This window comes from Dermacentor albipictus, chromosome 10 (genome assembly GCF_038994185.2).
Source record: "Dermacentor albipictus isolate Rhodes 1998 colony chromosome 10, USDA_Dalb.pri_finalv2, whole genome shotgun sequence".
NCBI lineage: Eukaryota > Metazoa > Arthropoda > Arachnida > Ixodida > Ixodidae > Dermacentor > Dermacentor albipictus.
In genome coordinates, this window is record NC_091830.1 from 55,545,053 (window position 1) to 55,617,141 (window position 72,089).

General features: G+C 44.9%; 1 long non-coding RNA gene across 1 annotated transcript; it reads left to right on the plus strand.

Moving 5' to 3' along the window:
- The first annotated feature begins 23,413 nt into the window (after positions 1 to 23,413).
- LOC139050870 (uncharacterized) lies at positions 23,414 to 56,151 on the plus strand. Its single transcript, XR_011509106.1, has 3 exons — positions 23,414 to 23,501; positions 35,359 to 35,439; positions 56,051 to 56,151. It is a non-coding gene; the product is annotated as an uncharacterized lncRNA (long non-coding RNA).
- The last annotated feature ends 15,938 nt before the right edge of the window (positions 56,152 to 72,089 follow it).

A 72,089-nucleotide genomic window follows, 5' to 3' on the forward strand; every position in this document is an offset into this window, starting at 1 on the left:
GAAAGCGAAGCACACCTATGTGCATGGAGTGTGGGATAGCTGCGAAGGCCGTAGAAAGACATGCAATAGCCAAATGAACTCGCTTTCTAATAAATTGCAATAAAATTACATTGCATGATCTATTTTGGAAACAAAAACAATAGCGACCATGAAGGACTGAGGCTTACTAGGATCAGTCAGATATTCGACAAAAATGCTCCGGCGAAGAACGTCTTGTCATGAAGAAGAATATAACGTGAATAGCTTTCTGAGGCCAGAAACTATCGAAAAAAAATCTTGAAATATATGCTTGCAAATTGGTAAGCTGCATGACATGTTCAACATGAAAAATTTTCATGATGCAACAGTGTGCAGGGTTTTATAGACAAAGTCAGATACATTTAGTGCATGTACAACATTACGATAGTCCGATATAAAGTGATCTCTCACAATATAAAAGGCATTGCCTTAATGTTGCAACAAAAGTTAACATCATTCTAACAGAGCCCTTTAAATTTTAGCATGCAGGGGCATCACTTGGTTAAACAATAGCGATGAAATGTGTATGTGTAGAAGAATACCCATGCATTTCTACCATTGTTCAAAAGAAATGAATCTCGCACCTACGTTCGCTTCATACAAGAGTAGAACTAAAGCACACATTTTAGACACTCACCCTAACAGAAATACCTCATTTGAACTTCAAAGCAAATGGACCTCTCTTTATGCGAACCTTCTACATTGCTGAACCTAATTGCATGCTTTACAGAGAAATATAGTGGTAACACTTAACTCTGAAGCTCATCGGGACTGGCGGATTGTAGAACACATCTACAAATGTTCAATTTCATGTGTAACAGCCTAATTGATTTGCTTGCCCAACTTAACAAGAAGAAATTAAGTTTGGTTTTCCTTGTTTATCATTTTTGCCTGCTAGACAACAATCGAATGACATCAATATATTAACATATTAACTCAGAGAACCTAATTTGGCTTACATATATAAACCTTGTCATACTGCCACAGCTGCACTCTGTCAGATGTGTGGCAATAATTAGGGCGTGCTTGTCCACCAGCACTCCAATGTCACTAACAGTCATCACCTACACAGCTAAGTAGATGGTCATGATTCAGATAGCAAAATGCTGCGAGAAAAATACACACTCAATTTAAATAGCAACAATAGTGCGATAACTTGAGAGAGATTGACCCATTGCAGGCAGCAGATTTCTTCTCAGCCCCAGCAGGACAACAGCAACTAGACTTTCACTAAAGCAAAATGATTCCTTAGTAATGATACCTTACCTTGCCCTGCTGAGTATGAATACAATCTGCTTTCCGTGCATATCTACTCTCCGATTTAGTAATACAACTGAAATATTCGTAAGACACAGTCAATAATGATTGCATCTGCTTTTCTTGTATGTCCAAATTTTTTTGCAACTGATACACAATTTACAGCTTGCTTACTGACACGAATGCCTTGAGTGGCCAGACGTCATTCGAAGCAGAAGGTCTTGCTGCAACGCAAGCAGTTGCACCAAGGAAACAAACAGCAGAGCAGCCAAAGCAGAAAACGTTTTTTTGGTCACTACAATAAAAACCTGTACGCAAGCAAGAAAGTAACAATCACACGAGGTGAGCCACTGCTATAATCTCTAACGTTTACTTGCTTATTCTTACAGAAGTTCTAGCCGCATCGGATACAGTGTCCTCTCCAACCAGCAAAAGCATCAATACAAGTGCGAAACTGAATGCAGTTTTATTGTGCGCTTATAACGCATGTGAGCAACAGTTTAGAAGTGTCGCACGGAAAATTGAGATCACGATCCAGCCATTCGCACTACCATTGACATTGATCTGAAAAGATAGCTGATCCTTTTCCCCATTCATGCGTCATTCTTGCCCTAATACGCTGCTTAGTGGCCTTTTGAAGCAATATTTCTGTTCGCGACACCAGCTTACCAATCATAATTTAAAACCTACGTTATGAAAAGTGAATAAGCTTAAAATGGGCTTATCTCACGTAGAAGTTACGAGCGTGCGTAGACTGTTGAACATCAGTTCAGAGCAGGCTATCCCGTGTCCAATCGCATACCTGGTACCCGAATGCAGGACAACTTCTTCGATGCCGCAACGTGCAGAGTTTTGTACACGAAGAGAAACACATACAGCACAAATATGGTAGCGCTATGACGGCAAATGATGGGGGTAGCGTGCACCACACGCCGACAAATCCGGAACCTTGGCAATTCGAACATGCCGAGACTCAAGCAGTGTCACCATCCATCCCTTATGTTCTTCGCTCCCGATGCACCAATCTTTCTTCCTTGGGGCCTTGCTCCACTCTTGAGTACAAATAAAGACATATTAACCTAAACTAACAATTCTTACAAGATGAAACGATAAAAGCCCGCTGACTACCCATGTACCAGCTTTGTCTACCGCTCCTGAGATCGGATGGATGGATGTTATGAGCGTCCCCTTTGGAACGGGACGGTGATTGCGCCACCAAGCTCTTGCTATCATACTGCCTAATGTCCTACCTAGGTAGTGACAAACAAACTACCAAGGTAGTACCTAGGTAGTTTGTTTACATAAGCACGCATGCCGACGGCTCTTAGTTCACCTAAACATATGCTGTATTATTAACTACAAAGCGCTAGTTTGAGACCATTGCTACTCCTGCGTACATTTGCCCATATTGTCACGTGGTGGTGACGTTAAGAACACAGTAGCAATACTGTGATAGACAAAACTAACTTTTATTGGGCGAACCTGTGCCCACAAAACAGGCTACACTTATAGCACAACGATAGCGGCGAACACGGTCGGCGATCGTCGAAAATCTGATCAGCGGTTCAAGCGCGTCGGCTTTTATACACAATCGTCGAATGTTCCAGACTAATCGTTGGCACCCGCGTGCCTTCCATAAAGTTCTACATCATTCGCGTCAGGCGAATAAATCAGATAACACAAGGTTCGGCAACAACAGACTGCGGATAGAAGCATCGATAACTTTCCAGAAACTTCGGATACATTCAAGCGCGTCCCGCGCTGTGCGATACGATTTCTTAGGCGGCGAAACCTGGTCGCCCGATAAATATAAATACACGTGTCAATACCCCCCTCTTAAAAAGCATCGTCCCGATGCTACAAAGAGAGCGAAACACAAAGGGACACTTATTAAACATAGGTAACAAAACAACGAAAAGAAATAAAGTCCAAAGGTCAGTTACGCGAAGTGCCAAAGTTCGTCAACGCTGGTAGTACGGCTTGAGCCGCACAACGTGGACAATTTCAGGTCGTGAGCGGCGCCGCTGTGACAGCGAAATGCCGTCTGGCACGACCTCGTAGTCCAGTACACCAATACGTCGGATGATCTTGTACGGTCCAAAATAGCGACGCAAAAGCTTCTCGCTCAGTCCTCGTCGGCGTATAGGGGTCCAAACCCAAACACGGTCACCGGGCTGGTACTCAACAAAGCGTCGTCGGAGGTTGTAGTGTCGGCTGTCGGTCCTCTGCTGGTTCTTTATCCGCAGGCGGGCGAGCTGTCGGGCTTCTTCGGCGCGCTGGAGATAGCTAGCGACGTCGAGATTTTCCTCGTCGGTGACGTGGGGCAGCATGGCGTCGAGCGTCGTCGTCGGATTCCTGCCGTAAACCAGCTTAAACGGCGTGATCTGTGTTGTTTCTTGCACCGCCGTGTTGTAAGCGAATGTTACGTACGGCAGGACCGCATCCCACGTCTTGTGTTCGACGTCCACGTACATCGCTAGCATGTCGGCGAGGGTCTTATTCAGCCGCTCCGTAAGACCATTCGTCTGCGGGTGGTAGGCCGTTGTCCTCCTGTGCCTTGTCTGACTGTAGTTCAGAATGGCTTGGGTGAGCTCCGCTGTAAAGGCCGTTCCTCTGTCGGTGATGAGGACTTCTGGGGCACCATGTCGCAGCAGGATGTTTTCGACAAAGAATTTCGCCACTTCGGCTGCGCTACCTTTCGGCAGTGCTTTAGTTTCAGCGAAGCGGGTGAGGTAGTCCGTCGCCACGACGATCCATTTATTTCCGGTTGTTGACGTCGGAAAGGGTCCCAACAAGTCCATCCCGATCTGCTGGAATGGTCGGCAAGGAGGCTCGATCGGCTGTAGTAATCCGGCTGGCCTTGTCGGCGGTGTCTTGCGTCGCTGACAGTCTCGGCATGTTCTGACATAACGGGCGACGTCGGCGGTCAGGTGCGGCCAATAATACTTTTCTTGTATCCTTGATAGTGTCCGGGAAAATCCTAGGTGTCCAGCGGTCGGATCGTCATGTAGGGCGTGCAATACTTCTGGACGAAGTCCTGACGGGACAACAAGAAGGTAGTTGGCGCGGACTGGGGAGAAGTTCTTCTTCACGAGTAGATTGTTTTGAAGCGTGAAGGAAGATAATCCGCGCTTAAATGCCCTGGGGACAACGTCGGTGTGCCCTTCCAAATATTCGACGAGGCCTTTTAGCTCCGCGTCTGCCCGTTGATGTGCAGCGAAGTCTTCCGCGCTTATCATTCCGAGGAAGGCGTCGTCATTCTCGTCGTCTTGCGGCGGCGGGTCAATGGGGGCGCGTGATAGGCAATCGGCATCGGAGTGTTTTCGTCCGGACTTGTAGGTGACAGTGATGTCGTATTCTTGTAGTCTGAGGCTCCACCGCGCGAGTCGTCCTGAAGGATCCTTTATATTCGCTAGCCAACACAACGCGTGATGGTCACTGACGACTTTGAATGGCCTGCCATAAAGATAAGGGCGAAATTTAGCTGTAGCCCAAACGATGGCGAGGCATTCCTTTTCGGTCGTAGAATAGTTGCCTTCCGCTTTTGACAGCGACCGGCTAGCGTAAGCTATCACCTGTTCGACTCCGTTTCTCCTCTGGACTAGAACGGCACCGAGGCCTAGGCTACTGGCGTCAGTATGGATTTCTGTATCGGCGTACTCGTCGAAGTGCGCAAGTACCGGCGGCGACTGCATGCGTCGTTTGAGTTCTTCAAATGCGTCGGCCTGCGGTGTTTCCCACTTGAACTCGACATCACATTTCGTTAGATGTGTTAGCGGCTCCGCGATGCGTGAAAAGTCCTTGACAAAGCGCCTATAGTAGGCACACATGCCAAGGAACCTACGCACTGCCTTCTTGTTGATGGGTTGCGGGAACTGTGCGATTGCAGCTGTCTTTTGCGGGTCTGGACGGACACCAGATTTGCTGATTACGTGGCCTAGGACAATGTTGGATCACGGCTTGTCGGGGGCGTCCGGTACATGGACCAAAAGCACCTCCACCAGATGTCACGTGGTGGTGACGTTAAGAACACAGTAGCAATACTGTGATAGACAAAACTAACTTTTATTGGGCGAACCTGTGCCCACAAAACAGGCTACACTTATAGCACAACGATAGCGGCGAACACGGTCGGCGATCGTCGAAAATCTGATCAGCGGTTCAAGCGCGTCGGCTTTTATACACAATCGTCGAATGTTCCAGACTAATCGTTGGCACCCGCGTGCCTTCCATAAAGTTCTACATCATTCGCGTCAGGCGAATAAATCAGATAACACAAGGTTCGGCAACAACAGACTGCGGATAGAAGCATCGATAACTTTCCAGAAACTTCGGATACATTCAAGCGCGTCCCGCGCTGTGCGATACGATTTCTTAGGCGGCGAAACCTGGTCGCCCGATAAATATAAATACACGTGTCAATATGATCAGAGTTACAAGGTCCGTATGCGCGGCAAACTGCGACTGCTATATGGACGGCGTTTATATATTTGCACGATCTGTTATTGCAGCTTTCGGGGAAACGCTAGCTCTTACATTTTGTACGTATCTACGTAATGCGTCAGTCTGCATGTTCAATAAAATATTGTTAGCTGAATTTTGTGAGTACAAGCGCTCATTTCAGACAGTGTGCGTAGTTTTTCTCGCTAAAGTACGGCTGTTGGCATAACGAAAACACGAAATTCTATCTCTTTCGTGGAAAACAATGTAGCAACTCTATTATTACATTGAAATATCCCTAAAATTATTAAGGGGAACCTTTCCATATAATAACGGCAGCTTTTGCCGCATTTATGAAATACAACCTACTTTCGGTATTCTTCTGTGTAATGAGGGAAATGCTCCGTATAGTGACGAAATTTTTTAAAGTTTATCGCTGCACGGGGGAAGGGGATGCAAAGCAGCAGATTTGAAAGATCTTTTCAATGAAGTGCACTTGAAGAAGTGAACATGTGCCCAAGGTCGCGGACGCAAGAATGGCGGCTGAGTAGCACCTTCGCACATGCAAGAATGTTCAGAATGGACTTGTGCGTATAGCCCTTGGCCACATGCCAAATGCTGGAATGCTATCTGAACGCGCATTATCGAGAGTCTTTTGCTTGGTGGTGACTGAAGGCTCTCTAGGCCCTCTAACAGCTGCAGCGAATCTTCTATCAAATGTCAAGTGTCTAACGAGGAGACTGCAATGTGCTAGGAAAGGGCGAATAAACGCTGTAATAATATTTCAAAGTTTTATCGAACGCTATAGGAACTCTTGTTGTGATCACGACCTCTGTAGAATTCACGATGAGTAATATCTCAATGTGAACTTTAATGCGCTGTCATTCTTTTCTTCCCTAGCAACAACTCCCTTCCTTATAGGTTTAAACACCGTCTAGAATCAAACCCCTGCTGTAGTAAGGCTTCTGTGGACGTCTCTACAGCCCTTCAAGATATCGTATTTACTGAGGTAATATATTCAGCACTCCTTTATTGCTGGTGGCCATTAGGCAATCTTTCACTCGCATATTTTGCGCTTAATCGCAGCTCTGTGCAAATCCACCCGAGTAGGGCAGAAGTCAAGATTGTCATGTTTAGAGGCGTGGTGCCAAGTGAGCTGACAAAACACTGTTCGGTTACACTTGTGACTCTGCCATTAGAACGTCGTAACAATTGCCCTTTCCTTAGTGTCTACTTTAGATTTTCTACTTATTATGCATATGTTGTCGATGCAGGGTAGCAGCCGAGAATGTATTAGAAAGCTAGTCCGCGTAATGTGCGAACGGGAGTAAAAGGGTTGCCCAGTGAGGCAAATATATGCAGTTGTTCGCCGTTCTTGAACTTCAAAACAGTAGCATATTCTCATAGCTTAACTGTACTACAAGTCATACCCTTACTTCCTCTTGCAATATGATAGCCTCTAAATTTGATTGCAGCAACTCTACAAAAGCTAAAGTGTATTCGCTGTACTTTTACACTACCCCGGTATATATAGAGGCATTATTCACCGAGTTTTTGTATAAGTATCATTCCCTAATGAAGAATGAACTGAGTGCCGTCAATATCATGTATTTCTTTGCGCGGGCTTCACATTATTGTGGTGAAAAAAAATTTTGGTAAACTTTTTTTTTCCAACATTTCTTATGTACAGTTAATTTTTTCGCAAGAGGAGGTGCCTTTTTCCAGACTCAAGGTTATCTGCTCGTGAACTTGGAGAATATGACAACCGTACTCAGATAACTGTTCGAGTATCTCTGGGTTGTGAAATGTCCAAATCTACTGTTATGTAATAAGGTCATGGTTGTGAATAAAATTTGCCACGGCATTGAAGAAACGAGAGCCTGTAGCCGATTATGTTTTTCGCGTACCACCTTAAGTTGAAGAACTATGAACTGTAGAAAGAGTTGAAATACGTAATGCTGTAAATTTGCTAAATGTAAATCCACGACATTCCATTTAAAAGCATCTTGCAAGAGTCACACCAAAACATATTCGAACGGTTCTTCTGTTTGTTTTATTTTACCCATATTTTGTTTGCATGTTCCTAATGAAAGGAGACCACTGAAAATAACACACATGCGTCTGAAGTGAAAGCCGACATATTGACACTCATATTTCGTTTTCACTGCTGGACCAATTGTTTTATTGAACAGGCTAGTCAAGTTTTTGACGTATTGCCTAGCCTACGGCGTTACCCTGCCAGTGATTACCAATGCCTATATTCATATTAACTGGTAAATATTATTTTCGGAAGCACGAGCCATAGAGCAAAGGCTCAAGTTTTTGCCATCTTGCCTTATCATGCCAGCTAATTTGCCAAGTCTCCCAGAATTGACTTCAAGCCACGTTACTGTGCCTCCTTTATTATAAATTGCACGTTACATCTAAACTGTTACTTACTCTAAATTTTGCGTTTTTTCTAGCGTGGTCATATTTATGGGCCTCGGAATATATAAGTAAGCAATTCACTTAGCGTGCAATAATATTCAGCTCTGTAGTTTTAGAGTTTATAACTAGCGCAATCTGCAAGTGCGCGATGATTGACTATAGGTAAATATGCTACCAATAATTTTGGTATCCCACCAATACATTCCAAGAAATATGTTTGAGAAACCAGATTAGTAAAGAAATCTTAAGAAAAGACTCAATGTGGGTGGAAGCTGCCTGGCGCGGCTTAGCACGCCCTGACATGACACTGCGAATAGTGATTAAATGAGACCAAATGGGTTGTTTTAATTTATTTAAGGACTTTTTGTCTCACTACAAATATATATTTTGGCTGCTACCGCAGGTTTAGGACAAACGTATGCGCCTCTATTTAACTAGATTCTACAATGATGCGTCTTAGTATACAAGGCGGTCACAAAAATCACCGCTTTAGACGGACAGCTGTGTGTACGCAACTGTGAAACTGTCTATTAGGTTGCGAGTACTTCAGCTCCTCTGTGAGGAGCGTAATTATAGGAAATTTATTCTGGTGATATTACTATAAATATGCGCAAGCGCCGACAGTCCTGACACCTCCAGCTCCAGCAATAACTTCAGAATCTCATCCGTGATAACATCTGTGCGGCTTGACTACGCCTCGCCTTCACCGCCGGCGGCCTCTCCCTACACCCCATATCTTTAGAAGAATGCAGAGTTTACGACCCCCGCCGCAAATGGATGATCGCTGCTGACATCAGTAATCGCTCCTGCCGAAGAAGGAGATCCGCACCCCCCCCCCCGCTTCCATGACAACCAACTGAGTTCCACTACTCCAAAGTCGGACACAGGAGAAATCACCGCGCATGCGCCGAGTAACTCGCCCTCTCCACGATCGACAGCAACTGCCAATGACGCACCAGCCCGTCTACCAGATGTCAAGAGAGAGAGAGAGAGAATACCATTTATTATTGCAAACAGTGTCCCGATCAAGGCCAGGTATCACCCTGAGGTGGGAAGGCTCCTTGTTCCAGGGACGCTCTTGCTTCGACTACCCTCTGCGCCCCGGCAACAAGTTGCCGTTGGTCTTCCTGGTGCCCGAGGGCCAGTTTTGCCTTACACGTTTCGAACAGGTGATCTTCGTTCGCTTTTTGTGCTCGTTTCGCATCTATTTCTGGTTGCATTTAGCTACCTTGTTGTCCCGGGCATTCCACGTGTAAGTGCGCCATGGTGTCAGGTACGTTGCAGAGTGGGCATTGGAAGCCGTGGAGTGTCATGTAGAGGTGGTGCTTTGTTGTTCCGTCAGAGTACGTGTTACTTTGTAGGCGTCCAAGGCTCATGGACTGGCACTTATAGACAGTGTTGTCTTTGTGTGTCTGCTTATTTCTACATCCTTGTTCAGTCGTCCGTACCCATTCTATCATGGATTCGAACCAACTAGACCACCAACGTGCTTTACCTTAATTAACCAGCACGGTATCACGCGCGCAAAAGTAAATTTGAACATATTTCTTTAAGAACACAGCCTAAGAATAGGCTGGAAAAACAGACGGCTCATCGAAACAGCCAACCAAGGAATGTACCGATGACTGCTGTGCGCAACTAGTCGACCTATGCACCTGACCAAACAAAACTTCCTGCATTAGGCGTCAGCTTGAACTTCAGTAGCGCTGTGGCGGATGACGCCAAGTAGGTAAGGTGCGCGGCAGAAATTGCGTCAGTCTGGTTGACAGCTCCTATCCTGACGCATTTTTTGCTGATTTAACGTGCCCTTTAGAAGCTTGGAGTGGGCGCCACCACCTCACGCATACATATGTCAGTGAGCACAAGGCCGTAAAGAAACTGCGGACTAACCGGTACATTGTGATACTGCCGGAAAACAAAGGCAACACCAAAGCTATCAAGTGCAAGTGCGAAAAACAGGAAGAAATGTTGCCCAGTAAGAAGGACGCTGACACGTATGACACTGTCATTATTTACAGCGCAATCTGAGAGCGAAGGTAGTACATAGTTATGAGCCTACTTGCTGGAAATTTCCGCTTATTGCCTCCTCAGCATAAGTAACTGTATTTTGAACTTATGTGTCATAATTCCCTAACCCTTTCTTTGCACGGCCTTCGTAAAGTTTGCAAAATGGAGGCCTCATTATGACTCGTCATGAATTTTAACCGCTTGCTTCTGCAAAACCTACGGAATTTCCTGCATTGCTTTATGTCTTAGCTCATCTGTTGAAGTAGCGTCCAAATTAGCTTCCCTTACGAATTCATCCCGAAGGCTCAGGACGCGCAAATTCAGTTCGTTAAGACAATGGTCACCTCTGACGCTAGGTCACTTTTTGCAAGCGTTCCTATTCATGGTAAAAACGACGTACAGTGCGAAAGACAAGGACTGCGAGAGCCGACATACACTGCGCTGACTTTCAACAATATTTTACTGCGTTCTAACATCATGTTTATGTATTCAAGAGGGGGCATACACAGAAAATGAAAGTTAGTCACAATGGGTGGTCTAGCAGATATTCATTGTACTAAGAACATGGTTACTTGAAAAAAAAACGAACATTACAATTTCCGTTTGCAGCGATGCATGACTTCACAAGGGGTCAGAGCGTTGGAAGGGGCAGTAACGCAGACAATACCCAGTTTTCTGATGAAATCAGCTTCTATAATTTCCCACGTGAGCTGTGAACTGTGTTTCGCTAAAACCTCCGTATCTTGAAAGAAGGGCACACAGCCTGAGTCCCCACAATGGGGTGCCAAAGTGGCCTTCAACAGTATTATGGACGTTGATATTGTGCTCTCTTAAACGATCGTTTAAGTACCTGCCTGTCCGTCCAACATATTTATTGCCGCGAAACAGGGGAATCTGGTAAACCACATCCGTTTGGCATCATTTCCACAGAGACGGCACCCACAGACTGACCGGGGGAAATCGATAGTCGCCTTTTCCTGTGTGGCTCTGCACTCTTCTTCCTCCCCCATTTTTCTCTCTGGTCTTTTACTCAATGCTGGATATGATACTGCCATTTTGATGGTCGGCTAGCTAACCCTAATACGGCTGAAACCATCTAGATCAGTACTCCTGTGTTCGCTATCTCAAAAGACTAATGCAACATAAGAACACATAATTTAAAAGTTCAGTTTGGCCATTCTTTTCGTATATCCTTGGAGAGAAAAGATAGCTAGTCTGCGTCTCGGTTAGATGTACTTTTAGTTTATTGCCACGAGGAATTGTCACCATAAGACACGCTTATCGGACATCTCGCCGCTGCCTTCAGAACGCCGTAAACGATGAACGAGCCAGTACAAAGACATTCCAGAATTTTCCTGCCCCTTATACCGGAATACACTCGAATGCCTTTCTCATCTAGGTAACTGTGGTAATAGGTGATATGCAATTCAAAGCAACCATGTAAGTCGTCATCTAATAAAGGAATTCGAGAACAACAGTATTCGCAACTCACTCGCTCTCTACAGCGTGTTTCTACGAAAAATTTGAATCTCTTTAAACCGTGCCATCATGAAATAAGGGGGAACGTTCCTACGCAATTAGTGGCAACCGCCACGGGGTGGCGGGTGACACTTGGCAATTAGTCGCTAATTAAAAATGATTCATTATTAATGTTTAAAGGTGAATTTCAAAAGGCTCACTTTTATTGCGAGTTATAAACAAGCTCTCCGTAAACGCCACACCAAATTTGGGACATTGAAAAATGCAGCTACCCGCTGAACTGTGGCCCGACACTTTACGACAATCAGATCGCGCGAAACTGACTACGGAGGACTGCAGCGAGCGCAAAGCCGCACCCTTGCAAGTAACCTAGCAACAGGCAGCCAGCACTCTGGGGCAGCTATAAGTACAGGACCGCGGCGCGTTAGTTGGTGGCTGCTGGTTGGCGCGACTAGAGCGAAGCTTTCGAGGAGCTGCTCTTGAGCTTGCTGCATCCTTGAGGAGCTGCTGTTGAGCTTGCTGCATCCTCTTAGATTGTGTTCGGCGCCCTCTAACAGCAAAAACTCGTCATGCCACAAGTAAGCGGGGAAGTGCATTATCCGTATCCAAAGGTTTGCAAGGTTTCTACGGAGAGTTTGCTTGAATTTATCAATTGACATGTTTTCAGTTGAAAAAGGGGTTTCTGTTTTCTGCATTCCTAATTCCGGCAAGAAGTATTATTCTGCAAAGAAAAGCTTTTTCCTCAAGCCTACCCGAGTGACGCGTGTGTTAGGATAAGGCATCTGTTTGTCTAGAAAGAAGATAAAACACAGTATTGCTAAATACATGGTGTAGCTTCTTGTGTCAGACATTTTTTATCTTGGCTAACGAATGTGCCCCGCGACAACTCGAAACTGTTATTCTTACATTTATTACAGCTGCTGCAGTTGGCCAGCTGCTCGCACTATTTTCTGGATTGGTGCGTCAGAACACCTTCGTTGTTGTCATCAACGTGGAGCCTACCTATATCTCTAAAAGAAAAGTCGTGTTTACCAATCAGTTCGGTATGGCGTATTTCTGTATTGGAGCATTCTTTTACGTCGCCGAACTTGTGGCTTTCTGCATTTCTGGTGGCTCGGATACACCCACTCCAAAACCAGCAATCAAGGAGAAGTGGAATGACCTTGCCGAAGCACTACAGCTGGTATGTATATGTCATCTATAGCTATATTGTTCCTTTTCATCAAGATTCTTACGATTCTAACCGCTACCTTTACACTCCGTATGCTGCAATAAAATATAGTCACATTACTCTATATATATGACAAAGACTATTAGGTTAATTGAATAAAAGCAGACAGGTCTGGTCTTGCATCTCGACTGAGAGTGCATTTTCGTCGTCGTCAGCCTCAGCTTCCGCAGAAATGGCAAACCCACTACGCAGGCAACTGTTATGCTCGTAGCATTACCCCCTTCCGGAAAGCATCGCCTCCATGCTTCAATTGCGAAACAATGGAAGAAATACCAAAGTGTCTACACGGCAACACTGCTAAAATTTGTGAAGAGGAAAGTGTCACAAAATAGGGATGAAAGAGAGCGTAAGTGAGAACGGCCTCGCCAAGGTGAGTGGTGCAGTTTCATCCTGGAAACATGGACAATATTCGTAGGCTACACGCGACGGGATCGCCGACTCGTGGCTTCAGAGAGCACTTCGTAGTTTACCTCGCTGAGGCAACGGAGGACACTGTAGGGGCCGATGTAGTGGCGCAGTAACTTTTACGACCAGCCACGTTGGCGAATCAAGTTCCATACCCGAACTTGAACACCAGGTTGGTAGAAAACCTCGCGATGGCGAGCCTTATACCTCTGGGAGTCGATGGATTGCGTATTCTGGATTTTCTCGCATGCAAGCGTGCGAGCTGCGTCTGCGAGTAGGGCTAATTGCTCCGCGTCAATGGAAATGTCGTATATTTCGGGTAGGAGCATGGCGTTTAGCACGGTAGTTGCCTCACGGCCATGGAGCAAACGGAAAGGCATTAACCCAGTAGTTTCTTCAACAAAAGTGTTGTATGCGTATGTAATTTAAGGCAAAACATCGTCCCAGTTGTGTTCGCTGTCAGCAAACATGGAAAGCATGTCAGTGATTGTCTTATTTCACCATCATCGTCAGCCTCGTTAGGTCCGCTGCAGGGCAAAGGCCTCTCCCATATTTCTCGAACTACACCGGTCATGTACTAATTGTGGCCATGTTGTCCCTGCAAACTTCTTAATCTCATCCGCCCACCTAACTTTCTGCCACCCCCTGCTACGCTTCCCTTCTCTTGGAATCAAGTCCGTAGCCCTTAATGACCATCGGTTATCGTCCCTCCTCATTACATGTCCTGCCCATGCCCATTTTTTTCTTGATTTCAACTAAGATGTCATTAACTCACGTTTGTTGCCTCACCCAATCTGCTCTTTTCTTATCCCTTAACGTTACACCCATCATTATTCTTTCCATAGCTCGTTGCGTCGTCCTCAATTTAAGCAGAAGCCTTTTCGTAAGCCTCCAGGCTTCTGCTCCATAAGTGAGTACCGGTAAGACACAGCTGGTATATACTTTTCTCTTGAAGGATAGTGACAACCTGCTGTTGCTGATTTGAGACGGGCTGCCAAACGCATCCCAGCCCATTCTTATTCTTCTGATTATTTTCAGTCTCATGATACGGATCCGCGGTCACCACCTGCCCTAAGTATATGTATTCCCTTACTACTTCTAGTGCCTCGCTCCCTATAGTAATCTGCGGTTCTGTTCCGAGAGCGTTAAACATTACTTTAGTTTACTGCAGAATAATTTTTAGACCCACCCTTCTGCTTTGCCTCTCCAAGTCAGTGAGCATGCATTGGAATTGGTGCCCTGAATTACTAAGCAAGGCAATATCATAACCGACTCGCAAGTTACTAAGTTATTCTTCATTAACTCTTATGCCCAATTCTTCCTACTCTCGGTCTCTGAATACCTCCTGTACACACGCCGTGAATAGCATCTCCCTGCCTGATGCCTTTCTTTATTGGAACTTGTTGCTTTCTTTAGGAAGGACTAAAGTGGCTGAGGAACCACTATAGATATCTTTCAGCATTTTTAAATATGGCTCCTCTACAGCCTTATTCCGTAATGCATCTATGACTGCTGAGGTTTCGACTGAATCAAACGCTTTTTCGTACTCAATGAAAGCTATATATAAGGGTTGGTTACCTTCCGCACATTTCTCTATCACCTCTTTGATAGTGTGAATATGGTCTATTGTTGAGTAGCGTTTATGGAATCCTGCCTGGTCGTTTTGCTGACAGAAGCCTGAGGTGTTCCTTATCCTATTTGCGACTACTTTAGTAAATAATTTGTTGGCAACGGACAGTAAGCTGATCGGTCTATAATTTTTCAAGTCTTTGGGGTCCCCATTGTTAAGGAATAGGAGTATGTTAGCGTACTTCCAAGATTCGAGTACGCTCGAAGTCATGAGGCAATGCATAGAGGCATTGTGTATACAATACTGTCTCATTGTTTTCTTTGACCAAGAAAAGGCATATAACACACCATGTAGTATTTGTATTCTAAGGGCCTTAGTGGATTTAGAGATTCGAATAGATTTAGAATGTCTAGCTAATTTTATCTCCTACCGAATATTTCAAGTTCGTTTAGGAACGACGCTGTCACGCTTATTCATCCAGGAAAACGGTTTGCCGCAGGGTTGTATAATAAGAACAACATTCTTTGTGGTGAAAATGAACTCAGTTGGTCAGGTAATTCAATCCTCTGTAATATGTTGATGATCTACAAATTGCGTGTCGTGCATGGAACTTGGCAACTTGCGAACGCCAATTTCAAAGAACGTTAAACAAACTCACGCAGTGGGCATCTGAAAACCGTTTTGCTTCCCAACTCAAAAACATTATTATTGTTGTCTATTCACAAAAAAGGCCTGAAACCAGATCTCATCGTTAATCTACAGGAAGCCACCCTGCAGGTAAAAGAAGAACACAAGTTTCTGGGTGTTCAGTTTGATAAAAAGTTGAATTTCCCGCACACATAAATAACCCTAATACTAAACCGAACAATGCGCTTGACATCCTCAAATTCCTGTCCCGGAAGCACTGGGGCTTGGGCGCGAAATGCTTTCGACGCATCTGCCACACTTTCGTAGCATATTAGACTATGGTAGCATCATGTATGGTGCAGCCAGACAGTCTTACGTCCGGCGAATTGATCCAGTTCATTACCTAGGACTACGGCTGGCAAGTGGTGCTTATAGAACATCACCTGTTATGAGCTCACAGGATGAATCTAATGCGCCTTCTTTACAGCATTGCCAGGGCGCTAATAACTGTTTCCTACATACTCACAATTCAGTCCTCACCACAACACATCTGCTACAAGATTGTTATAGAACGTAACTCGCAATTACACTATACAAATAAAGCGAAAATGATTAGACATCTCTTTGTACGCTATGAGGAATACTGTGCTGATTGCTAAATTCCTTGCGGTTGCTAAACGGCCACAACGACTACCCCTGTGGGGCTAATTTATGCAGTTATGCGATTGGGCATTCGTACCTCCAAAGTAAAATCACATCCCACATGAACACATCCACCAGAATTCCGTGCTCTTCAAGACAAATAGCAGATTACATGAACTATTACATTGATGGCTCTAAAACGAAAGAATACGTGGGCGTGGCGGCCTTGACAAAGACAAAACTGGGAAAGAAATATTCGATTGCCCCAACATGCCTCTGTTCCCACAACTGAAGTCTACGTAATATGGGCTGTGGTTAAAAAGACCATCGATGAAAAACGCGGAAACATAATCATATACACTGATTCATTAAGCACGCTGTATGCACTCCACATAAAATCCGAATGTGAGCCCCTGATAGGCGATAATTTAAACATGGTAACATCAAACCAATACGATGTCATGTTGGTATACCAAGTAACAAAACAGCAGATAGCTGTGCATCAATGGCAGCCCACCAATACATAACACAACACTTCCAAGTAAGGATAGTATCACTGCGATTAGGGAGGCCTTGTTGTCAAAATGGCAACGAGAACGGGATATTGTACACGCTACAAGCTACATCTTACTAAACGCGTAATTGGCGAGTGGTAGTCATGCACCCACAAGCAACGGTTCTATTAGGTGATGCTGTGTAGACTTCGGATTGGACAGACACATCTGACCCAAAATTTTCTCCTCCAAAAAGAAACGCCGCTGACTTGTGAAAAATGCAATGAACGTGTTACAGTAATATATATCCTTATAGTATTCCCAGACTTTGTAACACAGTCTCAAGGTTTTACACAACCTATATAATTCACATATACCTTCACACCCTGTCCTAATCTTGGCAGATGACGCGCTAGTGACATTTACTAACATGTTTGACTTTTTAGACTAGTGGTTATTTACATCCACTATGTTGCAAGGCAGTTGAATGTTTATTTTTTTATTTTGACAGAAAAAGAAATACAGAGAATCTCTGTCAAAGAGGCTGACAAAAAGGCACGAATCCTTGACTAAGTGTCACTCCCCTTCCTCGACCCGTTGCCAGTGCACAAATTACTCAAATATACAGGGCAATCATGGTACACAAAGTGGATACATACACAAAACAATGAAAGTACATGATATAAGTAACATAAATACTGAATGCGATTAGTGTGCAAAAGAATGAACAGACCTGAAGCGACAGCAAATAGCTAGTCACTCTTTTTTGAAAGTGCTTAGGGACTGTGATTCATTTATTATAGTGAGTAAGCCAGGGTGATAATTAAGAAAATCTGCAACTATGAATGTCTACTTTTGCATGCCGTAATTGGTACGGATCTTCCCTTTGTTGTAAGTTAATTGCCTTGTGTTGTATTTATATACATTCGAGAGATATGCTTTAAAAAAGGCGCTTTCATTGAGTCTTACCTCTTTAAATATTGGAACGGCTGTTCTTTCGTTAATAAGGTTTTCTAATGTTAAAATAGAATTCTTCTTGAAAAGCGGAGTGCTGTGGCTTCTATACGGCGCATTCTCAATTACCTGAAACATGCGTTTCTGCAAGGTTAGTAAACTATGGATGTTGGTTTTCGTCGTGGTACACCAGACAGACAAACAATATTGGAGGCGCGAATGCACTAGGCTATAGTATAATTGTTTTTTATACTAAAATGTAGTAGCCCCTTTCATTTAATATTAACACCGATGGATCTCGACATGCTGGTTTTAATGTTGCCGACATGCCTGGACCAGTTTAAGTTTTCTTCAAACGTAACACCAAGGAACCTCTGGGACGTACAACGTATAATGACTTCATCACATAATTGTGATACTAAGCTATTATCAATACCCTTGTTACGAGGTCGAAAAATAATGCAATTTGTTTTTAAGTGTTCAATTCCTATTTATTTGCTCTAAGCCAGTCTGAAAGATTACTGAGCCAAATATTTGCTTCTTGCTGGAGAGTAAGCAAGTTTCCATCAGAAAAGAGGATATTAGTGTCATGAGCATACATGATTATGTCAGATGTTAGTGGCACGTTTGTGATATCATTAATGTATAATAAAAACAGAAGTGGCCCTAGGATGGACCCCTGCGGAACACCGTATTTGATTTCACCCATTGCTGACATTGAATGACAAATGTGCGTGCATTGCAATCGGTTAAGTGCAGTTCCCCTAATGCCGTACTCATTTAACTTTTGTGACAAGATATCGTGTTTAATGGAATCAAATGCCTTTTTAAAGTCAAGAAATATTCCTATTGTGTACAGTTTGTCATCAAAGTTATTTTTTCTTTGATCTTGAGCAACTCTATTTCAGTACATTGGTGTTTTCGGAAACCATATTAGTTTTCTCTTATAATATCATTTTCAGTACAGAAATTTAAAATTATTTAGCTAATGACCTGCTCTACTATTTTGGAAAAGATTGGGAGAACTGCAATCGGTCTATAGTTTTTCACGTCATTCTTGTCTCCCACTTTAAGAACTACCGATACCCGTGGAATCTTTAATTCATCGGGGAATGCGCCAGTGCACAAAATTAAATTGCATATGTGTGACATTACTTTACGAATATGCAGCGCGCCACATGTTTTATTGCTTCTACCTTTATGCCATCCACACCACATGCTGTGGAATTCTTTTACTTCACAAATGAGCTACTCATTTCCGCCTCAACTGTTGGTGGAAGAAATAGGAATCTGCTCATACTACATGGAATATAAGACCTGCAAGTTGGGCTATCAGCATCAAACGTATCAGACACGCCACATTGGAAGAAATGCTGATTAATCTTATCGGCCAGTGCAGTCCCTGTGAAAGGTACGCCTTTATCCATAACTTCAAAAACAGGATTACGGTCACTGTTCGGAAGCAGATCAATCAATGTTTTCCAAACTTTTTTTGGATCATTAAGAATATGAGTGAACTTAATCTCACAATACCTCTCCCTTGCCAGCTTTATATTACGGCCCAATTTATTACTGACCGTTTTGTATTTCAATAAGTATGCTGGTTACCTTGTCTTTATAAAAGTAGCGAATAGTCTATAGCGTTCCTTTATGGGTGTCAACTTACGGTTTCCTGCATTTCTTGCTACTTCTAGCTTCTCTTAGAGGGAAAGCTTTGTGATAAAGGTCTTTGATTATTCTGAGAAAACGAGTCAATGCCTTGACAAGATCCGTCAATGCGTATATTTCGGACTATTCCGCTTTGCTGACTGACGCTTCAAGATCTACAATCGTGTTCCTGGTTATCTATCTGTACTGTGAGCGCATGTCACTTTTGCGCTGTCGGCAAACTTTCGTCTCACGTGTAAAAAACAGGAAAGTTGGCATGTGATCACTTACATCAGAGATGAGGAGACCCGACAGTAATCAAATTAATCGCGTTGTTAAACACAAGTTAAGTAGGCTTTCAGAACTGTTCGTCACCCTGGTTGGAACATTAATAACATTTTCGTAGCCAAACGAAAAGAAAACATCCAGAAACGCTTGTTTTGATCGGTCTATTGAAAGCAGGTTAATAGTAAAATCGCCCATTACAATGAGGGGGGGTGCCAAGCTGTGTACAAAAATCCAACATACATTCAATGAAATCTAATAGCGTGGATACAACACCGGATGGAGGCCTCTAAATAACCACAATTATAGTATTCGCACACTTAATCTTGAGGGATTCATAGTGCTTGTGAATTACAGAAAACTCAGAAATTACATCAAAGCATAGATCGTGTTTCACGTAAATAGCTACACCACCCTTTCTTATGTTTTCTGGACAGTGAAGAACATTTATAGCCTGATAAGTGTACAGCATCGTACTCGTCGCGGGACCAAGTCTTTGAGAACGCTAAAATATCAAATTCATGCTGTAATTCACGTAGAAGCATGCAGACAGATTCGTGTTTGCTTTTTAAAATTTGTGCATTCAAATGAAACAAAGACATCTGATTTCTATCACGCATCTCTCTGCTCTGTCTCAAGGAAAGCTTGTCGTAATACTTGCTTTCCTGAGAAGGGATCGCCATATTGAAGAACGCGCATACAAAACTACACTTCCTGATTATCTTATTCTGTCAAGTTCATCCATTGTGATAATCCTGATGACCCGATCATGAGGACCATGACGCACGAAGAATTCTCCATTCTTGTGCCAGGCGAACTTGCACTCCCTCTCAGCCGTCCGCGTCTTCATCTGCCAGAAAAGCTTTTTGTTCTGTGCTGTGAAATTTTCATTCAGGTAAATTTTTGATTTTGATTTTCTCAGTTGCGTTTTTTTTCCGAGCCAAGCATCTCTGGTCGCGCGAGAAGTGAAGTGAACGAAGATAGGTGGGACTTTTTCTGATTTTCCTTTACCGATTGTTTCATTTTCAACGTCAACCTAGTCAGCCCTGACTTTCCACGGAATGTGGCGGACGGCTTCAATGTCCTGTTTCGAAAGTTGTGGAAGCTCGAGATCATCCGCTAAACAGTTAAACTTTTTTTGCAAGTTTTCATCGACATGATGCGGCAGACCATGCGCTTCCAAATGCAGGCGTCTGCCGTACTGATCAATGTCATTCAAGTCTTTCCTGAGTTTGTTGATTTCTGGCTCTTTTACCTTGATCTTAAGTTTTTCCACACGCTTTCCAAGGCCTGCAATGTCTGTATTTTGCTCCTTCATCTCAAGGATGACCTCATCATATTTTGTAGCCATTTCCTGCATAGCCTGTTTAACGCTTGTCACCGTTTCCTTTATTTCTTCCAGAGCATCTATCTTGACTTCCAATTTAAGCAGCACAGCAACTTTGCGGTTTATTTCTGAAATCTTGATTTTTCGGTTCAATTCTGGTCCTTCGTCGTCATTTGCTGTGCTCGGACCGCTTCTGGTCTTGCCTGTTTTGCATGTGGCGCACTTCCAGGATTTCAAGGCGGTTTCGGATCGTTTTTGGTGCGTACTTAATGTTACTCCCGAGCAAGTGCCCGCATGATTACTAAAATCACATTCACAGCTTGATAGGTATGGCTCATCGTCATGAAGCAGTTTTTGGCAAACAAGACAGTCCGACATGATTTAGTTGTCACGTCGAAAAACATGACCACTCGGCAGCAGTGGTAGCACTAGACCATACGAGTACAGGTTGAAAAACAACCAACTTGTGAAGAAAGATGATGCTTGCTCAGGATGAGAGCAGCAAGACCGAGTGAAGCTTCTGCTGCCGAGTGTGTGCGCGTGCTTGCAGGATGTCAGCGTCCTTTTGTAGAAGCTTGCGCTGACGTAAGAAGCTGGTTCTTTCTTGGAGCCAATGGCACTCTTCTAGGTCACGGGATGCGCCGGGCTCTTGCCTGGTATGTGACGCATCTGTTCCTGTGAAGAAAGATGATGCTTGCTCAGAATCAGAGTAGCAAGACCGAGTGAAGTCACTGCTTTGATGTTGCGCTGCGTTGCGGACTTGTGACTTGCGCAGCATGGCCTGAGTAGCCTTTGCGCTATTAAACCCCCACTAACAAACCAACAAACTGATAATAAAAATATTTTTTCCTAATACATGGTTAGTCTTTTGGGGGCACTAGGAAATGCGAATAGAGGTCATTGCATTCGAGCGCGGCAGTATAGTGGCAATGCTGCCTGAAACAAAGAAGGGATGCTCGAATTGTGCTTAATGACATTGGTATACCGTGCGCATCGAAATTAGCTAATGAATATGAGGGGCCACCGTATTTCCCTGGTTAATACGCAGGGCAGATGCGTCAGAGAACTCCCAATTTAGGCGCGGGCTCTACCGATGTCTCTGACACATAAAATAAGTCAAACCACGGCTTAAGGAGCACATCTGCCTGGTTTGCTTCAGTTTTAGGGTGTGCTTTTGTATTGTATAACCTCACATCTTCTCCGCCGGAGCTACAAATCGCTACAACTACTGCAATACAGCACATATGGCATAACCTCGCCGACGCAATATTTCGTAAAATTTTTTCAGGAAGATTTATAATTCTCATATTTTCTCTGTACAGATAGTAAATCGTCACGCATTAAATCAAAAATCAGATTTTTGAAGACCGTCATGATCAAACAGTTACACTTTGCGTTTCTTCATGTTGTTAGCATCGGGTCTTTTGCTTTAAAACTCTACAATATCCCAAAATATTTAAAAATGAGCTGTTTCTTTTAGGCAGCTAAACTCACCACATCAATTAGTCTCGATAAGCCCATCACTCATCTAAAATTTCCTAAATAAATGTTTTTTCATGGCACTGTGCTAAATGGGGGATCTGCTACTTACAGCAAGCTTTCTCTAAAATATTCTTCTCCTTCACTATTTTCCAATAATCGCGTAATATCACTTCGTTTCATCATTTATCAGCATCTCAGTTACATTGGGAGGCTGAAGAATGCGAGTTTGGATGCGTTCCTGATACCGCACGAGACAGAAATTGTGATTTGACAGTTCATATTATATGTACACGGGATATGTCACCTTTTGGTGACATACCAATTTGTTACGCAAGCATCTTTTATGCCAGTACGAAAAAAACTATAGGGGCCGTTTTTGAATCGTAGTAGGTGTAATACCGCTAATTTCAAGAGCCACCCAAGATAGAAGTTGCCATGTTGCCGCACATAGTGCAATTTTCTTTGGAACTGTGAGAAACTGCAAACAGTTGCATTGAGGATGCACTAAAGTACATTAGCATGTTTACGTTGCTTCGCGTCTGCAGTATCTGCACAGAGGGTCATGACGGATACAGAACTTAAATTTCTAAATGTATATTTTAAAGAGTTTTGGACACTTGAGTTAATGGGTCTGGTACACGTTAGTGAATAACGCTATCAAGTTGCTGCACTTCTAACGTCTGCACGCATATTAAAATTAAATAGCGTGATAATAATCATGAGAGCAGCAATCTAGAAATAAAGTGTTACATAGACACTGTTTCGATGCCAGCAGGCATAGTGGCAAGTATTTATTTTTCTTTGCTCACTCATATGGTTAACCACCCAAATTTTCAATGCTCTCTCCGTCGCTTTCATATTCGCACAGTTTATCGAGAGATCTTGCTCCCACGTTTCAAACAATTTAGAAATGCTTACTCTAATGTCAACACCTCCGGATTCAACCTATCCATGCAAATCTGATATCATCAAAAACAAGTATCGCATGGGTGACACAAAAGTATATCTTAATAGGTCTTACATGGATAACCACCAGAGGTATGCGGTCTGTGTTTCGCTATTATAAGTCTTGTCGCAGTTTTGTACGCATCTTTCTTCATGTCTTTCTCACACAGGTTGACAAGCACTGGGATAATGCCACATTGAAGTTGAATGCTACAAGAAGTATTAGCCAGATATGGATTGAAAGTGGCAGTGACGCATATTCAGGTAATTATGTGACCCGTTCGAGAATCGTTCTACCTAATGAATATAGCGAACAGTTTGCGTCCGTGCTATGGCGGCGGCTACATATCAAAGCAATTTTCACGAGAAAAGAGATTACGCTTCTAGGCATCTTCGACCGGTGCTCCTTTTCACTAGGAAATCTCTAGAGCACTCAAGTCAGGAACTACAAGAAGACCAGCGAATGACACCAACCTCCAAGGAACAAAAATAAATTCTCGCTTGACCACACCAGCACAAGTATATCTTGCCCTTTATGTCACTACCTTAGGGCTATACATTAAAATATCTCCGTACCTGTCGGGCTATTCTGTCATCCACCTGCGGTGTGTCCTGGCAAGATTCGAAAAACGATGTGGAGAGGGAACCTCGTTCATTATTTAGATGTTACAAGTGTGCTGACTTACTGGGACATTTGTGAAGTATGTGAGCAACGTCCAGATCGTCTTGACCAGATTGAGAAATGGGAGAAAATACAACTTTCAAGATCCAGTGTCAGTGATTTGTATAAGCTGTTTTCCTGCATATTTAATGCACAGTAGTGTTTGAGTCTTTTTAGCGATGTCCAAACGTAAATCCACATACCACCATATTAAGTATAAGATGAATCTTGTGCTTTGCGTGTCTATAATTTATGCGCGTAAAATACCCCTAATACGACCTGCACGTCATCAAGGAGTCTGCAGTTAAAAACACCAACCACATGTAATACCGATGTGAGGGCTGGCAGGACGCCTCACCGGCCGTTGCTCTACAAAACCCCTGGCCATGGGCTTCCAGCCTATGCGGCCGTATTTTAATGAGGGTTAAATGCAAAAACGTTTGCGAAAGGTGCCTTGGGCTCCCGATAAAGAACTACGGATGGTCATAATTATTCAGGAGTCCAAAACTGCGGCGTGCATTACGACAAAAACGCGGTTCTGGCGCACAAAACCTCTGAATTTATTCTTACGGACGCCTAGAGTTACAAATTCAAATCAGGTAACTGTCGGTGCTGCTGTAAAAAAGGACACATAAAGATGGCATAGCTCACAAAGAACACGAAGGTCCCGGCATCGTGTTCGAATATTCAGCGCCGAACGGACAATGTCACCACATCTTCGGTAGCCGAAGACGTTTTTGATGGTTGACAGTGCTGCGGGCGCTTTGCGTCGACCGGTGAAGGTCCATACCACAAACTTATGGTGACATTTAAACATAAACTGTAAACCGACGCAATGCTAAATATGCTATTCGGCAACACGCTCCCTGGTCAGTGAGACCACTTAAGTACAAAACTTCTGGAGTGGTTTAAGGACTCTCTGCATTCGCTTCATTGGCTCAGCAAATATTCTAGGTCCGATTGAAGTTTCACGACTACATCTTGATCATGTTAACGTTTATTGGCGTGAACTTTTCATATTTAACAGTTAAAGGAATGACACGTTTTAATGTTATACATTATACCATCACTTTACCTTTACGTTGCAAACTGGAAACAGCCGTGTAAATTATAGGCTTCAAATAAACTTGAGGCATCATCGAGGTGCAAGATGGGATCGCTTGCAGAACGCAGTCGGAGTGAGTGAGGCGGCACAATTGTGTGGTGTTTACGCCTTATGCCATATATTTTCTCACGTTTTATGCACTTTATTTTGGGCGCAAGTGCGCAAACAACAAATAGATTTGAGGTGGTATTTGCGGTTAGGAAAGGAAGGCATGTTTCCATGGCGGCAATTGTACAGAAGCCTCCCAGTGATGAATTGTGGCCAAAAAGAGCCGCAGAACAATAGTGAATGCTTAATCCATCGCCCATGTGTTCAAGGCTGACCATCTGATACCGGTATGTTACTCTCAAATACGAAACATTGCCATTATTAGCGCTGTGCGATCTCTTAAACTTTTACTTTCTCGAGGAACTGCTGACAAAGCATTCCAGCTTTGGTTTCAGGTAGTTCATTTCGGAAAGGACTGAAATGCTCAACATGAGTAAGTAGTGCCTTTAGTGACGCCTCATCTAACCGGATTCATACATCGCCCATTCACTCCGTCTCACACCAGGATCGTCATGGCGCTGGCGTCCGTATAGTGAAAGTATTTCCTCGCAGTTTTTCCTCATAAAACAGGACGAAGCTGCTAACGTAAAATTTGTTGGCAGGGCTGCTTCCCGTATGGTGTTGCATATGATTCTCAATTATTTATCGCATACAGCAGCCAAACGTTTATTTGATAATTATTGCACAGGATCGGTGTATTTTATTATGTGTAATCTGTAGGCTTCTATTGTGTTCTTTTTTTCACTTTTCTTCTTCTATGAACTAAACTACGCCAAAAAGTACACACACAAAAATCAACAAGTACGTATTACCGCCGTGCATCTGTAAGCGTGTGTTATGGTGCCAAGAATATTGACAAGAACCTTCTTAAGGTTGTGCATAGCAGCTTTTAAAGATTTTGTCTTCGCCGTTTAGGATGCTGTAGTGATTCTCAAATAAGGTGGTGTGATATTGGCTTGTATGCATTTCTACCAGCTTCTCAATGGTAACGGCCTCGGTTGATAATTATGTTATGGTATAGGGCGGGCATCGAATAATTTACTGCACAGGTGTATTGTTCACACCCCGCAACAAGAAGCAAACTGTCTTCTCTTGAAACAAGTCTGATTCGCTGTGTCGAAAGAGGCCATACATTCCTGCTCTGAAAGTTGAGTTCTCTTTGGGAGCGGAATGCGGGGTCACAGCAGAGCTTCGGCCCTTTCTCTGGGGGCCACGCTTGTGAAGATGCGTCTGCTGGGGAAAAAGTATCTTGTCACTGCGCACTCACTGTCCTTTACATATGCCTAGCTGGCGACGTATTCAAAGGCGAAATAAAAATTGCGAAGTTTGCCATCACAGTTCCAGTTGTTGAATGTAGCGACCTATTCATATTTTTCCCGCCACCGTTCTGGGTCTTGAAGCGATTATCCGCAGGAGCTTGATGGGCCCCTGGGCTGCCGCAGCACGATCGTTGTAGACAACACAATCTCTGTGGTGTTCATCATCTTCTTGGTCGCCTGCACACACACAGGCAGGCGAATTAATCTTCTGGTCGCCTGCACACTGCACACAGGCAGCATTCCTTGCAGCTAGCGCCTAAAGCACTGGGCAGTAGTAAAGTTGGCCCTGCCTTCATGGTAGCATCTCACTGTGCAAAGCGAAGAAGCACCTGAACTAAACTTCACGTTGTAGTGATGGTGAAGAAGCACACATTAGTGAAAGTGTTGGTAACAAATTCGACGCTTTATTGGGCTATCTTGGGCCCAGAAAGAGAGGTGACAATAAAACTACAATACAATCGGCGAGCACAATTTTCAACTTTTCGACAACACAAATCGTTTCTGTGCGTATCACGCGTCGGCTAATAGTACATCACTCGTTGTACATTCAAGTGTAATAGCTGGTACTCGCATGACGTCTATCATGTACAACACCACTGACGGTATCCGTGTACTCTGATTACAGAAAGGTCGGTCGCAAAATACACATAGGGTAGTGTTGGCGATAACAATTGAAACAGCTGCGATACAGAAAGGCGGGTCTTGCGCTCTTCGATAACGTTTGTGGCTTGGTGCTTGGCTTGGAGCAAAAAACTCTCTCTCTCTCTCTCTCTCTATATATATATATATATATATATATATATATATATATATATATATATATATATAGATATATATATATATATATATATACAGTGTCCTGCATATTTATCCGCGTGTGTTCAAAAAAGATTTGGCATTCACCGTTGCATATTCTTGCTCACATTTTGTTTTCTGTTTTGTTTAGTATAGCACTTGGCACGATTAGTGGTCTATGTTTTTTTCAGACAAAAATTAGAAACTGTTTTCGCTTATGGGAGAAATGGCGTCTGAAAAGTCGGCCCTGGCACAGCCTTGTGTCGCCGCATGCCGGTTGCAGCAGGAAGGAGCTGCTTCGCAGATGAAACGGCGTCTTGAACATGGGCGTTTACGTGGCAGCAGCTCTTTCCTGCTGCTGACGGCAGGTGGCGACAGAAGTCTGCACCAGGGCCGGCTTTTCAGACGTCATTTTATCCATAGACGAAAAGAGTTTCTCATATTTATTTTAAAACACGGGCAACCAATCGAGCCAAATGTTATACTAAACGAAGCAGGCAACAAAATGCGATCGTGCGGCAAAATGTGAGCAGGAACACTGCAGCGATGAGTGCAATATTTGTTTTTGAACACACGCGGCCAAATAGTCAGCACACTGTATATATATATATATATATATATATATATATATATATATATATATATAAATATACCGATGCAAATAATAATAAGAGATCCATGTCACAAGGGCATGACTTGTTTGCTGAAGGACGTTATATGATTAGAAGGTATGAAATCGTGTTGAGCCGAGTTAAGTTGCTTTCGCTGCATGTAACCCAGGCTGCGTCACACGCAACATGTGCGACGACATTCCCCGCGTGGCACGATGTATTGTATAACGCCGCTCAGCAGAGCTTGCTTATATTTAGTTACCTATTTATTTAACTGTGTCTTTATTTGTTTAACCCTAGGGCATAAATTATAAACACAAAAACATACAATCGACAATGCAGGTTCTAGCAGCACTTCTAGAAAATAATGTACGAACAAACATGTGAAAGGATATTGGATGGCCCATAAGATGTCCCATAATCTTTGCAATAAATTAAAGCCGATGTATTGGCGTGCCATCCCACGCACACTTACCTAGCTTGTATTCAACATAGCTTCATAAAGGCTTTAGGGTCGGCGGTGCGTTTTTTACTGCTCTTTGATGCGCAGCGAGGCCAGTAGACGGCCTTTCTTGGCACAGTGGATGCTGGTGGTGGCATCAAGATCATATTCGTTGCTTACGTCCAGCAGCACGAGGATAAATGTCACCGCCTTACTTCGCTAAAGCAGTTTGAACACTAATTTGTGTCGTTTCTTGCACGGCCTTGTCGTAGGCACAGGTTTATTATGAAAGGGCTGGATCACACGCCTTGTGTTCGACGTCAAGCTACATTGCTAACGGGTTTCCTTGTTTGTTTTCTTCAGCTGCTCTTCCGCCCGTTTCTTTTTCTTGATTTCAAGTAGGATGTCCTGAACTCGCGTTTGTTCTCTCACCCAATCTGCTCTTTTCTTAACCCTTAACGTTACACATATCATTCTTCTTTCCTTAGCTCGTTGTGTCGTCCTCAATTTCAGTATAATCCTTTTCGTAAGCCTACAGGTTTCTGCGCCGTACGTGAGTACTCGTAAGACACAGCTGTTATACACTTTTCCCTTGAGGCTAATGGCTACCTGCTGTTCACGATCTGAGAATGCCTGCAAAACGCACCCCAGCCCATTGTTATTCTTCTGATTATTTCAGTCTCATGATCGAGATCCCCACTCACTACCTGTTCTAAGTAGATGTATTCCCTTACCACTTCCAGTGCCTCTCTACCTATCGTACACTCCTGTTCTCTTCCGAGTGTGTTAAACATTACTTTAGTATTCTGTAGAATAATTTTGAGACCCACGTTTCTGATTCTCCTCTCCAGGTCAGTGAGCATGCATTGCTGTGGGTCCCCTGAGTTACTAAGCAAAGCAATATCATCAGGGAATCGCAAGTTACGAAGGTGTTGTCCATAAAATCTTGTCCCCAATTCTTCCCAGTTAGGTCTCTGAATACCCCCTGTAAGGACGCTGGGAATAGCATTAGAGAGATCGTATCTACCTGCCTGACGCCTTTCTTTATTGGAATTTTGTTGCTTTCTTTATGGAGGATTACAGTGGCTGTGGAGCCGCTGTAGATATATTTCAGTATTTTTACATATGGCTCGTCTACACCCTGATTCCGTAATGCTTCTATGACTGCTGAGGTTTCGACTGAATCAAACGCTTTCTCCTAACCAATGAAAGCTATATATAAGGGCTGGTTATATTCTGCACATTTCTCTACCACCTGATTGATAGTGTCAATACGGTCTATTCTTGATTATCCTTTACGGAATCCTGCCTGGTCCGTTGGTTGACAGAAATCTAAGGTGTTCCTGATTCTGTTTACTATTGCCGTAGTAAATACATTGTAGGCAACAAACTATTATCTGATCGGTCTATACGTTTTCAAGTCTTTGGCGTCTCCTTACTTATGGATTAGGATAATGTTAGTGGTCTTTCAATATTCCGGTACGCTCGAAGGCAATAGGTATTCGGTATACAGGTTGGCGAGTTTTTCTAGAACAATCTGCCCACCATCCTTCAACAAAGCTGCTCATACCTGATCCTTCCCAGCTACCTTCCCCGTTTGCCTAGCTCCCAAGGCTTTCCTTACATCTGCCGGGGTTACTTGTGGAATTTCAAATTACTCCACACTATTTTGCCTTCCATTATCGTCGTGGATACCATTGGTACTGTATAAATCTCTATAGAACTCCTCAGCCACTTGAACGATCTTATCCATGTTAGTAATGATATTGCCGGCTTTGTCTCTTAACGCGTACATCTGATTCTTGCCTATTCCTAGTTTCTGCTTCACTGCTTTTAGGCTTCCTCCGTTCCTGAGAGTATGCTCAATTCTATCCATATTATACCTCCTAATGTCAGCTATCTTACGCTTGTTGATTACCTTGGAAAGTTCTGCCAGTTCTATTCTAGCTGTAGGTTAAAGGCTTTCATACATTGGCGTTTCTTGATCAGATCTTTCGTTCCCAACGATATCTTACTGGTATCCTGTCTAAAGGAGTTACCACCGACTTCTATTGCAGAAAACTTAATGCTGCCCATAAGATTGTATTCATTGCTTCAGCATTAAGGCGTTCTTCCTGACTTAAAGCCGAATACCTGTTCTGTAGCTTGATCCGGAATTCCTCTTTTTTCCCTCTTACCGCTAACTCATTGATCGGCTTCTTATGCACCGGTTTCTTTCGTTCCCATCTGAAGTCTAGGCTAATTCGAGTTCTTACCATCATATGGTCACTGCACCGCACCTTGCCGAGCACGTCCACATCTTGTATGATGCCAGGGTTAGCACAGATTATAAAGTGTATTTCATTTCTAGTCTCGCCATTCGGGCTCCTCCACGTCCACTTACGGCTATCCCGCTTGCGGAAGAAGGTATCCATTATCCGCATATTATTTTGTTCTGCAAACTCTACTAATAACTCTTCCCTGCTATTCCTAGAGCCTATGCCATATTCCCCCACTGACGTGTATCCAGCCTGCTTCTTGCCTAACCTGGCATTGAACTCACCCATCAGTATAGTGTAGTTTGTTTTTACTTTTCCCATCGCCGATTCCAGGTCTTCATAGGAGCTTTCGACTTCCTGGTCATCATGACTGGATGTAGGGGCGTAGACCTGTATGGTCTTCAATTTGTACCTCTTATTAAATTTCACAAGACTTGCCACCCTCTCGTTAAAGCTATAGAATAACTGTATGTTACCAGCTATATCCTTATTAATCAGGAATCCGACTCCTAGTTCTCGTCTCTCCACTAATCCCCGTACCACCGGACGTGCCCGCTTTTCGGCACTGTATATGCATCTTTCGTCCTCCTAACTTCACTGAGCCCTAGTATATCCCATTTACTGCCCTCTAATTCCTCCAATAACACTTCTAGACTCGCCTCACTAGATAATGTTCTAGCGTTAAACGTTGCCAGGTTCAGACTCCAATGACGGGCTGTCCGGATAGCCTTGTATAGTTGTCGTTAGAGTTACATGCTTCCACGTGTTCAGTGGTTTTTGGGAGGCTTAGTGGCCATACATACGTCTGTTCATGGATAAATCTAAAACTTATTTACCTAAGCAGAAATTACCGGCCCAAAATAGGACCAGACCAAGCAATGAATGTCTTTGAGTGCCAGGGAGAGAATAATTTTACGATGGTTTCTTTTTGCTATAGCAATTAATGACAAATATAACATAGGGATCACGTGCGACGTGCTGATTGAGGCATTTCCTAGACAAGAAAGTGGCAATGTATTTCTAGCTTCCGTAAAGCTTTTTTTAGTAAATATATCGTACAATTACCAATTCCGGTACCGAGTCAAGTTCAATCATTTGCTTTATTGCTTTTTTTTACTGATGCTATAAACGTCCTTCTCAACCAGACTGCTAAAGATTTAATGCTTCCGCCCTGTTTGAATGACCGCGCCTATAAAAAGTGTGAGTTTTGAAGTATTCAAGCTTCCCGTGAGGAAATTATTCTATGCAATATCGCTACAGGATTGAATTCGCTGCCCATCATTATTCACATGAGTGAAATTTCGAGCATCAATATGATATGGCACTACAGCTCTTCAATTAGCGTCGACATCATTGTGAGATCATTTCTGTCCTATTTTTTTCCACAGGCAGACAGCTATTACCTGCATTCGCAGTTCACTGGATTTTGTCGTCTTGTATATATTTTGTTTCCCTATTTTTTCTTCCCCTACTTGTACATCTTCATGGCGTAGCATCAGCAGCATTAGTGTACTTTGCCGCGCGCTGAGCGCCCTCCCCCATACTATCCACGATGCGCGGTTCTTTTACAGCTCAAGGCGCCTTCCTCTTTAGCTTGGGTCTCGGCCTCACAATTTTTCCGCCGATTTCAAGAGCTGGATAGGCGCTTGCGGGTAAAAGTCGCCGTTGCAACCGAAAAGCGAAGCGTCGATTACAATAGCAACTTAGTGGACAGCTATGCGAAGTAAGAATAGTAATCTTATTAAACATGTGCTCTTCTAAACATAGGCAGACTAACTGAATTAACAAGCACTGTCACGCAAAAAAAAGTAAACATGAACACATCTCATTCGATGACCGCGGGAAGTCGCTGTGAAAACGCTGGCATGAGGAAAGCCGGCAGCAATAGCGAGCGAAGTAACATTTGTGTGTATAGCTTCAACGAAAAGTGAGCGCCGCGAACACACAGATACACAAAGGTACAAGCCGTGGATGCACATCGATTCTGTCCGCCAACGCAGATCGCTCTCATGATATGGCCGGGCGACCGTGCACAGCCGCCACAGGCGCAGTTGCAGGCGGACTAGGACGTCCACTCTGCAACGACGGTCGATTACACCATGACGACAATTGGTTGGTAATAATGATAGGACGGCGATTGCGCGATGGCAGTGGCATTAGGACAATGCGGTTACGTAGCAGGGATAACAGTAATGTAGCATTACGAAAACATGGTGATGGCATAACCTCAAATGCATGACAGCAAATGAATAGCGACGATAGAGTGATGACCATGGCCCGACGACTACAGCCTGATGGCGATGGAATGGCCGTAATATGAATACGGCAGCGTAGTGAAAATTATATGTTGGCTATGAAAAGACAGCAACGGAATTATGGCGGTGGCGTAACGACGGTGGAGTGACGACTACAATGTGACTATGCAGTGGCGGAAAAAGAATTAAGGTGGTTGTGCAATGGCGGCGGCATGAAAGCAAGTAAATTATCATGAGAAAATAGGTTGAAGAAACCACGATATGACGATATGACATGGCGATCGAAGAACATTTGCGTTAGGGCTTGAACGGCGCTTACGTACATCACTTGCCACACGTGGCCACGTGGTTTTATCTACATCGGTTGCCAGTTGCAGTAGACCTTGTTCCGGCCAGTAGTGCAAGTGAGCAGCTTCATATATATATCCACAACGATATCCACATAAATCACTGCAGCGTGCCATTTCTGCTAGTGTGACAAGAGATCACTTCCTGCGCCAATGCTCATCTTTTGACGCTGAACGATGAGCTGTGCAAGCTCGAGTCTGCAGCGATGACACAATCTGCTAAGAAAACGTCAAGGGACCTACGCGTCGCAAGCATTTTTGCACGCATATGGCAACAAACGCCTTATTCCATATATTCAAGGCGACTGAACTATATATGAACGCTAAAGTCTGTTATCCAATAATTCTGTGCGATTGCATTTGCACTACATGAGTTCTCATTATTTTTGCAGTTTTTTGTCGTTGGTATCTCTTCTTACACATTTAACCATGCCCACATATAAAGGAGCCCCCCCCCCAACTGGGTATCTATTGTTATAATCTATATACCATTTCCCCTTCGCGTCTCTTTCTCGCAACGCATATGCTGACTCAGGAACGTTGCCAAATAAATGTTCTATGTTAAATGAACAAAAGAGTATAACGCAACAAATTGCCTTTACTTTAGGTAATACCTGGTAATCGGTGACGCCAGCGAAATTCGTCGGCTATATGTGACATAGACTGTCCATGGGATTAGCCCACTTTGCTGTGATCATAGGAAGCTTGCTCGTTAAGATTGACCATGAACATGATGGAATGATTACGACTACATTGACGACGTCTTGACGTCGATATAATTATCAAGAAAACTACTAGTCATTTGCACAACGAAGACAGTATGACGGTTACGGCATAAGAATGTCAAAATTCTAAAGGACTGACATTGGTATAACTACGACAGCGCGCTGACAGTGGCGTGAAGGCATAGCGCCTACTGTGTAACGACGGCTCTATCACTAAGGTTCGTCACGAGCAGCGTGCCAAAGAGCTAGAATGAGGACTGTAAAACAACCGAGGGGGCGTCCCGACGAATGCCTACAATTGCGTGACAGTGACTGCAGGTAAAGATGCAATAACTACTATGGCATGAAAACGGTGATATAGCCCCGACTACATAACAACGTCGCAGTGATGATGATCGAATAAAAAAGATGCATCGTGGAGTGGAATTTCCAAGGCGTTATGACTACGACATCAAAACAGTGGATGCTGGCTGTGAAATTATGACCATTGTATATGGCCCATAGCCCCTGAACAATGACGTGAGGACATTGGCATGACGGTGATGGTGTGATGAGAGGACGACAGAGATATTATGTGAATCTGAAATGGCGATGATAGAATTACCACTATTGCTGGACGACGATGGCATGAAACAAAAGTATGCCGATGACAGAATGACGATGACGCAATAACGAAGGTGCCTTAATGACAACTGACGGATGATTCCATGATCAATATAGAAGGGAGAAGAAATGGCGATATGGTATTGAGTAGGTGGCATGATTACGGTGTCATAAGCCTATTCACTAACGTTTCAGAAATGATGTCAGTGGTATGACGACAGCGTGACGACGACCGCATCAGATGATTTGACGAAGTTCGAATGACCTCAATGAGACGACCAGGACGGCATGGCGATTAGGAGCACATACCTAGGAGCCTAAGCTAGTAGACAGCATCGGATAGATAGATAGATAGATAGATAGATAGATAGATAGATAGATAGATAGATAGATAGATAGATAGATAGATAGATAGATAGAAAGATAAAGAAATAGATAGATAGATAGATAGATAGATAGATAGATAGATAGATAGATAGATAGATAGATAGATAGATAGATAGATAGATAGATAGATAGATAGATCGATAGATAGATAGATAGATAGATAGATAGATAGATAGATAGATAGATAGATAGATAGATAGATAGATAGATAGATAGATAGATAGATAGATAGATAGATAGATAGATAGATAGATAGATAGATAGATAGATAGATAGATAGATTTTCGCACACCTTCAACTTTACCTTGAGAATACGTGAAAATGTAAGAGCCGGAAACGCAGCAACTTGCGGTTACAAGATGGTTAAAATGCTAGAAACGGAAGGCAATGCTATTGAAAAATTTACAATAGAACCCAGCCGAGTACTCCTAATTTCATGCCATCACAGCCATATAGGCATAGGAGCTTACTTGCTTTATTTTGCCTAAGTGATTTTGTTGAAAGACAAGTCGCATTCATATCAAGGTAAACAAAATTACCGTGGTCCACTTTCTCTTTCAAACAGCAAAGCGTGTGGAAAACCTAACCTTCATGGACAACTCTACACAATGTGGTATATTCAAAATACAACCGTCCATCACGTCAGGTAAGCACTCAATCAAACTGTTACTGATGCAAGATGTATTGTTCAAGGGGAAAAATTACAGTCTATGTCAAAGAAGAAAATTTATCCACCATGAGAAGAAAATTATCGAAAATTCTCGCGGCTTGTACCAGCTACAAAATGATATACCTAAAAAGGCTACCACCACCACTTGACAATTTTGACGTGGTTAGTTCTCTATGGTCGCGTCATCATCAACGACAATGTGTTCTTGTACCGCTATAACGTATAGCTCTTCTGAATTATTTCTACTCTATTTCCTCCGATTCCACGATTGGTTAAATATGTTTTATGCCAGGTCCACTTCACCTACTTGTCACACGACAGCATAAAACCACGGAATCTCACCACGCCAAATTTACATGTGCAAACTAAAATGCATTATTTTGCCGCAAACGAAAGCACCCGCCGTGGTTGCCCAGTGGTTATGGTGTTGGGCTGCTGAGCACGAGGCCGTTGGATTGAATCCCGGCTACGGTGGCCACTTTTCTATGGGAGCGAAATGCGAAAACACCTGTGTACATAGATTTAGGTACACGTTAGAGTACGCCAGGTGGTCTAAATTTCCAAAATTTTCTACTATGGCGTGCCTCATAATCAGCAAGCAGTTTCGGCACTTCAACCCCATAATTATTATTTTAATGTCGAAAAAAAAAAACTCAACCGTTTTTTTTTAAGTTGGAGACTGGCTCTGTTTTGAAAGGAACGGATTGTCACAAATTATTGTCATAGTATGCCAACTTTGGTACAGGCCAAAGTGTAGAAGGCTGTTTCATGACCTACATGACATGCATATCATGACATGGGTTGCATATCATGACAATAATGTCACGACCTATCGTTTATGTGCGTCATACACTCTTGTCATACTGTGGCTATTGTGGTGCATACCAAATTAACAAAACGAATATGAGAGCATCAAGACTGTCGTAGTAGCAGATGTTCAAGAAATGCTTCGTGTTTAGATCAATTCTAGGCAGATAATGTGACATTGTGCATAGAGGCAGTCATGTATCTACTACGCTGTAGTCTAAGAACCGGTTTAAGCATGTCTACGCCAAATGATGAGAGTCCAACAATAAATGAATGCCTGGATAGCGATCATAAGGGCATAAGCTTAACCTGTAGAAGAGACGCCGACGCAAGACAGGAAGAAACAGCAGAAAAGCACCAAAAACAATATGAACAGCAAATAGCAGATACGACCAAATGCGTGAACGAGAACCTGAATGTTATTCCGACTGCAGTTGGGGGTTGCAACGATTCATAGACGTAGTGCAGCAAAGGTAACCCAAACATGGATAAAATATTGTTGCAGGCAAAAGTGGGAAACCACGCATGTACAGGAACTAGAAAATAAAGCATGCTATTAAAGAGCGACAGCATGCGCATAGAGATGATCCAGAAGAAAAATACTTCGGATTGGTCTAGGAAAGGTATTGCTTCAATAGAACAAGTACTGCGAAGACGAAAGAGTGGCGAGCGAAGTAGTGTAAAAATAAAATTATTGACCACAAAAACTTGGGTGCTTAATTTAAAAAAAAATGAAGGCGCATGATGCAGTTCACATAGTCATGAGGAACTCTGGCAGTAGCAAATAAAAATTTGCATATGTTCATACAAGATGAAAATGGTAACATCTCCAAAGCAGACAACGAACTGCAGTACATGATAGCCGTTAAGACTGATAAGTACGCAAGAAAAAATTCGCTACTCTTCTGACGCTTTCATCATGCCCTCCTCGCCTGCTTTCCGCCTCATTGTCCCATTGCACCCTCCTCCTCCGCATTTGTTGCAAGCTGTCTCCGCCATTTTTTTGCAGAGATTAATTTATTTTTGCCTACCTAAAAATTCTTTGCCGACTCATTCAAATAAAGCCAAATCATCGCTATAATATGCAGGCCGTGTATTGGTCGCCTATTCGATCCGTATGTGTTTCATTGGCAAGCGCACCTGGCAACAGGTATGCCAACCTGCGTCATAAGCCTTGCAATAAAAATACTCCTTTGCTTCCTTGCTTGCCGGCAACCATACTTTGAACTGCATGCATTCTCAAGCGCGAAAAAGAAAAGCTCGATTTTGCGTGCTCCGCTCAGCAGCTTCGCCTTCATTCGTGAAGAGGAGCAAGCAAGGCTATTCAAAGCAAAGCATAGACCTAGTCGCTGAACATAGCCCTGAATGAACGCTCTTTTTGTTCAAAAAAATATTCACCGGCAATTGCGATGTTCCCTAATGTGAGATTTGAGCGCAGTTCCTCTGATGTTTTGAATTCCACTCATTGCGTCGCTCGCTGTTGGGAAAGAAAGCGGGAACACGGGAAAATGTGCCCAGGGCAGAGCGCATTCTCAAGCTCGTTTCCTAGCGGCGGAGGCGTGGACGAAGTAGCGCGTGTCATGCGGGCCCAAAGCAGACGCCAGCGCTTTGCTTTTATATATGGAATCTGTGGACGCGCTCGCCCACCGTTCGCCCCATGATTTAGCAATGACGTCATCGGCGCACTACGGAACTTCAGTGTCCCCCTATGTGCTTCTGCGGAGAGCAGAGTTGCGTATAGGCACAACATTATGTTCCAGCTTTGCAGTGCAGCCACTAGTTGCGCACGCAGGAGGCAAATGCACAGTAATGCTCGGCAAATGCTCGGTAAATTTTCCAAGCACTCAGGAAGGCGACACTCTTAATGCAGACTATGATCGAAGCACTGGCGTAGCCGTAGGGAGATAGGCTTCCAAGTCCTCAAAGTTTTTCGTTTGTATGTACATATACACAGGCGCGTATACAATTACCTGCGCGAACGTACATACATGGGGTAAGACCCTTCCCCTTAAATAAAGAGTTTACTACGCCCATGGCTCAAACAGCTCAAATGTTGGCGTGCAAATTCGGAACAAGAAGCGACGCGGTGTTTTTCAACATGCATATGAAGTTTCCTCGCAGAGGCCGGAAGGCAAGAAATGTTTTAAAGGTGTTTAAAGGAAACTTCACACACGTAAGGTGGGCAATTATTTGGGCCATTTTTGCTTCCCAAACCAGGCGATTACTAATCATTGCCAAGAGAACTATCGTTCCTGCAGTTATTTCAGTGACCATTAACAGAACGTCATTTATCACTAACTGTCGATCACAGTGGCTGCAGATTTTCTTTATATGCAATGCAGACACGTGAATTTAGAGGCATTTCAAATGTTCACATGCACATATTTTATGCAAAGCTCATTTTTACGATTATTCATACCGCAGATTTAGCAGCTGCTTCATAGCAGCAAATCTGCAAGCAGAAAAAGGTTCGAGATGAAGGAGCTTCTAGACCAAACTTATTCGGTACAAGAACATGGAAGACTAATGGCCGCTGGCACCATGACAAGTACGCTGGTTCTTGGAACCTTGGAGGGACATCACTCAAAGCAACTGGAAAGGGAATATGCTATTAAGAGTAGTAACATGGTATTTTATTGCACTAATCACATTATTATGACACGCCTGCAAAGTAATTATTCACGCACAAAAGTCGCAGATAAAAGCAGTTTCAGTGATAAGTAATCACAACCGCAGAAACGTGCGCAATATTCAACAACTTTGCTTTGTCGGATACTTAGCAGAAGCCCGCGAGGGTTGTACATATAAAACGAATGATGTAGTGCAGATGACAACCATCTGCATGTCTATATATGACCCTCCATCCCAACATGATACTGCATGACATTAAGGTCAATTTACTATGACACAGCGAGTATTCAATATACACGCAAGTTTATACGTTTCTCATTTCGCCTATTGCCGACCGAGCAAGCAAAATATTGTAGGCGGTGAAAGCTGAAGCTGTCAGAGCTGTTTCACAAGCGGGAGCACGTGAATATTTTCCTTACTACAAGACGATTTACACTTGCACATCAATCAACGTTACATGAAAGATCAAAACGCCGACGAATAATAATATAAAATATAGGGGAGAGAAAAAAATAGCACGCAACGAGCGAATTTTATGTGCGAGTATTTACTCTGGTTAGAACACATTGTTCTAAACCTGCATGTTCAGAACAATCGTACAAGCAACAAAGCGAATTGGGCCGCTTGGAGGGTTAACATCCCGGGCATACATGTGCTGCGCGAGGTTCGCACTGCATACATCGAATATTTCGAAGCAGCGGTTCGTCACGTTTCTGACTCAGTAAAGTTCCTGACTGCAGTCGCTATCTCTTTATCTTCTGCCATCGCTCCTGAGCGTGCTCAGTTTCAATAGATTTATTCTTACTGCGCAAAAGGATTGAAACGTAGATGTTATATGCATTGTATACCTTGTAGCAAAACTGTATTATCGATAGTAACTCGCTTATTCTTGTGAACTGTCAGGAAACGTTCAGCCACGGCCATTCGTGTGCTGTGGGTGTAGTCCGTTATATATGGTGCCTATAAAGTGCACACAAAGTCAAGTGTGCGAGCACTCACTTATTCCTGATACTTTGGTGACAGAGTGCGCTTAAGTTTGCGTTCCATTTGGGTTACATGTGCGTAGATAACATGCCAGAAACTTACGGTGACCGGTAGCGGCGCTAGTCTTTTTGTCATTGTTTAACGAGTGGTACTAAATCTTGCCGACGTTCCGGAGTTGAAGTCCTTTTTTTGAAGGTTGCTGATACAACGATGGCTAACGACCAAATTCTTTTATTCCCTGGGAAAGTCGTGCATGGTGACGGGCCGCTATCACACGCTGTCCTCACGTAGCAGCGGCCCGAGAGGTAGGTCACACAGAATAATTTCATCCCTCAATATGCCAGTCACTATTTTTGCAGCCAAGTACTGTATACGTCTTCAATCCACCTCTTCACAATTTGCAGCACGATTGGAACATAGTACGAAGCGAAAACACTTGCATTCCCGACAGCTGATCACACAGAAGTAATGTGGAAGCGCTAATCGCTTCGTATTTGCGTGCTCTTGCTGAGGCTACGCCAGGCGCGCCGACGAAAGTGCCATATCGTTTCTCTTGAACAAACTGTTCCCCGAAAAGTTTTAATACAGGAATACGACGGCACCCGCAACTACGGCACCATTTTGTAGTCTCGTGCGGCTTTCTGCTATTCTTCTCACCCTTTTCCCATACTCTGCTTCTCTGCATTCGGCCTCGTGTTTTCATCCGCTTTTTGGCGGCTGTCTCTTCGATATCGCCTTCTTTCATGCCCTCGCAATTCCCTTCATTCGATCTTTCATCCTTCGCTGCGCTCGTCCGCTCCGTAATGCCCATGCTCAGCGCAGGAATGGGCGCTCAAGAGCTGCACTGTAACATGAACATAATGTTACTAGAGGCGCCTCAATTACACGGCTCCATCGGCGGACGTCCCACACAGCCCTAAATACAACGGGAACACCCGCTCCACATTTTTCTTTACCTGCCGAAATTTGTGAAAATCCGCGACTGAATACGGCACCTCTACCTTTCGCACTTACTATTCTGGGCGCAGAGCTCCGCCTCTACTGGTAGTGCTAGAGCCTTAATAGGCAGCTGGTTCTAGTAACATTGCCTAAGTCCGCCTGGCTACATGTGCATACATATGGCAGCGAAAATTGTGAGATAACTGCATATTCAAAAATCCCTAAATAATTCCAGATAAGACTCAATAGACCTAATACTCCTAGATTTAGGGGGTTTGAATAACTGCTGCACAGGAGGTCACCCCAGCGCACCTCCGCCTACACGGAGTAGGTGGAAGTGCTGCTTCGCTTCCTCCACGAAGCTTCGCCTCCTTCCTCCTTTCCCACTTGGCTCAACACTAGCTAAACTTTCCTCTAGGTGGCGTTGCTTTGCCCCTACGCCGAGTGCACTCCTCCGTACTTTCCCCGGTGCACAATTCTCTACTCCACCTCCAGTCATCTTCCTCCTCAGGCGCTGGCTTCCCTCGCGGCTTCAAACACAGCTTCGCTGTCTTCACATGCGGGGTATGTACGCTTGCGCGTAAAACATTGTAATTCAGGCTGAAGCAGATCCAGCCACAGAGAAGCGTTAAACCTCAGAATCTCAGTTAGAAACTTTTTACTCAAAAATACCGCAAAAAATGTCCGTAACACCATGGCGCCAATAGGAGCAGATGGAAGTTCAGTGCAGGTAATGAAACAGCTGCACCCTATAAACAGGGGGTAGTTAGCTAGTCCCATAAAGCAATGTGAAGAAACAAATAAATTTGCGTTATCTATCAGGGGATAGGTGGTAAGATTAGGATGAACTGCTGCAGTCGAGTTACAGTAACGTCGATGGTATATAAAATGGCCATACAAGGCCGAAAACTAGAGCTGTCGAAGTGGTTACAGAAAAATGATATACTAGGGGAAACTACAAAATAGATAGCGACCACCCAAAAGCTTAGAGAATAATGTCTTGTACTAATTACGTGCAAGATTCCAGCAGCTTCCTAGCAGAGTTAATGAAGCAGAAGGACTTCACAACCGGTGTCGTGGCTGCCACTCTTTACTGGCCACTGAAGGGTGGAAATGACGGCAGGGCGCTTGAATCAGCAGTGAGTGCTGCCGTCGAAGATGGTACCGGCATTCCAAGTGGTGAAACGGCAGCTTCGAAACAGTTGCGGATGGAGCAGGAGGCTCAACAGCGCGAACGGAGATAAAGTAGATCGTTGACGTAGTTCCGTACGCTGGCGCTGTAGAAACAGTGCATGACTACGCGCATAAGAGCACCGAAATCTGCACAATGAAGCAGAAATATTGTCACGTGGTGCAGAAATATTGTCACGTGACTTCGTCGAACTGACGAAGATCCTCCGCCGCCAACGAAGACGACGACGAAACGATCTCGACGACATAACAACGACACGCCGCCGTCCCGACGAAGTCAGGAAGGCAAGACTACACCGACGAACGACGACTTCACGACGCGACGTTCCAGCTTCAGTTCAACACGACGCAGCCGTGATCCGACGCCACGACCTAACTACAACGCCAGACAAAGAACCACCGACCTCGACGTGCTTCTCGACGGACACGCAGTCACTGCCTTAGTCGACACAGGGGCTGATTACTCCGTCATGAGTGGACACATCGCCGCCCAGTTGAAGAAAGTTAAGACTACGTGGGAAGGCCCTCAAATTCGAACCGCTGGAGGACACCTCATCACGCCGTCTGGAGTCTGCAGGGCAAGAATTACCGTTCATGACCGGACTTACCCTGCCACCTTCGTTATCCTCCAACAGTGTTCACGAGACGTCATTCCTGAACCAACACGGCGCAATCATCGACCTGAAGTCGAAGTCAATAACGCTGTCGGAAGATCAAGCGATACCGCCGGAGAGCCCTCGTAGTCACCACGCCTTGAGGGTTCTCGAAGATCAAGTGAGCATCCCACCTCGCTCCAGCATTGTCATTTCGGTCGGCCCCGAAACACCCGTTGATGTTGAAGGCGTCATCGAAGGCGACCAACGTCTACTGCTCGACCGTGAAATTTGCGTCGCAAGAGGGATCGCTCGACTGCACGGAGGAAACACGAAAGTGTTGCTGACAAACTTCAGCCAGGAGTTCAAGCACATCAACAAGGGCACGGCGATCGCATACATCGAGGAATTTCAGGAAACCAGCGATGCGTTTGTCCTCTCGGATTCTGTTGCATCTACCCCGACGACCGTAGTTCCCGAGCCAGACTGCGACATAAATCCAAGTCTCCCCGTGATTAAGAAGCAACAGCTCAGAAGTCTGCTTCGACGATACAAAGACTGCTTTTCAACGTCATCGAGGATTCGACAAACCCCAGTCGCAAAGAATCGCATAATAACCGAAGAATGCGCTCGACCACTCCGCCAGAGCCCTTACCGAGTTTCGACGCGAGAACGCGAAGCTATATAACACACCAAGTCAACGAAATGCTGCGCGACGACATCATCCAGCCGTCGAAAAGCCCGTGGGCGTCTCCAGTTGTTTTAGTGAAGAAAAAGGACGGAACCCTACGTTTCTGCGTCGATAATCGTCGATTGAACAAAATCACGAAGAAAGACGTATACCCCCTCCCACGGATAGACGACGCATTGGATCGGCTCTGCAATGCTTAATACTTCTCATCGATGGACCTCAAGTCTGGCTACTGGCAAATAGAGGTCGACGAAAGGGATCGCGAAAAGACCGCCTTCATCACGCCAGACGGCCTCTACGAGTTCAAGGTTACGCCATTCGGACTGTGTTCGGCACCTGCAACGTTCCAGCGCGTCATGGACACAGTATTAGCAGGACTGAAGTGGCAGACCTGTCTCGTTTACTTGGATGACGTCGTCGTCTTTGCCGGGAATTTCGACGATCACCTCAAGCGGCTTGCAACAGTACTAGAAGCCATCAAGTCGTCAGGGCTTACTCTGAAGCCGGAAAAATGCCGCTTCGCTTACGATGAGCTTCTGTTCCTAGGCCACGTAATCAGCGAATCTGGTGTCCGTCCAGACCCGCAAAAGACAGCTGCCATCGCACAGTTCCCGCAACCCATCAACAAGAAGGCAGTGCGTAGGTTCCTTGGCATGTGTGCCTACTATAGGCGCTTTGTCAAGGACTTTTCCCGCATCGCAGAGCCGCTAACACATCTAACGAAATGTGATGTCGAGTTCAAGTGGGAAACACCGCAGGCCGACGCATTTGAAGAACTCAAACGACGCATGCAGTCGCCGCCGGTACTTGCGCACTTCGACGAGTACGCAGATACAGAAATCTATACTGACGCCAGTAGCCTAGGCCTCGGTGCCGTTCTAGTCCAGAGGAGAAACGGAGTCGAACAGGTGATAGCTTACGCTAGCCGGTCGCTGTCAAAAGCGGAAGGCAACTATTCTACGACCGAAAAGGAATGCCTCGCCATCGTTTGGGCTACAGCTAAATTTCGCCCTTATCTTTACGGCAGGCCATTCAAAGTCGTCAGTGACCATCACGCGTTGTGTTGGCTAGCGAATATAAAGGATCCTTCAGGACGACTCGCGCGGTGGAGCCTCAGACTACAAGAATACGACATCACTGTCACCTACAAGTCCGGACGAAAACACTCGATGCCGATTGCCTATCACGCGCCCCCATTGACCTGCCCCCGCAAGACGACGAGAATGACGACGCCTTCCTCGGAATGATAAGCGCGGAAGACTTCGCTGCACAGCAACGGGCAGACGCGGAGCTAAAAGGCCTCGTCGAATATTTGGAAGGGCACACCCACGTTGTCCCCAGGGCATTTAAGCGCGGATTATCTTCCTTCACGCTTCAAAGCAATCTACTCGTGAAGAAGAGCTTCTCCCCAGTCCGCGCCAACTACCTTCTTGTTGTCCCGTCAGGACTTCGTCCAGAAGTATTGCACGCCCTACATGACGATCCGACCGCTGGACACCTAGGATTTTCCCGGACACTGTCAAGGATACAAGAAAAGTATTATTGGCCGCACCTGACCGCCGACGTCGCCCGTTATGTCAGAACATGCCGAGACTGTCAGCGACGCAAGACACCGCCGACAAGGCCAGCCGGATTACTACAGCCAATCGAGCCTCCTTGCCGACCATTCCAGCAGATCGGGATGGACTTGTTGGGACCCTTTCCGACGTCAACAACCGGAAATAAGTGGATCGTCGTGGCGACGGACTACCTCACCCGCTTCGCTGAAACTAAAGCACTGCCGAAAGGTAGCGCAGCCGAAGTGGCGAAATTCTTTGTCGAAAACATCCTGCTGCGACATGGTGCCCCAGAAGTCCTCATCACCGACAGAGGAACGGCCTTTACAGCGGAGCTCACCCAAGCCATTCTGAACTACAGTCAGACAAGGCACAGGAGGACAACGGCCTACCACCCGCAGACGAATGGTCTTACGGAGCGGCTGAATAAGACCCTCGCCGACATGCTAGCGATGTACGTGGACGTCGAACACAAGACGTGGGATGCGGTCCTGCCGTACGTAACATTCGCTTACAACACGGCGGTGCAAGAAACAACACAGATCACGCTTTTAAGCTGGTTTACGGCAGGAATCCGACGACGACGCTCGACGCCATGCTGCCCCACGTCACTGACGAGGAAAATATCGACGTCGCTAGCTATCTCCAGCGCGCCGAAGAAGCCCGACAGCTCGCCCGCCTGCGGATAAAGAACCAGCAGAGGACCGACAGCCGACACTACAACCTCCGACGACGCTTTGTTGAGTACCAGCCCGGTGACCGTGTTTGGGTTTGGACCCCTATACGCCGACGAGGACTGAGCGAGAAGCTTTTGCGTCGCTATTTTGGACCGTACAAGATCATCCGACGTATTGGTGCACTGGACTACGAGGTCGTGCCAGACGGCATTTCGCTGTCACAGCGGCGCCGCTCACGACCTGAAATTGTCCACGTTGTGCGGCTCAAGCCGTACCACCAGCGTTGACGAACTTTGGCACTTCGCGTAACTGACCTTTGGACTTCATTTCTTTTCGTTGTTTTGTTACTTATGTTTAATAAGTGTCCCTTTGTGTTTCGCTCTCTTTGTAGCATCGGGACGATGCTTTTTAAGAGGGGGGTATTGACACGTGTATTTATATTTATCGGGCGACCAGGTTTCACCGCCTAAGAAATCTTATCGCACAGCGCGGGACGCGCCTGTATGTATCCGAAGTTTCTGGAACGTTATCGATGCTTCTATCCGCTGTCTGTTGTCGCCGAACGTTATGTTATCTGATTTCATCATCTGACGCGAATGGTGTAGAACTTTGTGGAAGGCACGCGGGTCCGAACGATTAGTCTGGAACATTCGAAGACTGCTCTATAAAAGCCGACGCGCTTGACCCGCTGATCAGATTTTCGACGATCGCCGACCATGTTCGCCGCTATCGTTGTGCTATAAGTGTAACCTGTTTTGTGGGCACAGGTTCGCCCAATAAAAGTTAGTTTTGTCTATCACAGTATTGCTACTGTGTTCTTAACGTCACCACCACGTGACAATATTCACAACCGGTCCTATGGCTGCCGCTCTTTCCTGGCCACTCAAGGGGAGAGACGATGGCCGGCCGTTTAAATGAGCAGGGAGCGCTGCCGGTGATGATGGTACCGGCATTCCAAGTGGTGAAGCGGCAACTTCCAAATAGTTGCGGCTGGACCAGGGGATACAAGAGCGGGAACGGAGAAAAAGTAGATCGTTGACGTAGTTCCATGCGCCACTTGTGGAGAAGCAGCGCATGACAACGTGCAGAAGAGCGAAAAAGTCTGCAAAACGAAGCAGAAAAAATTCACAACCGGGCACATGGCTACCGCTGTTTGCTTGCCGCTAAAGGGTAGAGACGACGGCCGGGCGTTTCAAGTAGCAGCGATTGCGGCCGTCGACGACGGTACCGGCTTTCCAAGTGGTGCAACGCCAACTTCCAAACAGTTGCGGCTGGAGCAGGAACTGAACGGTGGGAACGGAGGTAAAGTGGATCGTTGACATAGTCCCGTTCGCTGGCATCTTAGATGCAGCGCATGATTAGGCGCAGAAGAGAGGCAAAATCTGCACACAGAAGCAGAAAAAATCCACAACCGGTCCCATGGCTGCCGCTCTTTCCTGGCCACTGAAGGGGTGGCCAGGAAAGAGCCGACGGCAGCGCGTTTCAATCAGCAGCTAGTGCTGATGTCGAGGATGGTACCGGCATTGCAAGTGGTGAAACGGCAGCTTCCAACCAGTTCCTGCTGGAGCAGGGATTGCAATGTTGGCTTGTTGGTAATGCATCTTCAGCGTTGTTGGCAATGCATAGCGCTGTGTCTGTCCCTATGTGTCTTCTTTTCTCCAGTCTTTTAATCGCGCTACCGTACTCCCCTTGATGGGCCAGGGCGTTTAACAGCGGGAACGGAGATAAAGTAGATCGCTGACGTAGTTCCATACGCTGGCGCTGTAGAAACAGCGCATGACGTCGCGCATAATAGGGCCGAAATGTGTACAATGAAGTAGAAAAAATTCACAACCGGTCCCATGTTTTCCGGTCTTTCCTGGCCACTGAAGGGGAGAAATGACGGCCGGGTGTTTGAATCTGCAGCGAGTGCTGCCGTCAACGATGGTACCGGCATTCCAAGTGTTCAAACGGGAGCTGCAAACAGTTGGCGCTCGAGCAGGGGGCTCAACCACGGGAACCGAGATAAAGTAGATCATTGACGTAGTTTCATACACTGGCACTGTAGAAACAGCGCCTGACTACGCGCATAAGAGCGCAGAAATCTGCACAATGAAGCAGCGAAAATTCACAACCGGTCCCATGGCTGGCACTCTTTCCTGGCCACTGAGGGGGAGAGACGACGGCCGGGTGTTTGAATCAGTAGCGAGTGCTGCCATGGACGATGGTACCGGCATTCCAAGTGGAGAAACAGCAGCTTCCAAACAGTTGCGTCTGGGGCAGGGGGCTCAACAGTGGGAGTGTAGATAAAGTAGGTCGTTGACGTAGTTCTTTGCGCCGGCGGTGTAGAAGCAGAGCATGACTACGCACAGAAGAACGGCGAAAGCTGCACAATGAAGGAGAAAAAATTCACAACCGGTACCATGGGTGCCGCCATTTCCTGACCACTGAAGGTGACAGACGACGGACGGGTGTTTGAATCTGCTGCGAGTGCTGCCGTCGACGATGGTACCGGCATTCCAAGTGGTGAAATGCCAACTTCCAAATAGTTGTGGCTGGAGCAGGGGGCTCAACAGAGGGAACGGAGATAAAGTAGAACGTTGACGTAGTTCCATGCGCCGGCTCTGTAGAAGCACCGCATAACTACGCGCAGAAGAGCGGCGTAATCTGCACAATGAAGCAGGAAAAATTCACAACGGGTATCATGGCTGCGGCTCTTTTCCCGCCACTGAAGTCGAGAGACAACTACCGGGTGTTTGAATCAAAAGTTAGAGCTGCCGTGGACGATGGTACCGGCCATTCCAAGTGGTGAAACCGTAGCTTCCAAACAGCTGCGACTTCAGCCGATGGCTCAACAGCGGGAATGGACATAATGTTGCTGATGTAGTCCCATTCGTTGGGACCGTAGAAGCAGTGCATGTCTAGGAGCAAACAGAGGCGAAATCTGCTGTACAATGAAGCAGAAAAAGTTCTCAATTGGTCCCATGGCTGCATCTGCTTCCTGTCTACTTTATTCGAACCTTAAACGCCACGCTTACCATGTAGGTTCTTGGTGACCATATAAATTGGGACGAAATGCTAGCCATTTTTTCCTACACTTACAACAACGCCGCTCAATCTTCCGCATGATCCTCCCAGTGCTTCCTTGTTTATGGCCTGTACTCGTCCTCCTTCATGGACACTGTCCTCCCATATCGTCATGATGCCTGGGAATCCACGACCCTGTCTGAAGTCACCATCTATTCTAAGGAATGCCGCCACCTGGAGCGCTCAGTTACCTAGCAAGGCCAGGCCCACGAGAATAACTGTCATGACCGCAGCTGCTCCTCTCTCTGATAGATACTTGGCACATAGGTGTGCCTCTAAGCTCCTTTTCCGCTCCTTCTATTTCCACAATGTTGCTGCCTAAGTATAATTGTCCTTATCAAGTTATGTGGCAGACGTTCTCTGTCAACGACGTCATTGAGCCAGACCCTCCCACACTTAGCCATGTACGATATAACGGCGCCGCTACCTCCAAGCACTTCACGTCACATGGATGAACCCGCACTATTCTTAAGTCGTCGGCTCGTCTCCTTTTAAGTTAATGTGTAAGCCTCTATGGGTGGGCGGCACTTCTCATGGCATCACCCACAGGCAAAATTGTGGCCTAATCCCGCAGGCAGTGCAATGCAGTGCATGCCCGCACTCAGGTGAAGCAAGTTTCAGCCCTCACCAAAGTGAAGCGAAAAGCGCACTTACACCATACATGCATACATACATACATACATACATACATACATACATACATACATACATACATACATACATACATACATACATACATACATACATACATACATGCATGCATACATACATACATACATACATACATACATACATACATACATACATACATACATACATACATACATACATACATACATACATACATACATACATACATACATACACACCATACCGATTAGCATTCGTTTCAATAAAGAACAAGCGCAAAACAGGGATCTCAACCACATAATTGATAAGGATCTCCTGGTAACAAGGCGAAGCACGTAGCGTTCCCCGCACACAATTGCTGTTGCGTGAGCGGCCGTGGTTACAGCAGCATATCCTTTCCTATACAAGAGAACCAGAGTAGCATCTGAGTTCATTCTTGTTGCAGCACTGTTGTGGGTTGACAATGCTTATTACTTAGGATTCCCAAGGAGCAGAGTCAATAGGAGGAGCAGCAAAGGGAATAGAAAACAGTAATAAAATCATCGGTGGCATGCTGTCAAAACTAGCTTCACTTCTGTTACTGCCATTACTCTAAAGCAATAGAGCATTGCATAACACCCTCAAGAGTTGTACTGGTGGGTTTCATCACCACCACTGGACATCCACTTTTGCTGCGCCGTGGTGGTGATTGAATTTGTTTAACTGGAAATTAACACGGACACGTGCAAAAGATGTGGAAGAAGGCTCTTGTCGGTGCACGCGCTCTGCGTGGCAGAGCGCGTGCACCGACAAGAGCCTTCTTTCGTGTCGCTTGAACGTTGTGATAACTCACGCCTTCATCCCGACGTGTGCTTGCAATATATATATATATATATTGTTACAAGCACGGGGAAAAGGGGTTTATTTAGGCGTGCGAGAGCAGGAACGGCAGGCTACGAACAACAGGAATGGCCGCTGCACAGTCTTCGTTCTCTTCTTCCCCCCTCTTCTTGATCCCCGCGTCCCTTTGACGCGCTTGGACGTAACATACCTCCCCTCGCAGACAAAGCCCCCCTGGGCGAGTCAACTAGCTTGTCGTGGCGTGCATGATTTCAACCGTGCGACATGCGCGACTTGTGTCCTAGCAGAACGTCTACCAGTGTTCGTGAGGCGCGCGAGAGTATAGTCCACTTCGCTGACTTTGTCGATGACGACATATGGTCCATCGTAGTTTGCCAGCAGCTTTTGACACAAACCGCGCTTCCTTGCGGGAGTCCAAAGCCAAACGAGATCACCAGGGTTATATGTAACTGGCCGATATCGTGCGTCGTAGCGGGCTTTGGAGTTTTCTTGTGATGCCAAAGTCCGAAGACGCGCAAGTCTCCGAGCCTCTTCAGCGAGGCACAGCGTATCGGCGACCGTAGGATTGTCGTGGTGGTAAAAAGGGAGGACAGTGTCGAGCGTATACCGGGGCGGCCGAGCATATAGAAGGAAGAAGGGGCTGTAGCCGGTTCTCTCGTGCTTGGCGGTGTTGTATGCGTAAGTAATAAACGGTAGAACTTCATCCCAATTCTTGTGATCGGACGCAACATACATAGAAAGCATATTTGTGATCGTGCGATTAGTGCGCTCAGTGAGGCCGTTCGTTTGCGGATGATATGGCGTCGAATGCCTGAGGTGCGAGTTACACAATCGCACAAGCTCTTCCACTATATCCGCCGTGAATTGACGTCCTCGGTCGCTTATGATAACACCAGGTGGTCCATGTCGTAGAACTTTAGCGTGAAGTAAGAAAAGCGACACTTCGGTGGCAGTTGCTGATGGTATAGCCGCCGTCTCGCAATAGCGTGTGAAATAGTCGGCGCAGACAATTATCCAGCGGTTCCCCTTAGATGACTTTGGAAAAGGGCCTAACAGATCAATTCCAACTTGCCGAAAGGGTGAGCTGGAAGGCGGCACAGGTTGAAGGAGACCAGATGGGGCAGTGGTTGGGCGTTTCCGACGTTGGCACTGTATGCAGCTGGCGACATAAAACTCAACCGAATGTCGCATCCGGGGCCAGTAAAAGCGTTCTTGATTGCGATAAAGTGTGCGCACTGTGCCTAAGTGCCCGGAGGTAGGGTCATCGTGCATAGCCTGAAGGATTGCTGGCCGGAGACGCTCCGGCACCACTAGAAGGAAGCGTGCACCCGTGCTTGAGTAGTTCCTTTTGTACAGGAGCCCGTCGCGTACACAGTAGCTGCTTGTTGCACTTGAGTGGGCAGAAGTAAAGAGTGGCTCCAATTTAGTGTCTGTCCGTTGTTCTGTTTTGAACGCATCGATATCTGGAAAAGCGGGTGTCACAGAAGCGACGAGATGATCAAAATCGTCTGCGTCGCAGTCCGTCGTGGCAAGCGGCATACGGGAAAGGCAGTCTGCGTCAGCGTGTTTTCGGCCACTCTTGTAGGAAACAGTGAAGTTATATTCCTGCAACCTCAAAGCCCAGCGCGCAAGGCGACCACAAGGGTCGCGAAGGTTCACGAGCCAGCACAGGGAATGGTGGTCTGTGACGACTTGGAATGGGCGTCCGTACAAGTACGAGCGAAATCGCTGAACCGCAAAGATTACAGCGAGGCATTCTTGCTCTGTCACCGTGTAATTCCGTTCAGGTTTGCTTAATGATCGGCTTGCATAAGCAATCACGTGCTGACGGTCATCATAGCGTTGGACCAATACGGCACCTAGACCAACGCCACTAGCATCTGTGTGGATTTCTGTCGGCGCAGTAGGATTGAAGTGGCGAAGGATAGGTCGAGAGGTTAACAGAAACTTCAGCTGACGAAATGCAGAATCGCACTCGGGTGTCCACTCAAACCGTGCGTCTTTATGTAGCAGATTTGTCAGAGGATAAGCGACGTCAGCAAAACCAGGAATAAATCGGCGAAAGTAAGAGCAAAGACCCAGAAAACTACGAAGTTGCTTCACTGACTGCGGTGCACTGAATGCTTCGACAGCTGCCGTCTTGAGAGGATCAGGCCGGATACCGTCTTTGTCAACAAGATGACCCAGCACAAGGGTTTGACGGTCACCAAATTTACATTTCTTGGAGTTCAGAACCAGGCCGGCGTTTTTGATGCAGTCGAGGACAATATCCAGGCGCGTATTGTGCTCATTGAATGTGCGCCCGAATATAACAACGTCGTCAAGATAGCACATACAGATGTTCCATTTTAACCCACGCAGAATGGTGTCCATGAACCTTTCAAAGGTTGCTGGAGCGTTGCACAACCCAAATGGCATCACGTTGAATTCGAATAATCCATCCGGGGTTATGAAGGCTGTTTTCTCTCTGTCTGTCGGGTGTATCGGGATTTGCCAATATCCTGAGCGCAGGTCCACTGAAGAAAAATAAGAGGCCGAATGAAGGCAATCAATTGCATCATCAATCCGGGGCAGCGGGTAGACATCCTTCTTAGTCACGGCGTTTAATCTTCGATAATCGACGCAAAATCTCCAGTTGCCGTCTTTCTTTCTGACGAGTATGACCGGAGCTGCCCAAGGACTCGAGGACTCTTGTATTATCCCATTTTTCATCATGTCACTCACTTGTTCCCCGATTATCTTGCGCTCGTTAGGCGACACGCGATAAGGCTTTTGCCTGATCGGGCGCGCAGATCCCGTATCGATAGTATGGCGCGTTCGTGACTCGGGAATCGAGAACGCTTTGTCCGGCTGCGCAAAGTCAAACACTGAGAGATGCTTAGAAAGCGTATCCACCAAGGTATGGCGCTCCCTTGTGCTGAGCGACTTGTTTATCATAGACAGAAGCTTTTTGTCCGAGACTTGGCGAAGGTCAGCAGGTTCACACGGCGAGTCTGTTAGTACGGCTACGGACGAAGACGTGTATTCTGTAAAGTAGGCGAGTTTCAAGCCGTCTGGAAGCAGGACGGGTTCGGCCGAGCAGTTGGCCGTCCACAAGCCAGCACGCCCGTTGCCGATGGATACCACACAATGAGGGACAAAAACGTTCTTCTTCACAAGATTTAGATGCATTTGCTCTTCGGAGGCATCGAAACTGTCTGGAACTTCACCGCGACATACAACCGGCACGCACACCGAGGTGGACGCAGGCACAACAGTATCTACAGATACACAAAGTTCACCTTGACTACAAGTCTCCTCTAAGAGCCCGGACGAAACATGGCCATCGACGCAAACTTCCCCCGTGCGACAATCAACGGTCGCACCACACTGCCGCAAAAAGTCGATGCCCAAAATCACTTCGTGCGTCGATCGGGGAATAACTACAAACTCCGTCGCGAAAACTCCACCAGCCAGGGACACTTCAGCAGTGCACACACAAACAGGGCGCAACGACTCGCCGCTCACTCCACAAAACGTTGCAGCCTGGTCCCACGGAAATACAACTTTGCGCCCCAACCGACCTTTAAAACTGAGACTCATTACGGATACAGTTGCCCCGGTATCCACTAAAGCCATTGTAGGAACACCATCAACAAGTACATGCACTTTGTTCTTAATCATAGCAACTGCAGGGGGCATTTCTGTCGATAGCACGTGTCGAGCGACCTCACCCCCATCGGCCGCGCTAGCTAGTTTTCCGGTGGTGAAGGCGAGGATGAGCGGCGCACTGGTGATGGAGATTGACGTAAACGCGGTGCACGAGAAGCTGGCGGTGGCGTCAAACTCCTGTCAGATGCCGTCGAGCGGCTCCGGAAGCTTCTCTGCCAGTAATCGTTGCCAGGAGGGACGCCAGCTGACCAAGAGGTGGTGCATGGCTGTTGAGTTGTCCTTGTAGGAGGTGTGGTCCTTGTTGAAGGCCCCGATCGACGATTCCACGTTGTTGGGCGACGATTGCAAAATCTCGCTATGTGGCCCGTGACACCGCATTGGAAACACACCGGCAGATGCCGCAAATTTCGATGTTCTTGCACGTAGTCACGCATGTTGCTGTCGACTGCATAGCCAGCAGGTGGGTCCCATTCATCATGGCTAGGCATCGGCCGCCAGGAGGCGTGCGTGCGGCGAGGGCGTTGGTCGTAGTCATGATCTTGATAGCTCAGGGTCCCTCTCGTTTGTGGAGTAGACCTATACTCGACGGTCGCTGAGTGAACCGTGGGTTGCCATGCGGTCGAAACGGCCGTGTTTCGCATCTCGTGTGGTAAGTACGCACCAGTGATGCCGGGTGTGCAACGGTACATCTCTTCCCGATGGAGCAACTCTTCGCGAACAATCTGCCGTATTGTTGATGGAAGGTCAACGCACGAACTCGGGTCTACACTTGCCACCGTTGTGACATTCGCCAGGCGACCAAACTTCGGTATTATCCGTCGCATCTTCAGCGTCTCAAAGGTCCTGCAATGGCGAATGACGTCAGACACGGAATCCAAGCTTTCTTTGCCGATCAAAAAATTGTAGACGTCTTCGGCTATCCCTTTCAGCAAATGTCCAACTTTGTCCTCTTCAGACATTTGAGAGTTCACTATTTTGCACAGTTTCAGCACTTCTTCGATATAAGTCGTACAGGTCTCGCCGGGAATCTGAGCTCTTTGCGAAAGCGTCTGTTCGGCGCGTTTCTTTTTTGCGCTAGAGTCGCCAAAACACGCTCTGAGCTCCTCTACGAAAAGCTCCCATGAAGTGAGCGTGTCTTCGTGATTCTCATACCAGACGAGTGCTGTGTCGGTAAGGGAAAACACAACATTGGACAACTGCGCGGTCGAGTTCCAACCATTAGATCGGCTCACCCTTCGGTAGTTTGTGAGCCACTCGTCGACATCTTCTCCGGCTTTTCCTCCGAAAGTGAGTGGCACCCGGTAGCATTGCCACGGAACGCCAGGTGCTGGCCTTGAAGCCGCGTCAGAACCTTCGGGAATCTGGCAGGCGTATTCAGTCATGTCAGGTGATGGTGGCGGAAGTCCGGCAAGTCGACGGCTTCGGCGAAGTTGTAGCAGCGTAGGCTCCGTGGTTACGAGGTGTACCCCGCACCGTCCACCAATTTGTTACAAGCACGGGGAAAAGGGGTTTATTTAGGCGTGCGAGAGCAGGAACGGCAGGCTACGAACAACAGGAATGGCCGCTGCACAGTCTTCGTTCTCTTCTTCCCCCCTCTTCTTGATCCCCGCGTCCCTTTGACGCGCTTGGACGTAACAATATATATATATATATATATATATATATATATATATATATATATATATATATGTATGTATATTTTTTTCTTTTTTTCGGGGGACATGCTTTCACATGCCGGGGCTTTTTCTGAGCAGTGTAGCATTGTCAGTCGAGCAGCCGCACTATGCTAAACTTGATAGAATAAAGGAAGACCTTCGAGCCAGAATATTGTGCATTGCGCCAGATTAAGGTCACACATTGAGTTTATCACTAAAGAGGCACATGTCGTGCGCTGGAAAAGCGAATGAGTCGTTCTGTAGAAGATCAGTTGCGCTACACACCACCTTTGCGATGTTCCGTGCATCCGCTTGGTTTTCGCTTCTTCCTGTACGTAGCACCCTGCTGAGCGTGAGCCCTGCCCTAGAGTATTCTCAAAGCGGACTGACCTGGGGTTACGAGTTCAGATACACACCGCGAAGTTAAATCATTTGTTTGAAGATGAGGCTCTCTTCCCTAGCATAAGTCTGTACACGAGTGGCTGGCATTATTCCGCATGGGTGGCATTCGAACACGGGGACACATGAAATCTAGAACCGTCATCTGATCACGAAATGAAACGCTCTCATGAAACTCATGCTAAAGACTCCCTTGAAATCAGAGTTTGTAGTACGATTAGCCGAAGATCCCTTATTCTAGCACTACCAACATATAACTTCTGCCGTTTTTTTTCAGGAAACCATATTTCTTGCGAATTGAGGTTATTGCGAACAAGGGCCGACCTTATAGTGGTGCCACAAGAGTGCTTACAAAAATTTGCAGAATTGTGTAACAACAACAACACCCTCAATGTGCATCCACAAGGCAGTTCTTGCATCACAATACTGGAATGCGACTTGAAAAAAGATCTGGGAAACCCACAACTCGGCAAACATTTGACTCAAATTTGCAATACCACTTTACCAGGACCAGTCATCGTCGTTGGATAGTGAGTGCCTCTGCTGATATAGATAAAGATTACAAGTTTTGTTATCGCCTCTCCATATTGACAAAAATATATGTTGTACTTTATAAGAGTTATTAAAAAGGTATACTCGCAATAGAAGAAGTACGCTTCGATTGCTGATGCTCAGATATCGGTGAGCTCCCATTGTCAGGAAATGACAAGTTTACTTGCTGCTGCTCGCTGACGTGCACACAAACTTTCGCCTTTTCCCACTGCAGCCAGAGAAGCCATGAATTGTATCCAGGATGTTGTTCTTACAGAGTAGCAGCAACACATACGCACAAATCGGTATATTGATATTTAAAAAATACCATTGTGTACGTAAATGTTTCAGCTGCTGAAAGCAGCGTTTCAGGAAGGGAATGCGCCTGTTCCAGGAGCACGCGAAAAGCGGCAGCCCTTTCTGAATCACTGCTTTCTGCAGGTGTCGGCAGGTGGCGACACAAGTTTATTATTGCACCGTCCTGGCAGCAGCTCGCTTCCCTATGAGTGCCGGCAAATTCGCACTTTCTTAAGAACCAAGCAGCTATCTCAGCCAAGGATATACTAAACGAAATCGACGCCAAAAAGCAATCGCTCTGCAACGTTTTAGCAAGAACAGTGTGGCGGTGAGCGCAAAATCTTTTTTTCAACACCCCCAGAGAAATATTCCGGACTCTTTGGGATTTCTCTGTATGATTGAAGGAAAAAAGTAAGCGAAAAATTCACGTAGAAACTCATCTGACAGTTACCTACGTATATGCAAGCGTTGAGCCACTTGCGCATCTCCACACAGACCGGTTTAATTATCAATCTTATCAAAGGATCCGACTAGTAGACACAAGAGCGCAATTGCGACACGAACTGCTGTGGGCCGCGGCGCAAGGTGAATTCTTGACGCAAACGACCTACTGCAGGTGGGTGCACCAGGTGCGCTCATGAAGTTAGGACCATTATATCTCTTTAACGCTTGTTGGTGCCTTATTCATCCGGGCTGAACCCTTATGCAACGTGATCAACCATGCCCCGGCGGCGGCTGCATATGGCGTGGCCGAGCGGTCAGTGTCTTGAAAACTATCTGCGATGCGGACAGAGAGTGCCGATTGCTAATGGCTTCATGTGCTCTGGCTTCTTGTCCGTTAGTTCGCGATGAGGAGAGGCGTGTGGGCCCCTAACTTAAAAGCTATCTGCGATAGAGGGATATTGTGGCGAGTGCTGATAGCTCGTGAGCGCTGTGTTGTCGAAGCGTAGTTGACGTTGAAGCGCGAAGTGGCAGGAAGGAGAATTCGCTCGACGCTGCAGGTTCTATCCCGAAAGCAGTCGTCTTACGGGACGCATGGACGGACCGTTTGCGTCGTTGGGTAAGCTTTGAAATGTTTACGCATTTAAAAGCGTAGGTAGCTCATGACTACATGCACGCGTACATTCTGTGGCCTCATGAATACCAACACGGACACATTTTATCAAGTAGGAAATCGGCGCTTCCCACGCACTGTATTAATCTATGTAACCAAAACTATACATGCCCTTCGCGTTGATTGCGGATAAATAGCGGTGATGTTGGCGGTGAATGTGTAATTTCTTCAGTGTTTATTTCAGTACGAGAGTGGTGAGTTGATGTTACATGTTACCTTGCTTGTACGTTGCATTGCGTAGTCCAGAGAACACACATGGAGTCGGGTTTTCTTAATCGTTGTTGTGCGTCATTGTTCATAATGCCTGAAAGGCTTGATCGTTATCATTGCCTAACATGAGACATCGCATCCTGGCAGAAGTGCTAACTTTTATTTGAATAATGCTGCTGCACGTAATTCAAATACTTAATTGCATGTATACGTTGTATACATAAATTCACGGTCTGCATCAAGTTTCACTGCGTAGCGAAGGCGCTCCTGTGACACGCAACGCTTCTTTCGGGCCTAGATGCCCTTGACGCTAAGTCCACGCTTTGGAGCCTTTTTGCAGACACCTGTTTACGTGATCCTTCTGCATACGTGACCAGCATGCTTTGGAGAAGCCAACTTCAAGCGCTCTCTTGAGGCTATGGACGATTGGGGTGTTTGGACGATTGTGGTGATCGTCACAGCCCAGCACCTGTATTTTTGTCGCACAGGAAAGCAAGCACAGCACGTGTCATACACAGAAACTACATATCCCGGCTCGCCGCGGCGCCTGCCGGGATACTCGCAGGCGATCGCCATCTGGTAGTGTTGCAAGAGACGCAGCGACATGCGTTGCTAGACGATAACAACAGCAGTAGCAGCGCGGGGACAGTAGAGAGAAGAGGGAAAGAAAGGTCTGCTTTGAAAAAAATAAAGCAGTAGGAATAGCCTGCAGATACCACAAGCCTATATTCAGTAGCGTCCACGAAGAGGACCGTGGGAAATGTAAGTTTGAAAGACGCAACCACTGCCATGCAGGGGTGATGAGTCCCATGTTTGCATGGAGCATTCTAAATGTCGCAGCTGCCAGAAGTGTGTTTCTCTTGTTCTTTGTTTAAAGTTCTTGCAACGTTTGTGAGACTACGAATGCAGTCAGTATACCCCCCTATAGTTTTATCCTACCCATACTGTGACGTCCACCAATTTCCGAGGTCCGCGAATCGCATTCCATTGCTTCCTTCGCGCAGGTTGTATCTTTTGTGTGTGGGGGCAAATGCAGTTTGCCCTTGCATGCTCTATGCTAACATGTGACCCCTCTCCCCTACATTGCGCTGGCTTCGTCTTGGTAGTTTATATTTCTCACGTCCATCCCTTATGGACGCCGCTGAACATACGTGCGTTGGTATTCTTAGGCTACCTACGTTTTCTTTCTTTCTTTTGTCCTACACTGTGACAGAGCGAACGTATTAATTGAGCTATGTGTGCTTGCAATGGTTCTCTTGGTTAACGCTGGACGCCTGTCTAAGCGCCGACGGCAAATGTATTTTTTGCTTTTGAAGGGCGCTTGCACTTTTCTTTCTCCGTGTATGTATATATATATATATATATATAGTCTGCTCCCATTCACATGTATATAAATATATCATATATGGGCCAGGGAGCTGTTCTATATACTTCCACGTAGGGTGAGGAGGAGAACACACGCTTCAAGCTTTTCCTCCTTTCTGGCTTGTGCGATCCGACGTGATGCTCTTCGAATGTGTTGCTGTTGCGCGTTGCGGAAAAAATTGGAGAAGTTATAGCTTCTTCTCTGTAAAACTTATTGAATGTCAGTTCATACAAGGTAACCTTGAAATAATTGTGCAGTTGTATTACAGTGCGCCAAAATTTCACTTGGCTGTGCAAACATCTGAAGTGCATCACTAGCCACGGCGTGTATGTGTCAACTATTCGGGTTATATGAGATTTTCGTTAGACGAATAGAACTGCAGTGTGGGAATAGACAGCGCGAAAAGGAAAACCTCACAATCTGTTTTCTTATCGCGGGCACTAATACATTAGCGGATTTGCTTATGGCCAACCCCATGAGTCCTCAAAACATCTAAGCTCTAATCATTCTAAACCCTTTGCGTTAGGCACCGACATCGTTCTCACGTATTTCAAGTCTAATAAGCTTGAAATCACTATGCCTTGTCTACATTCGCCTCCTGCTTGGGTCCAATGGTATTGTTCAACAGAGTGACATCACTGACTTCATCAGTAATTACCACTATTTTGGCTGTAGTAGTTTTCACTTGACGAAGAGGACTCCCTTTCTGTGAATAGGTAACGTGAATTAGAAATTTTTGTCGCTATCTGATCCCTTTGCGTGGGAACAGAGCGTATGCATACTTCTGTACGGTAGACCCTATGCCATTCCCAAACATCTAAGCACCAATTTTTATAACACATTCCCATCTGCCCCCGGCATTCTTGATACGCATTTCAAATCTATTAGCCGTAAAATCACTATGCTATTTGAAGATCGGGCTCCTGTGGGAGACTGTGGCGTTTCTCATCACTGTGATCACTGCGATTAGTAAACCAGCATGATAGCTTATAAACTTTGTGTCGCGGCAATGCCTCGTTTGCCCAGTGATGCATTAACATCCAATGGATATTGCTTAAAACGATTCCGGTGGCTATTCTTTTTGACACAAGTTCCCTAAGACTGTTCAATGTGTCGTAGAGAACAAGATGAACAAGACCGAAAAAACGTGGTTCTTATCCTCTCTTTTTATGAGAAGACACGTAAATAGAAAGCATGCTAACGCCTCAATAAGACCTCGCTTGGTCCTGGCCGTCTAAGGCTTTCGCCTTAATGAGCGCACATGACTTTGCCGAGCGAATCATATCCACTTTATTCAAACTTCGCAATCCGAAGAATACAGATGTTGAGAGCCGTCCACTAAAAGCCAGAAAACTGCTTGACCAGGCCGACGGTCCATATACCGTGGCACAGATGGATGGCACAGGTAAGCGAGGAACTGAAACATTGCTTATCGCATCAATACAGCACAAAATAATACGACAAGAAAAAAAGAAATACAGCACATAAGATCAATTTCAGATTAAACGAAATGTAGCAGACGATCATAAAACTGAATTACGATTCAGGATAGGTTCTGGTAACAGGTATACAAATGGAATACACCTATGTATGTATATATATATATATATATATATATATATATATATATATATATATATATATATATATATATATATTATAACATGCAAACAGCTTAAACAGCTTACTAGAAAAAGTACTCAGACCAAGAGGCGCATTTTAATTGTTATGGCAGTGAGTAGCACAACATCTGTTTTCCCTAGTTTGTTCGAGTTCGAGGAAGTTCCCATTTTGGTTTATGCGAGCAGCTTGTTGATTTTGTTTTCCTTTAAAGAAGAAATACTGGCTAAGAAGGTATTATTGCGTGACAACACTATCTCATAGAGTTTAACAAGTGTGTACTTGTATGAATTCGCTAAAGAAGTAAGTTTAAAAAAAGTAATTCTGTGTGAATTTTGTGGTAAATTCATGTAGCATGAATGGCCTTTTTTCTGGATTGTATAGAGGTTACTTATCTTGGCTAGGCTAGTCGTGCCCCACACTAATCCTCAATACTTTATGTGTTACAAATGCAAGGTGTTGTAAATGAGAACCCTAATATATTTTGGCAAGTAAAATTCGCATTTGTTTGATGAGATTTGTTTGATGAGATGTGTTTTTCAAAGAAAACTCGAAGACATTTAACGTAAAGGACTGTTCCAAGAGATGAGTTTTCATGTTATAACCCTATCTGACCATCCATTTTGAGCTTTTTAGGTCGAATAACACAGCTTTTATTTTACCATCGTTAATTTTAAGAGAATCGTCGCCACTCCATAATTATAGTGCCCGTAATACGTGGTTGGCACCATTTATTGTGTCACCAGCATTACGGGCGGCAAGAAGCAGTGTGGTGTAGACCGCATATATTTTAAATCGTGTGGAACTACGTCGTTAATATACAGGCAGAACATGTGTCCCCAAAATACTCCCTTTCGGAACACCAACCCTAAGTTGTTTTCTCCTTGAAACGTTATCCTTTATATGGGCTTGCTGTTCGCGACGTTTAAGGTAAGAACTGAATAGGTTCCGAAATCCCCCCCGCAAAGCATAGCGCTCAGCATTCTGACAAAACATAGTGTGATTCGTGCTACCAAAAGCTTTTTAGTTCTCTAGGAATACGCCTGGTGTACACATTTCACGTTCAAAGGAGTCTAATATAGTTTCTTTCTGTAGTAAAAATTGCGTCTTCCATAGCGAAACCCTTTCCGGTAGCAAAACTGTGCATCTAATACAAGAAGATATTTTTCAAGAACACAACTTATCTTTTTGAGTATTAGCTTCTCCATACCTTTTGAAGACACGGGCAGTATAGATATTAGCCTGTAGTTGGATGTTTCCTTCGCGTCCCAACCTTTACATAAAGCAATTACTTTAGCCCTTTGCAAAATCTCCGGGAAACTTCCAAACAAAAATAAAAAATTGAGAACATGTTCTAATATAGGGGCAATTATGTCTATGATTTCTTTGACTGGTTGTATTTGCAAGTTATCAGTATCAGAAAAGTTAGTTGTTTAGTGACGCAAAGACTAATTATTTCATTTGCACTAGTTTGACCCAGAAAATCACTATATATTGTAAGTTCGCCCAGTCACCGCAAGCGCTGTGGGCTCTGGAAATTCTTCGGCAATCTGAAATGATTTTAAGAGATCGGCTTCTCACTTACCTTCACAGTTTAGAAATTCCTTGAGTCTTTTCCATGCAAGATCCGGCTTTTTCATTACATCTACGTCAAGCAACTTTTGTAAATAACACCTTCTTTATAGGCGCAAAATGTTATTAACCTTCGTTCTTTGAGCCTGAAATAGGTTAAACGCATTTTAACTTTTCTTATTTAGGAAGGCATGGTGGAGCTTATTCTTCGTATGTATTTCTTTTAGGCAGTGCCTTATACGGTTTCTTAAATTTACGGTGATGTATAGGTTTTTCAAAGGAAAGGCTTTGTCGTAAACAGTTTTGCATGTATTTAAAAATAAATTGTAAGCTACTCGGGCGCATTTTTCGGGCGCAAGCATAAATCTTGCCAATTGATTATCAAAAGCTCGTTATGAAATCAATTAGAGTGTTAGGAATTATATCTCTGACTGTTCGACTGCGTTCCGTAGTATGTTTGGAAAAGAAAGTACTGCTTGTCTACAGAAATATTGGTAGATAGTCATTATTGGTGCGCTAACTACACCAGACACTACATGCGTGCTTTCAATATTAGTGACAAAAGCGTCTACTAGTGCAGATGAATCCTTTTGAATATGGGTAGGAAGAGTTATAAAATATGGAACACATTTAGGTATAAAGGCCTGCACATTGTTTTCTGTTGTATAGGACTCTTGCATAAGTTTACGTCCTAATCTCCTCCAAATATATGTTTGCAAAGCCGGTCATTAACCCATCCTTAGTAGCAATCAACAAAAGAGAAATAAATACGCACATTTTCACCTCATGGGCGGTTTTTGTGCTAAATAAATATTTTTCTCTTATTGTTCAAGGTATTAGCCTTGCCTTATCTCTTTATTAAACAGAGGTACCACTTAGTTGCTACGTATAGTGAAAAAGGCCCCAGAAAGTGCTCTCATTAACTTTGTGCAAGTCCAGAAAAATTAGATGAGAATGAGCTCACTAAACTGAGGAAATTCCACCAACAAAGTCTTCTGTACCCCAAATTAACATAATTAAATGGTGTACTGTTTGCTCTTGACTTGTTCCAGGGAGACAAGCTGCATTCAGTACACAAAAGCTTTACAAGTTTATTTCTGAAGAAAGCAAACCTGGGTCCTCAGAAACACGACTCAGGTGTTCACCATCCCCGACAACTTTCTAAATGATGTCTCGTCAATAATTAGCTAAGTTGAGTGGTATTATTTTGTGAAATAACTGGGCAATATGAAGATATGTACACCTCGAAGACAAAAGTCGCCGACAATTCTTCTTTGGTACTTCATTAAATTTTAATTGTGGGGAAATGTGTACTAAAGCTTGTATATATTTACGTAATGTCATTCGTTTCTAGTCTATTTGTTATTTGCCTTCTCACAGGCAACCGTAACTTCCTGTGTTGTGTTTGTGTGCGAAACATATTAATGTAACATATTCAGATGAGTGTTGTGTATTAATACATGCAAGCAGCTTCAAGAGTTCATGTGTTAAAAGTTGGTTGTTACAAGGGTGGGTTTAAGCCCTGCGTTTTCAGTTGCTTTGCCTTCTAGTCATAAACGTAAGTGACGATTCAAGACCACAGTGATTGTTTTGATTGAATTCAAATGTCTAGGTTTTTTTTCAGATGTATTTACGCTAATAAGAGTGCTGTAGGTACTAGACTATGTACCTAAGTTCCATGTAGTTTTGCGTTATGTAGTGTAATAATGTTTCATGTGCGTGCATCTTTAGCGTAAATAAAGGTACTTCAAATTGATTGGTCTCTCCATTGCTTTTGTTTGTGTTTGGGAAAGTTATGAGCAGGCACCGTGGCATACCAGTGTAAATAGCAAAGCAATTTCAATAAATGAATAAAAATCCACTTGCCCAACAAAATGTCAATCAATATTTCGATAGCGAGTTTTGAAATCTCAATGCCATCTCAACTGGGTCACAATAAACTTTTCAGCGCTGTGGCAATAACTCAACAATAGGTCAACAGAACTACGACAACGTCAGTTCAATTCAGCATCAGTGGTAACCCAACAACCATTCAACAAAACGAACACAACGAGCTCTGTATGTACAATCGACTTTCAACGGTAACTTAACAATATCTCAAAACTGAGACACCCTATGGTGTTCAATTAAATTTCAGCGGCCAATATTCAAGAGCCCTCAACACTCAACCCAATAATTCTCCAACAAACTCTTCATGATTCCTCAATACAAAACTCAACATTGACGAATGATATTTCAATGCCTTCTCAATAATTTTTTTCTTTGTAAGGGAGGACCTCAATCGATGCATCATCGAGGTTGCGTAGAATCTTCTTGTTAACAAGATAGACATATTTTTAAAGGAGTAAGAAGAAATGTTTGGCTTGTTTTCTCGCGCTATTCTCAAGAGAACTGTTTTAAGGCAATTAGCATTCTTCGCCTATTCTGTGCTTGAATTCTACCAATGACTCGAAGGAGACAATAAGAGCAGTTGTGTATGAGCGACTACGAAAGCTGTTCTTAGTGTTCGAGGCTGAAGTGGATTTAATTGCTGACATCGTCGGCGAGCAGATCGAGCCGTCACTGGCAGTTCCTGAACCACAGCTGACTCAGTTGGAAACAACGCTCTATGCCACCATCGCCCGCCATCAAGTTTCCTCTCCACACCCTGTCACTCCCCCCCGAAAGTTCTGTAGATCCGCAATTTTCCCGTCCACCGACGCTAGCACACAAGCCGTTGGCCTTGTGGCCCTACCCAAGTGAGACAGGCCTGTGATGTGCTCCACCACCGGATCTGCTATGACAGCAGGAAAGCCGGCCACATGAATGCTGATGCCCATACCGTGACTTCGGACTATGAGGCTGCCCCTTCAAAGGCCTGCGCCGCCAATAAGTTTAACGACCTCACAATATGATAGACTTCCTCGCCTCTTCACAGTGGAGCTCTCGATAACCGTTCCGTTTACTGTCACCAGGCTGCTACTTGGCGCTGCGCCTCCAGCACATTGGCTCAAGCCGTTCTGGGCCCTTATCTCTTACCCGGGAAAGTAAAACCCGACAGTGATGGATGTGTGGTTGCTGTTCGTCAAAAGGCCCAAGATCCTCCGTCCCCTACGCAGAAACCAAAGCTCATCTAGACTGCGTATGATCAAGGCGGCGACACCATAATAGAGCCTCCAAGCAATGAAATGCCACCTCAAGAAGATGTGGCGATGGGACGTAACATCACTGGCAGGACGCAATGCAGCCGTGAACCGACGCCGCGAACAAACTGCAATGCAGTACAGATGAGCCCCCTACTCTGTCAATAGTAGACCCTTCGTCGCCCAGTTGAAGCAAATTAAGAGTGAGTGGGAATGCCCTCAAGAAGGCACCGCTGAAGGACACCTAATAATGCCAAGCCGAATCTACACGGCAATAAATACCGTTTAAGACCGCATCTTCCAGGAGACGTACATACAGCAGTGGCCACGAAGGGTATTTCTCGGCGTGCACTTCATGAACCAACACGCTGGAATCATTGACCTGAAGTACAAGTCGATCACTCTATTCGAGGACCAACCAATACTGTCGGAGATCTCAGTGAGTCACCGTGCCTTGAGTGTCCTCGAATATTAAGTCACTATGCTACGTTGCACCAGCATCACCGTTTCGGTCGGCGATGAAACAAGCAGAGACCGAGAAGCCATTGTCGATTGCTACCATCACTTGGTGCTTAACTGAAAAAAAAATTCATCGCACAGGAATCGTTCCATTGCACCGCGGAAAACCGAGACTGACAGATACGAATCTCCGCCGTTAATTAAACAGCTGAGCAGGGAGACACAACAGTCACATATATGGAAGAAATTTAAGCAATCAGCGATACATTTCTCCACACTAATTCTACCGGCACCACAACAGCGTTCCATGTTTCTGAACCAGTTTTGCATATCAGTCCCAGTCTGCCTAGGAATAAGCAAGAAGCGCTCTAAGGTCTCCGGAATCAATACAAAAACTGCTTCCGGTCATCAGATTTGTTCGCGAGTTCTACAGCAGTTTTTTCGGGTTATTCTGTTGTGGCAAATACCTAGTTGCCGAAACGCAGTGACACACGTTGGCGTGGAAGATTTTCAATGAAATTTGTCACATATCTAGTGGCACATACCCAGAGATCTAAGCTGGTCCGGTGCTTGGTTTTCCAACCACGTTCGGTGAGAACAGCAGCTCGCTGGTCCACCTATTCGGCCGCAGAATACCAAGTGACTGATGTTGGCGCCGAAAATGTTATACACAGACATACGTACTGAAAGACATACCGGCAAACGTATTGCAAACAGCGTGAAATTTCCAACTAATTTCCATAGCTTTCAAGGAAACGTTACCTAAAAACCACAGACCACTAAATGTAAGCCAATAAGAGCATCGTTCTTTCAATTAATTAACACGGCGGGCTGGGAGAGTTGGCAATTGAACATGTTCCTATGGGTGTGCAGCGCAATCCGGGCGAAACACGACAGGAAGTACACAAAACGAGCGAAGAATAACAAACGGTGTATTTTTTCCTTAAAGGGACTAAAATATCCAGATAATGTAAACACGTGCAAAGTGACGCTTACAAGCGTCAAAGGGTGTTAGCCTATCTTGCCATTCAAAAACTCAGTTTTTTTATCCTGCAGTGCGATAGAAGCCTGAGTGACGCATGCACCTGAGTTTACATGCATGAAGTAGGCTTCCACATTCTCACGTTTGATTTGATTCCTATCATGCAATATTTCCGTTTGTTACAACGTAGGTTTGCATGAGCAAACTCTACGATGCGCAGCCAGATTAGAACCTTTTGCATTCCTGATCGTACCTTGGTGCTCCTTAAAGCCCATGTTAAGGCAGCGTCCCGTCTGCCCAAAGTACTTTTTTGCGGCGCGAAAGTGGAATGACTGAGACCACTCCCACTGAGCATTCCACAAGCTGCCCCGAGTGTCTGACGCGGCACATAGCCTTGGACGCTTGTTTAGGTCTTTTGACAAGATTATAAATTGCGCTTAACGAGTTTTTTGCTCAAAAAACGACTTGAACACCATATTTCACGGCTGTCTTTTTTAACCCATGCCCCAACTGATGTACATAAGAGATGACTGCACACTTTTTAGCTTTTTCGATCTGTATTTAGGGTGCTTCCTCTTTTTTATTTTCTTCACTAGCTCTTCACATAGAGACACGATAATAAATTTTGGAAAACCGGCCCTCTCTAAACGATTGAGTTGTTGCGATAAGGTCAGATTGGCGAGATGGTGGCATGACTTTCTAAGTGCGGAACCTAAACACGTCACAGCAATTCCTCTTTTCACTAGTTTTGAGCGTGCCGACGGGAAGTTTAGAATTGGTTCTCTTGTTCTGGGGTTATATTACCAACAAATATGTGGCGCTGTCAATCTGCACTGCAAATCTAAAAATTGAATTGCATTATTAATTGGCAGTGCATGAGTAAATCCGAGACCAATTGCTTCTTTATTAGAGGCTGCGAGAATAACTCCGATATCTTTGGAACTGGTTTGAGAGCGGATAGCTACCTAGCAGTCATCAACAAACCTGAAGCACTTGATCAATATTCCTGCCAAGACGCTCATGAGTGCCCGGTCAACAGTGCGGAGAAAGATCTCGCCAAGAATTGTTGCGACCTGAGAGCCAATGCAGACCCGCTGCTTCTGAATCATAGTTTCATTATCTCAGATAACTAACGTGCAATTTAAAAAAAAAACAAGAGTTCGAGAAAAGACTGAACCGGGACGCCACGCTCATTCTTAAACTGTAACTCGTGGTTTTCCATAATGCAAAGTTTGGTTTTGTTGATCAGCTGATTTCTATGTAGGGAATAATATAAATCTGTGACGTCGATCCTGAACGCTCTACATGCTGGATACAGCCTTTCTTATAAAACCCTCACGATATCTTCTGAGTTTTTTTTTTTTTACTTTGAATGGGTCTTCTACCTGGAGCACCGTTAACTTCTGAAGAGAACCAGAGACTACGTGTTGGCATATATTTCTCTCAGACACAATTGTGTGTAAAGGTTCCTCAGGTTTAGGCGTTTTTATTGTAAAGAAACCATCAAATTTTGACCCCTTACTTTTGTTCACTGTACTACTCAGACTCTCTAGGTTCAATTCCTGCCACAGTTTCTTTGCTTGATCTTTGACTTTCTTAGGTTCAACGTGTACCTTCTTGAAGTTTTTTGCTGAAGTGGTTGAAGATTTCTCAGAAACATCAGATAAACCCATGCCAACACGGAAAATTGATGGCAGGAACATTGATCAAGTACTTCAGGTGTGTTGATGACTACTTGGTAGTTAGCCGCTTTCAAACCAGTTCCAAAGATATGGGAGTTATTCTCGCAGCTTTTCATAAAGAAGAAATGGATCTCAGAAATTCCTCATGAGCTGCCGCATAATAATGAAATTCAGTTTTGGAATTCGCAGTTAGGATTGACAGCGCAATATACTTGTTTGAGATACAACCCGAGGACAAGAACACCAATTCGATACTACGCGTCGGCACGCTCAAAACTAATGAAAAGAGGAATTGCTATGACGTGTTTAGGTTTCGCACTTAGAAAGTCATGCCACCACCTCGCCAATCTGAGCTTTTCATAAAAACTACATCATCTAGAGAAGGCCGGTTTTCGAAATTCAATAATTGTGTCAATATGTGAAGGGCTAGTGAAGAAAAGAAAAAAAGCGAAGCACCCCAAACACAGACCGAGAAAGTTAAAAAGTATGCAGTCATCCCTTATGTACATCAGATGGGGCATAGGTTAAGAAGACAGCCATGAAACATGGTGTTCAAGTCATGTTTTGAGCACACAAGTCATTACACAAGATTTGCAATCTTGTCAATGGACCTAAACAGGCGTCCAAGGCTACGTGCCGCGTCAAACACTTGGGGCAGCTTGTGGCATGCTCGGTGGGAGTGGCCTACGTCGTTCCACTTTCGTGCAGCAAAAAGTACTTTGGGCAGATGGGACACTGCCTTAACATCCGCCTTAGGGAGCACCAAAGTGCGATCAGGAAAGCAGCAGGTTCTAATCTGGCTGCGCATTGTAGACTTTGCTTATGCAAACCTACGTTCTAACAAACGGAAATATTGTATAAAAATATGAATCAAACCAACCGTGAGATTGTGGAAGCCTACTTCGTATATGTGTATTCAGGTGCATGCGTCATCCTGGCTTCTATCACTCTGCAGGATAATGAAACTGAGTTTTTGAATGGCAAGATAGGCTAACGCCCTTTCAGCCTTGTGCCACTTTACACGTGTTTACATTTTCTGTATATTTTAGTTGCTTGTTTGAAAAAAATAAAGGAGTTAATAGCCTGCGCTCGTATTCTGTACTGCCTCTCGTCTTTCGTCTGGGTTGCGCTGCCCACCCATAAGAAGACGTCCTTTCAATGAAGCGAGTAACTAAATAAATGTGTTCGGATATTCGGCTACAACAATCGTCATTATACGGGGTTGCTGATAAAAATATACATTCTATTTTCTAGTCCTCTCAATATTTCCTATGTCCTAATGAGGAAGCACGAGGAAGCCGAGACGAAGTCTTCTGAATATCACCTATCCACTCGAAAGTGGATGTCGGACGGAAGCATGAACTCCTATTACTGAAGACCAAAGATTTGTTATAGGCGCTATAGGCGCAAAACCCATTCCGACATTGTTCAGACAATTTCCTTGCTTCATGCCTCCAATGTTCTTCTGGATTTACGTGTGCGCTCCATAGAATAAATGCTTGGTGCGTAATTATGGAGTGTGCATAGACTTAACACTATGTGTCATGTGTTTAGAAAAACTCAAAATGACATGAATTGCGTTGTGTTAGCCAGTGAGCAGCCTGCTTACGGCATTTCTGTGCACGAAGTTGAACAAATTCTGTTCCTCTATTTGCACAGTTTAAACACCCTTCATTTACATTCGAAGTTCAAACAATTAACAATGAACATATAGCCCCGACAATCTCTTCTCAAATTGCGCATAACTGCAGGCTATCGTTTAGAAAAGCTCCCCGACGTCAATCGTTATTTTCGTCATTTTTGAGAAAACATTTTTTTATTATTTTTAAAATGAAAAAGACATTAAACCTTAGCACCTGTCACTAGAATTTCATTAACCGTGACACCGTCATCCTCTGGGACCAATCCGATGTTATGGGTAGGAAAACTAATGCTTTTGAAAAACACCACAGGTACAACAAAGCATTTCCCTTTTACAATGCTCGTTTTGAACGATGATGTACGATAAATATTTTCTTTCTCCCACCGGGCTCTGTATCAGAGGTTGACTGGATTTGTTTTCATGTATGATGGCCTTGAATGCTACCGCTGCCTCGAACAGTTGAGCCGTAAGTACTTAACTATGTGTCTGAAGCTCTGGCCATACAGAGAGGTCAGTGTTTGCTGCGTCACTGTATTTTCTATTTCTCTATGCACTAGAAATAATGACGTTTGTCATGACCTTCACAGTGGTGTCTACATTGCCCTTTCTCTAGGCTGCTTGCAAAGGTCATGTTCTAGGCGGAAGAACAGGCCCACTTGCAACTTGTCTAATCCCGTTCAGCAGCCAGCGACAAAAATAACACGTTCCTTAGGGCACCATTTCGGAGAGACAGCTGCAAGCTTGGTAAAGCCAGTGATGATTCCTGCAGGCATAGCGCAATACAGGCGTCAAACTACACGACAGAAAGCACATTACGAAAAAGGCTAAAAGAGGGACGGATTATTATTTACTTCATTCTTGCACTTTCAGTATGTAATGCATAAAACATTATGCAGCCTTTTTTCATGTCATGCACTTCAAAAAATACATCTGTAAATATATTTGAGCACAGAGGCCTTATGGCTGGATAATAGTGCTGTTTTATACATCAGCCTTCAAATATCCCCCATAAATGTGAGCATTTCATGATAGGTATTAATGGAGGTTAAGCCAACGACTATGAAAGTGTGAAGGGCGCAATACCAACGATATTTCTTATTGTTGTCAATTATTTCCCTGAAATTATGTAATTTTCCAAATGGTCCAAGCGCACGTAGGAATATCTTACAGCGAAAGCTTTGCTGGCCGCGAACTTGCGATTTCGCCATGGCCGTGCTCCGAGGGAGCACATCGCGTCACACCGCGTTCCTCATCAGACGCGTTCCTCGTCGTTGCGTTCTCCTCCGCTCAGTTTGCCAGCTGCGTTGCATGCTTGACAACATGTCGGAGGATTGAAAAGGAAAGCTCGCGTACGCCGCAACCACATTTGAGGCAGCAGTATGGAAGGCGACAATTCTGATAAGCCAGAGGAGGGCTGGAATCGACAACGGAACGAGATGAAGAGGAAACGAATCGCCCAGGAAACAGACGAACAGTGTGTCAAACGACTGGCTAAACGCCGCAACATAGCTAGACAACTAGACTAACCTGGACTTGCAATCACGATTAACCAAGGCTATCCATGCTATGCATAAGCTTTCGCTACGTATTTTTCAAGCGTGTGCTGAATTTTTTTTCTGTCGATTCTAGAGGTTTTCAGTTTCTGTACACTGATCTTCAAAAAGAAACCTGTTTGAACAAGCCACGCATTTCAACATTTTTCTTGTGTGGTCTTTCTTT